The sequence below is a fragment of the Phyllostomus hastatus genome, unplaced genomic scaffold (genome assembly GCF_019186645.2).
Source record: "Phyllostomus hastatus isolate PE091 unplaced genomic scaffold, TTU_PhHast_1.1 phas_scaffold_93, whole genome shotgun sequence".
NCBI lineage: Eukaryota > Metazoa > Chordata > Mammalia > Chiroptera > Phyllostomidae > Phyllostomus > Phyllostomus hastatus.
The window spans coordinates 19,847,073-19,916,141 of record NW_025334042.1 but is presented as its reverse complement, the minus strand read 5'-3'; the positions used below and the strand labels follow the sequence as shown (position 1 = coordinate 19,916,141).

General features: G+C 49.2%; 5 protein-coding genes across 5 annotated transcripts in view; all 5 read right to left on the bottom strand.

Annotated features, from left to right (window-relative positions):
• KRT84 (keratin 84) overlaps positions 1-2,748 on the bottom strand; it is an 8,395-nt gene extending 5,647 nt beyond the window's left edge. The window contains exons 1-3 of the mRNA XM_045829124.1: positions 2,132-2,748; positions 731-939; positions 55-115 (exon numbers count right to left, since the gene is read on the bottom strand). Coding sequence (XP_045685080.1) covers positions 55-115; positions 731-939; positions 2,132-2,683 — 822 coding nt within the window. The 5' untranslated portion in view covers positions 2,684-2,748. The remainder of the gene's footprint in view (positions 1-54; positions 116-730; positions 940-2,131) is intronic.
• Positions 2,749-11,662: 8,914 nt separating this feature from the next.
• On the bottom strand, positions 11,663-22,311 carry KRT82 (keratin 82). The gene is made up of 9 exons (XM_045829125.1): positions 21,907-22,311; positions 19,908-20,116; positions 18,354-18,414; positions 17,568-17,663; positions 17,035-17,199; positions 14,384-14,509; positions 12,679-12,899; positions 12,432-12,463; positions 11,663-11,904 (listed from the first exon to the last, which is right to left on the bottom strand). The coding sequence occupies exons 1-9, from the start codon at positions 22,309-22,311 to the stop codon at positions 11,663-11,665; spliced, it is 1,557 nt and encodes a 518-aa protein (XP_045685081.1).
• A 1,940-nt stretch (positions 22,312-24,251) lies between these two features.
• LOC123812891 (keratin, type II cytoskeletal 5-like) lies at positions 24,252-39,823 on the bottom strand. The gene is made up of 9 exons (XM_045829792.1): positions 39,365-39,823; positions 37,288-37,496; positions 32,772-32,832; positions 31,848-31,943; positions 29,727-29,891; positions 28,802-28,927; positions 28,106-28,326; positions 27,478-27,512; positions 24,252-26,153 (listed from the first exon to the last, which is right to left on the bottom strand). The coding sequence occupies exons 1-9, from the start codon at positions 39,821-39,823 to the stop codon at positions 25,951-25,953; spliced, it is 1,575 nt and encodes a 524-aa protein (XP_045685748.1). The 3' UTR covers positions 24,252-25,950.
• A 1,558-nt stretch (positions 39,824-41,381) lies between these two features.
• On the bottom strand, positions 41,382-51,561 carry LOC123812434 (keratin, type II cytoskeletal 75). Its single transcript, XM_045829154.1, has 9 exons — positions 50,975-51,561; positions 50,200-50,414; positions 49,177-49,237; positions 48,748-48,843; positions 47,786-47,950; positions 45,760-45,885; positions 45,399-45,619; positions 43,976-44,010; positions 41,382-42,031 (listed from the first exon to the last, which is right to left on the bottom strand). Exons 1-9 carry the CDS (start codon positions 51,458-51,460, stop codon positions 41,793-41,795), a joined length of 1,644 nt encoding a protein of 547 aa, XP_045685110.1. The 5' UTR covers positions 51,461-51,561; the 3' UTR covers positions 41,382-41,792.
• A 10,061-nt stretch (positions 51,562-61,622) lies between these two features.
• On the bottom strand, positions 61,623-67,153 carry LOC123812678 (keratin, type II cytoskeletal 6A-like). Its single transcript, XM_045829471.1, is given in 10 exon segments — positions 61,623-62,402; positions 62,513-62,547; positions 62,772-62,992; positions 63,815-63,940; positions 64,423-64,587; positions 64,711-64,806; positions 64,958-65,018; positions 65,360-65,574; positions 66,531-66,884; positions 66,886-67,153. Coding segments are annotated over 10 exon segments (1,698 nt in total). The 5' UTR covers positions 67,075-67,153; the 3' UTR covers positions 61,623-62,166.
• Between the last annotated feature and the right edge of the window lie 1,916 nt (positions 67,154-69,069).

The window sequence follows — 69,069 nt, the reverse complement described above, 5'->3', positions numbered from 1 at the left end:
GACCATTTGCCTGCCTGAAGGAGAAGTTTGCCTGGGCTTATTGCTCTCCCTTACCTTCTTCAGAGCCACAAACTCATTCTCAGCGTTGGCCCGGAATCCCACCTCCTCTTCATACCTGGATGATAAGAATTAAGAGAGTGGGTTCTCATTCTGAACTGAAGGCCAGTGACTTCCAACTCCCCAGTGAGCATCTTAAGACCTCTCTGCCCCACCTAGGAGCATAGCTTCCTGTTGACACCTACATGTTCTCTGCCACTCTGTCCTTTCTTTAAGACCTTACATGAACCGGTGGCTCTCAGTTTCTCCAAATCCCTTTTACTTTCTCAAATAGAATGTGGGGTCTGAAAAATCCAGTCCATTACCATGCTCCTTTGCTAGAAAAGATTTAAGGTCATTGCCAATAACCATAGAGTAAATAGGACCCAACTTGTTGTTGAACCTGGACACTATTCTCAAAACCAGAGAGCTCCTTTCTCTGGGGTTAATTCATTCCTCACAGTCAGAATTAGGAAAAAACCATGCCAGATCCAAATCTCCTTTTTCCTCAGGACCCACAAAGGGCCTCCTCCTACTCCCTTACATATCACTGCCCCCCACCTCTGTGTCCAGGCTGGGTGTTGAAACCCACATTCAACCCTGGTTCTCCCAGCTGCTCTCATCGGAGCTTGGCTGCCACTTCAGGGACCAGGACCTGTCCATCCTTAGTCAGTGCAGTCCAGATGCCACTCACTTTTTCTTGAAACCCTCAAGGACATCCTGCATGTTGTTCCTCTCAGCCTCCAGACGGGCCCGGTCACTGTTGGCTACATCCAGCTGCCTCTTCAGGTTGGAGATGTAGTTCTCAAAGAGGGGCTCCAGGTTGCTCCTGGCACATTTCTGCTCTTGGAGGAAGTTCCATTTGGTCTCTAGAAGTTTATTCTGCTGTTCCAGGAATCGCACCTAAATCCGCAGGGGCACAGAAAGGGCAACTGAAGTGCTTGACAGAGTCACCTGCATGCCCACTGGCTCTTCAGGTGGCCAGACTCTCAGCACTGTGGTGACATTATTCTCTCCTTCATTGACTTTCATTCCTCCTCTAATTTGGTAGAACCTGGAAGAGCAGGTCTCTGATGCCCTCCTCGTGCTCAGCCAGGCCCAGCTACAAATAGAGGCTTTTGAAACAAAGCACCTCAGGACTATTTCTCTTTCTACCCTCTGAGAAATGTGTAAGCCAGTGTACCAGGAAGTTTGAAAGAGTGGTTCTGCCTGGGCTGGTGTTTGTCTATTTATAAAAACTGATGTCAGCCATCCCTGACAGGAAATGAGGAACAAATTCAAGTACATCCAGGGTGGGATATGGCATTAGGAGGTGGGTCATACTGACCATCCCAGATATTGTGTCTGCTGAGACTTACAGGGCCAGAGGAGAACACAGAAATCATTTGCTCCATCTCCTCATTTTAGATGAGGAAACTGAAGCTCACAGAAGTGAAGCTCAGGCACGATCAGAGCATTCTCGCTCCATGGAGACATAGTTTGTGGGATGTCAGTTCCACATCACCGTCCCTCTCATCAGCCTGAAGATCAGTGACTACCTGTGGTGGTTACCCACTATTTCTCTCAATGTAGGTACCTAGGTTGAATCTGGATACCCAACACGGAGGCATGAGTTCTTTGTTTTGTACTCCATTCTCCAATCTCCTAAGCCTGGGAAGATGTGGCCACCCAGCCTCAGGAACTATGAAAACGTCAAAGATGGCATGGGGGACTCAAAGGATAAAACCTTTTAAACTTACAACAGCTGGCACCTGGCTGAAGTCCTAGTGTTTCCAACCTGTTTAGGAGATAGTTCTAAGTGACTAAGTAGTAGGTCTTAGTTTGTCCAGATGCCCTCAGACTTGACTGGATGTTCCTTTTTCCTCCTGAAGATACAACCTCTGTGTGAGTCTATCCCACCATGCAGTATTCCTCAAGCTTGTCCTTGCTCTGCAGCAGAGTGACCTGGAAATCATACTGCAATGCCTTTGGTTGACACCTGAAGGATCTAGGGGTCAAGTTTGATGCCCTAGACCAGGGCCATTTCTTCTTAAGGGAAAGAACACCCCAATGCATGTTAGCTCTCGTGATCCCAGACCCAGATATTGAGCTGTACCTTGTCAATGAAGGAGGCAAATTTGTTGTTGAGGGTCTTGATTTGCTCCTTCTCGTCCCTCTTCACCCTCTGCGCATTGGGGTCAATCTCCAGGTTGAGAGGGGTCAGTAGGCTCTGGTTAACAGTCACTGTTGTGATAGATGGGGCTGTTGGGACTCCAAGTCCTCCAACTCTGTAGCCAAAGCCAGGGCCACTGAAGCCATAGCCAAGGCAGCTGCTGGCTCCAAACCCCAGAGCAGCACCACTGCCAGCCCCAAGCCCTAGGCCAGCACCACACCCATTACCAAAGCCAAAGGCCCGTCCACTACCAGCACCAAAGCCAGCTCCGCAGCTAATGGGACGAGGGCCACCAGTTGCTATCCGGGGTGAGCATGATCCATAGGTGGTGACACTCCGACTACCAAAGCCACCAAAGCCTCGGAAGCTGGACCCACTCCTGCAGGAGACAGAGCTGGTCTGGAAGCGGTTCAGGTTCTGAGGAGCTACTGCTGAGCAGGAGCTGAAATTGCCTGCATGGCGACTAGAGCTGGCTCGGTAGGAGCGGCAAGACATGATGGCTTCCTGGGTGAGAGCAGAGCAGCGATTGCAGAAGTATGGGGAGACCTGGAGCTAGGAGTCCCTCTGAGGCTAGGGGATCCCTCTCACCCCTTTTATGTGTGTGGGGATGTGAGGATTGGCCCCATAAAAATGGAAAAGGCCATTTGGATGCATTTATGAGCTTGGGTAGTTAGCAGAAACTCTTCATGCCTATAACCTCCTTAAATGAGCTAATCTCAGACACACCTATTCTTCTTAGGATCAGAGTTATAACATCAAACCTATAAACATTAAAAATGCATAAACACATAAACATTATAGCCCTATTTTTTCCCACAAGTCCACCACAATTGCCATTATGGGGACATTAATTTGTTTCGGTCATAAATCCAATAGACTTTTTCACTGCAAGTGTGGCTAACCACCAGAAAGTTAGGATGGTCATAGCTCTAGCAAGAGGCTCACAAGGGATGCATCTATATAGACATAAGCCGCCAAAGAGATGGGCTATGCAGAAGAGAGACAGGATCTGTAGAGCTCCTAGTAAGAAATAATATGGTGAAAATACAGTTTATTGCATCTCTGTAGATGGATTCAGGGGTGTCCAACCTTTTGGTGTCTCTGGGCCACACTGGAAGAAGAAGAGTTGTCTTGGGCTACACATTAAATACATTGCAATGTGTAATCACACACAAAAAAATCTCATAATGTTTTAAGTAAGTTTATAGTTTTGTGTTGGGCCACATTCATGGCCATCCTGGGCCACATGTGGCCAATGGGCTGCAGGTTGGACACCCCTGGACAGTCCAGAAACCTTCTGCAGTATTTTATCTATCCTCTATGATCTGATTTGTCAGTTTACATAGGAGTTTAATCTTCAGTAAAGCTCATTTGCAGTAGTATAGACACATGCCTACTTTGAGACACTCAAAGGAGATTCATTCATTCATTCATTCATTCACTCATTCATTCAACAATGATCAGGTGCCTACACTGTCCTACTGCCTCGGGGAGCTTGTGCTTAATTGCACACTGGAATGTTTCGGGGGACTCTTGGGATGATGCTTGGAAGGGAATATGTGCTTTTGATTGGAGCTCCTTTCTTCCTTCGCAATTGCTATACCCCTTTTTCCCTCTTCTTGCCTTATTGCTTTAGCTACAACTTCAGTATGATGTTGAAAAGCAGTGGTGGAAGGGGACATCTTTGTCTTATTTTTAATTTTAGTAGAAAAACTTCAAGTTTCTTATCATTAAGCATGATGTTAGCTGCAGGTTTTCTGATAGATATTCTTTATCAAGTTGAGGAAGTGTCCCTCTATTCCTAGCTTACTACTATTTTTCATAAACCCAGTTATCAGGTATATATCTAATGAAAGAACAAGCAAAAAAAATAAGAAGAGAGTACTTCTTGTGAAGATTACTAGTGATCTTCCTGTTGCTAAAATCAGTGCCCTGTTCTCAGTTCTCATTCAACTTGACCTATCAGCAGTATTTGATGTAGTTGGTCATTCCTTTTTCTTGAGATACCTTCTTCTTTTGGTTTCCAGACATTACACTTTCCTGATTTTTTTGTCATATTACTGGCCGCTTCTCTTTAGTTTTCTTAGCAGTTCTTCTTCATATCTCCAACCTCCAGACACTGCAGCACTCTTGGACTCAGCCCTTATGCCTTCTCTCATCTTTATATGCATTCCCTCACTGAGATCATACAGCTTCATAACTTTAAATACTATCTATCCACTGATGATTGCCAAGGGCCTATCTATCTTTATCCTGGACTTCCCTTCTGCACCCTACATGTATACATTTTAAAAAAAATTCTCACCCAAGGATATGCTTATTGATTTTAAAGAGAGGAAGGGAGGGAGGGAGAGAGAGAGAGAGAGAGACAGAGAGAAACATTGATCGGTTGCCTCCCATGTGCACCCTGACTGGGGATCAAACCCAAAACCTTTTGGTGTATGGGACGATGCTCTAACCAACTGAGCCACTTGGCCAGGGCTCCACATGTATACTTTGATCAATGGCTCTATTTGGATATCAAATAAGCATAAAAACCTTAATATATCCAAAACTGTTTTCCCACACATTCATACTAAATACGTTCCACTTGCCAGGCTCACTACCCCCTGCAGTAGCTAAGGCCAAAACTCTGAGAGCCATCCTTTATTCCTCTGTTTTCTCTATATCCCACCTTCAGTGCATTGACAAATCATACTTTCTTAATGTATCAGCTGCTGCTCTTCACCACCCCGACTGCCACTAGGTGGGCCCAAGCTCAGCACTTCCCACAGGGACCACTGATGTATCCTCCAGCTTGTCTCCCTGTGTCTTCCTTTGCCTCATTCAGTCTTTTCTTAACACCAAAGTCAGTCACCTATTAAAAACCTGTTAGATCGTGACATTTCTATGCTCAAACCCCTTTAGCAGCTTTGCACCCTACTCAGAGTAAATGCCACACACAGTCCTCCCTCCCCTTTCACCGACCTTGTCGCCCTCAGCCACCCTGACCTCCCAGTTGTCTGTCAAACAGGCAGGAAAACCCCTACTGCACACACTCTCCCACTTGCTCTTTTTTCTGAGGGGAGCTCTTTTTCCTCAAATAGCTACATGGCTGCATCCCTCAACTCTTCCAGGTCTTTGATCAAAGGCCACCCCTATTTAAAACTCCTCCCCCATGTACCGGCTATCTCCCCTCCATGGCCCCCTCTCTCCCTAGCAGGCCTCACCACTGAGGCCCAGTCCTGAAGGGATTTGCTGGCTCGTAGGCTGCCATCTCTTGCTGGAATGAAGCTCCAGAAGGCAAGCACTGTTGTATGTTTTGCTCTCCTCTGTGTTTCCAGTGCACAGTAGTGTGGGGCATGTGGTAGTCATGTTACATAGCTTTGTTGAAAGAATGGATACACCACAGAGATTAAAAGCGGGGTGGGCAGGGGGAGACCGTGGGGAATGGGAGACAGGAGCAGAATGAACCAGGAAGAGGAGTTTAGGTATCTGGTGGTGCAGAAGCTCAGACGCTCACAGGGGAACCAAGCCAGTTTGCCCTCCAGCTCCGGCTCCTGGGGGCTTGAGTTTGGTGCTTGTAGGAAAGGGCATTCCCCCCTTCTGAGGCCAAGCAAGGGGATCCAGGAGAGGGGGAAGGGGACCAGAAGACCTCTATGGAGGTGAAAGGGAGAGGGGAGCTGGAGGGATGGCATAGAGAACACCAGCTAGCATGCCAGGCCCCAGGACAGAAGACTTGACCTAGCCCTTGGAGTTTTAGATGGGCCTAGATTCAGTCCCCATGTTGCCACCTGCCAGCAGTGTGGCCTCGGACAGCGTGCACCGAGGGCAGGGTGGTGGCAGGGTTCTGCTCTGGGTAGCAGGCAATAAAGCGTGTTTGTCTGTAGAGAACTTAAAAAGCAATAATATAACCAACTAAACGTTGATCAGTTTTTATTGTCACTGTGTACCGCTAGTCTGCAAATACTCTCTGCCTGTCTGGTATACAAATGACCTGGGGAAAATTGTTTAACTTCTCTAAGTTTCCCCATCTGTGAAATGGAATGATCTTTACTTCCCAGCACTGTGAGGATGAAGTGTGAAGGTGATTGGGTGTACATGGTGTGGTTATTGTCATGCATTTTTCCTTGCTGCCTTTCCTTCCTCGCTCCGTCTTTTTCTCCTGCCCATTCTCCTCTGTCTTGCACAATCCTCCCTTCACTTCGCTTGTAAGTAGTCATCCCTGGTCTGGTCCAGCACCCCACCCCCTTCCCGCTCTAGCAGGTGTGCATTGCCCCATCAGCCATTCCTGGGACCGTCCCATGTCTGGGCTCAGCTTCCTTCAACCCTGACCAGGCTGGGTGGGGTGGGGGTAATTGGGACCAGGCAAGCATAACCCCTGTTCTGGGATGAGCTGACACCATCAGCAGTTTATAGTTCTGAGGCATTATTTCGTCAGATGATGCATAACACCACCCTCAGTCATTTTTAGGGGGTGACAGGTGGGGAGAGAGGGAGGAGTTGCCCTCGAAACTCCAGGCTGAAGGTTTTGCTGCCCCAACAGTTTCTTCTTCCTGCTGTCAGTCAGCCTGAATTCCATCCTGAGATCTACTGGGAGAGCCTCACGGTGCTGCTGCAGGGTGATTGCTGGCTCATTCCCACACTAGCTCATTCCCACACTATCTGTGCAGCGGGGAGGAGGGGAGGGCTGGAGGGAGGGGCTAAGCAGGGTCTGGGAACACTGGGCTCTCGGTGGCTCTGTGTGTGTGTGTGTGTGTGTGTGTGTGTGTGTGTGTGTGTATGCGTGTGCTGGGGCATGTGGTAGGGAAAGAGGGTAACAGGGAAATCCCAGATGCTAAGAAGGCTTTACTAATAGCCACCTTCTTCAGAGTGTTTCTGTTTTGCCCAGAGACAAGTTTGTGCTGGAGAGAGGCCCTCACAGGGAGGTGCTCAGGCTGAGACATGCCCAGTGAGAAAGGAAGCTCAGGACCCCCTCCGCAGAAGGAGGGGGACAGTGGGAGAGGCTGAGTCCACCCCTGCTTATGCCCTCTCAGATTGATGACCCTTAGATAGAATCTAAACACCTCCCTGGAGAGACAACACACCCCTCTTGTGTGGGCTCATCCCCACCCTCCAGGTAGGATGATTTGTTTTAGGTTTAATCCGGATTCCTCATGTGCCCACACAGCCTCATCTGTCCAGGCTAAAAATATTGCATCTCATGGGTGTGAGGTCAGTTTGCTTCAACAAACCTTTATTGTGTGCTGACATGTGCCCGGCGTTGTACATAGGTGCTGGGATGGCTGGTGCCCAGCCCTCTTCCTTCAGTCAGACTCAGTTTCCCCTCTGCTGCTCACAGTGCCATTTCTGAAGCCATTCCCCCCAATCCAAGCTCCGGTGGAGGGTGGCAGTAGTGGGTGCACCTGAGGGGGCTAGGGATCCTGGGAGGGATCCTGGAGACAGACAAGTGTTTCTGGGGACAGAGGCAGAGAGCACCTGAGGGAGGGGGCAATGGGGACAAGGTAGGGCCTTGTCAGGAGAAGAGAGGCCCTGGTGAGAAGGTAAAAAGAGGGATAAGGAAATGGGAGATATTTCTGGGGAGACAGACACAGACACAAGGAGCTCCATTCTGGATTCTCCCACCCTCCCTAGGCTCTTGAGGGTTCCCTACCAGTCCTCACAAGGGCTCTCTGGAAGGGCCTGGATTTGGAGTTCCCAGGCGAATGGAATACAGTGAGGCTGTGGCTTCACCCAGCAGGGTCTCCCATCCTTGCCCAGAGCAGGGGGTGGGGCCTGATCCTCTCTGTATCCCAGCTTCCTGTGAGGCTGGCCTGGGGAGAAAGACACTCAGGAGGTATTTGCCCAGGTGGGCAGAGTGTGAATCACTGGGCCACCACTAGGAGGCACTTTCCCCCCACCTGCCTTGATTCACCTTCTGGGAAGAGAAGGGGTGGGGTGCCGGGTGTCACTGCCACACATCACTAAGGGTGTTCCCCAGGTGGAAATTCTGGAGGAGGTGTGCCCAGGCCTCTGAGCTCACAGCCAGGCCTGATCTGGGGCATCTCCGTTACTGAGTTTAGTCTTGCCTCCCCTCCTCAGGGGCCTGGGGCCTGGGCACTCTGAAATGGGAAGTTCCAAAGGGATGGTCCATGGGCCCAAGCCCACCACTCAGTGTTGGTGGGGGAATCTGTCCTCCCTCTCCTCCTTTATTCTGGCAGGGAGCTTCCTGGGCCTCAGGTAGTCATCTGTGGGGTAGAGGTGGGCGGTCTGTTGGAATCTCCTAGACCAGGGCATCCCTGTAAGTTTTCAGAGCTTCGATGTATTAATCAGCAAGGAGCTTGGCTGGCTCTAGGGCCTGTGGCTAAAGTGGAACCGTCAGATACGTCCCCTTCACGACAGGTCTCACGTCTGTGGTTTCCTGTTCCAGGTCTGCATTCCCTGCTATTTGGTATTGAGATGTATCTCCCACACCATAATGTTCATGCATTTAAAATGGACGATTCAGTGACTTCAGTATATTCCTAGATGTGAGCAGTTATCATCACTGTCAATTTTAGAACATTTTCACCACCACTAAAAAAACCCTTTAGTTATCACCCCCATGCTTCTCCCACCCTGCCCATCTCCCCATCTTCTCCTTCCTCCAGCCCTGGGCAACCACCAATTGGCTGGCTGTCTCTATGGATTTGTATATTCTGAACTATCTTAATATACTGTATGGCCTTTGTGTCTGGCTTTTTTGTACCTTCCATAATGTTTTCAATGTTCATCCATGTTGTAGCACATATCAGCACTTCATTCCTTTTTATGACTGAATAATATTCCATTGTAAGCATGTACCACATTTTCATTATTCATTTGTCTGTTGATGGACATTTGGGTGCTTTCCACCTTTTGGCTATCGTGAATAGTGTGGCTATGAACATCCATGTGCAAGTTTTTGTGCGGAGGTGGGTTTTCATTTCTCCTGTGTACATACCTAGGAGTGGACTTGCTGGGTCTCATGACAACTTGGTGTTTAACATGTGAGGAATCACCAGACTGTTTTCCAAAGTGGCTGCACCAGCATGCAGCCCCCACAATGGGCTCTAGGTGCTGTGTCTGCTGTGCCTGCTGGGAGAGTTGGCCCTGAGTGGGCCTGTCTTGTTCACCACTGTGTCACCAGCCCCTGGGTGGCTGGACTCATAGCAGGTGTTTGGTAAACATATATTGAGTGAAAGAAGTAAGGGGATGGGCTCTTTGGAATTTTCCACCCACGAGTATGACACCTAGACCTCCCTTTGGACTCTGTCCTTACAGTCCTCTCTGAGTCTCTCTGACCCCCGCTGGGCATCATTGGGAGCTGCTTTTTCTCTTCACTGCCCTCCAGCCTGGCTCTCATGAATGATCCCCCTGTGAGGCGGTGTCTCTCCACTGTCCAGAGGGTGTCTTGGTCACCTCAGTACCACCAGCGGCTCGTGCAGGACCGGGCCCAGAACAGACACTCTGTGTGGGGCTGTGGGGGAAAGGGAGCTGTGCCTAGGGCCCAGGAAGGGGAGCCCCAGGGGGAGTTTGTGGTGGGGGGTTGTTTCAGGGAACCAACCTCCCAACCACAGGGAGGCTATCAGCCCCACAGAGGGTGAAACTGTTGCTACCAAGTCTCATTTCCAAATTATCAAAGTCTCAGAACTTGGGGCTCCCTAAGCAGGGAGAGGAGACTCGAGGGATCTTCTTCCTGGCTGGGCTGCCACCCATCCTCACTGCTTCCCCTGGGCCAGCACTGTCCTGCACTGAGACAGGTCCAGGATGGGGAGGCAGAACCCAGGCCTTGGAGCCTGAGAAATGTAGACAAGATAGGGGACCCAGGTGCCGGGGACCACATTGCAAAAAGGCCTATGTGCAATAGGCATGTGGTTTTTAATGTGGCAAGTGCCTTGTACACTACTGGGGTGTGATGTGCATTTTTTTTTAAATGAAGTTTCTTTTTTTTTTTAAGATTTTATTTATTTACTTTTTAGAGAGGGAAGGGAGGGAGAAAGAGAGAGAGAGAGAAACATCAATGTGCGGTTGCTGGGGGCCGTGGCCTGCAATCCAGGCATGTGCCCTGACTGAGAATCAAACCTGCGATGCTTTGGTTCACAGCCCACACTCAATCCACTGAGCTCCACCAGCCAGGGTTTGATGTGCGGTTTTTAAGTGCAGTTTGTATGAGTCCACATTGATTCCAAGGGCTGTTTGCAAATTGTTCACAGGTAGTTTTCCCATTTCTATAATAACCTTCATTTCCATCCCAAGTCCCCCAGCTTCCAGCCCCCAAAGGCTGCTTATTTGTTCCCCCTCAGAGGAGCTTCCTTACTTCACACCCCACAGAGCAGATCGAATAATCCTGATCCCTGTAACCTGTGAAGTTCATTTATTGGGAACAGTCAAGACCAGAGGCTCTTGGCAGAGTGGATCCTTGGGTGGGTGAGGCTTCTGCGGATGTGGTGCTGGGCGGGGGTTGGGGGAGAGCTCTGGGGGGATGGGGTCAGCCTAGCACCTCCTCCTCCTCCTCCCTCACAGCCCCAGAGCTAGAGCCTCCAAGAGGGTCTGGAGTCTCTCCATTGCTATAGCCAAGGAAACACATTTGTATCAGACCCAAAGCAAGAGGAAGTAAAGGGAGAGAGAATAGGAACCAGGTGGCTATGTACAGAAGGGGTGGGGTGGGGTGGGGCTTGGTTCCTCTAAGCAAATAATGCCAGCTCTGATTGTCTCTCTGTCAAGTGAATATTCTTTGTCCCCTTGCCTTTGTTCTAGCATGTCTCCACCATCAGCAGCCAATGTGAGCTCAGGAAAAGGTGAGTTTTCATGGCGTGAGTCCAACACATCTGAGCAGGTAAATCTCCTGCCCAAAGGCCGCCTGTTGATTCTGTGTTCCCTGAGAGGACTGTGGGCAGGTCCTGAGTGATCTCCAAATCCTGGCCCTTGCCTTTCGGTGAATTCAGAATGGAATTTTGGAGTGTCTCCTTTTGACATTTGCAAAAGTGCATGTTTTAGGTGGGTGTTAAAAGAAGTCCGTTTTTCTTGGTACATGAGAATCAGGGGTAGGGGAAGTGGGGAACCTCTAGGGGCTGGGAGAGGCTGGCTTTGTGGGGACACTTTTGTGATTTAATCCACAGAGCAGAACTGTGATGTGCCAGTTGGCTTCCTCATCCGGAAGAGAAGTGGTTAGGCACCGCTGCCGTTCTCTTGGCCACTCTAGGGCCTGACTGTCAGCAGCAGTCTGGACTGCATGGACGATGCCTTCCCTTTCTTTGCATCCTACCCCCACCCCAGAGTCTAGCTCAAGGTCTGCACACAGCTAAGTGAAAAATGACTCTAGAAGATACAGTGGACTTGAGGAATGGCTCCCAATGAACATCCAAGGGAAACCTGAGGTCAATACAGGAAGGCGGGGTTTTGGAATCTCCTGGCCTTCTGCCCTGGTAAGCATGGGCAACATCGAGGCTGGGGACTGGTGCCCTGCATCCTGGACTTGCAGCCTCTGAAGCGGTGCTAATACTTGTGGGAGGAGGAGCCGTCCCCAGACCCTAGCTTATTGCTGGAGCTCTGCCTGCTCGAGCAGCCCAGGAGCCCCTGGGGCTCACAGGGGATGTAGAGTTCACCTGTGCCCACCATGCTGCAGCCCCCACTGTTCTTGAGGACAGTGGTGCCCCCTGGGCAGTATTCAGTTCTCAGCAAGGGCGTGCTGACCACACACGGCTCATACAAGACGGCACCTTTTGAGCTGCTCACGGCTGCAGGAATAGGAAAGGATGCTCAGGGCCCTGAACTACCTGGCTCCGAGGACGTTGCCTTGAACTGCTCAGTCAGGCCATGCCCCCCACCTGCTGCCACTCACCTCTAAGGAACCTCCCATCTCAGTTACCAGTTCCCATCCCAGCCACAAAGAACCTACGAGTTCCCCACGTGCCTCTCCTCCATCGCCAGAGCCTTGACTTATGCTTCACCCTCTCTGTGTCTACTTGTCTGAGCCTGCTTCAAATCCTTTCTCCAGAAAAGCATCCCCTGGTCAGTAGGTTCCTCGCAGCTTCTGGGCCTGGAGCCCTGAAACCACGCTGCAGACCTGCTCCTCATCCCAACTCCCAAAGCCTTATGCAGCCTCTCAGGGGAGCTTCTCCCTCTGACTGGGAGCTCCCGGCAGCCAGAGTCCTCCTTTGGGGTGAGGAGGCATGCCGAGGTCTGGGCAGGGGTGCTGTCGTCTACGTTGGCTTGCTCAGCCCCCAAGACCCCCAGAGCCCCTGGGGAGTGCGCATCTACTCACAGATATTCACGGGCCCAATGCCTTCACACAGCCTGGGGTGAGAGGAAAAAGACACAGAGTAACTACATCGAAGAAGACAAGGCTGACACGGCGCCCCCCTTCTCCTGCCCACACCACAGGCCAGGTTCACAAGGAGGGCCTGCAGACTGTGTGCCACTCTGGGTGTTCCGTGAGGGTGGGATGGGCCATAGCAGCAGCAGCCCGAGGGCAGGACAGTGTCCACACCTGGGGCCCATCCTTGACTCACCGGCTCTCCTCGCCCTCCAGCAGGCGCCTGTAGGTGGCGATCTCGATGTCCAGGCCCAGCTTGGAGTTCATCACCTCTTGGTACTCCTTGAGCAGGCAGGCCATGTCCTGCTTGGCCTTCTGCAGGGCCTCCTCCAGCCCAGCCAGCTTGCAACGGGCATCGTTGAGGGCCACCTCGCCCTGCTGCTCCGCCTGGGTCACTGCAGCTTCCAGTTTGCAGCGCTGGGGGAGAGGGCACAGAGGCATTGCTGGGGGCCTTTGGAGCCCTAGGCCGACTCTCAGAGGAACAGAGAGGACGTGGTCATCGTGAGATAATAGAATGGGTACATGTTCTGTTATCTGTCGCTGGCACTGAGCTCCTAAAACTCTTGTAACTTCATACGTGATAAGAACACTGGGGTCATCTTTGTTTCTACTATTTGGTCTTTGTCCCAGGTTCCTTACAGAGATCTCCTAAGTACCTTGGAATTTCCCGAATGACAGCAGTGTCTCCTGTTCTAACGAGTGACTCTGGGTGGGCTCCTGGATGGCTCCCGGGTGAGGGTGGGTCCCAGAAAGACCAGGCTCGGAATTTTCAGTCCCACCCTCCACCCTCCAGACTGAAGAGAGGGGCCGGGAAGGACAGGCCATGCCTGCATGAGGAAGCTTCCATTCAAACTCCGAGGTGGGGCTCAGGGGCTTCCAGGCTGGTGGACACATGGAGGTGTTGGGACAGCGGTGCGCCCAGAGACAGCACGGAAGCCCGTGTCCTCTCTCACATACCTTGCCCTGCACATGCCTTCCGCATGCATGTTTGCTTGTATCCTGTGTCATATCCTTTTATGACAAACTCAGCAAGTAAACTGTTTTCCTGAGTTCTGTGAGCTGCTCTAGCAAACTAATCAAGCCCGAGAAGGGGGTTCCAAGGCACAGCAGACTGGTCAGAAGCTCAGGTGACAACCTGGACTTGTGATTGGCATCTGAAGTGGGGCAGTCTTGTGGGACTGGTGGGGCAGCCCTTCACCTGTGGGATCTGATACTGTTTCCATGTAGATACAGTCAGAATGGAGTTAAATTGTAGGATACCCCGCTGGGATCGCAGAATTGCTTGGTGTGGGAAAAAACCCACATATCTGGTGACAGAAGTGTTGTGAGTTTTCCCACAGTCTTGGTTACATGGCAGATTTAAGTCTGCTGTGGGTTTCATCCTGGGATTGTTCCTCTGGGGGAGTCATACCAGTTCCCCCATCCATAACACCTCAAGGAGATCCAAGAATTTCTCTGAGACACACTGAGCAATTTCTCGATAGCTAGTAGATTTTAAGTGTCTGGCTGGTCTTCACCAGCCTAGGAGAACAGGGTGGGTCTGATTTTATGAACTCTGCAGATTCACCTTGAATTTCAGGATACTTAAATTATAGTCTTGGGGTTGGAAGGGACTATGGGGACCATCTTTTCTATGCTCCCCTCTACTGAAGCCCTCTTGCTATTTTATCTTTGACAATAGGTCGCCTGGCCTCTGTTGGGGACCTTGCTGTTTCCAAGGCTGCTCCTCCCGCGGTTGGTCAGCTCTTTTGTAGTAAGGGCTGTGCCTCCTGTGCGAGGCAGCTTGAGTTTGTTCCCTCCTCCACAGCACTCTCAGGGAGGGTGCAGCCGCCCCACGTGACCAGGCTAGATGGCAGGTCAGCCTAGGATGAGCCCTCAGAACAAGGTCTCTCTGGCCTCACCTGAGCTTTGACGTTCTCATTTTCTTGCTGCAGCCGCTGGATCAGCTTGTTCATTTCCAGGATCTTGTTTCTGTGGTTGCGGAGGTTGTCGCAGTGGTTCCCGGAGGTCCGCTGCAGCTCCTCGTACTGCCGGGACCGAGAGGTCAGAACCCCGGTGCCCTGCTGTGGCACCTCCTGGCCCCCTTTGGCACTGTCCCGAGTCTCTCCTCTGATAACTTCCTGACTCAGGTGCCCCCCTGGATACTCACACTACCTCTTCTCCCCATTCCCTGCCCATTTCCGGTCAATTTCCCGGTTCTCTCCTGGGCTGCTCCTTAGTCCCTGCTTACCTCCCAGCCCTGAACACTCAGGTTTATTAAATTTTCCTCCAACTTCTGTGCTTCCTTCCTCTCTGTTTAGCTGTTCTGTCTTGTCCTTTTCTCTCTGCCCCAGAGCTCAAAGTTGTCCTGAGGGATCCTCCCTTTCAGATGTCCCTCTGGATCTCAGAAGGGTTTTCTGTGCTTAGCATGGGGTGGCGACAGACCGAGGATGGACCGTGTCTGCCCCCATGGTGAATACAGTGGTATATTCTTGTCCAAAGCAGTCGAAAACAAAATGCGATGTTATTTCTACCTCAGCTGAACTTTTTTTAAACTTTGCAACTCCGAAGCCAATTTCTGACTAGTGTGTTCTAGATGACAGATTTTTGAAAATTAGCCAACTAGATGTTCTGCACACAGTGGAGAGGAGCATTTTGCATGGACACTGCAAGACAGAGATAAGTACAAATCTCTCTTTGGCCCTTTGGGTATTTGGTTATTGTGCGAAAGCCTACAGTTGCTTAATCAATATCTACTCTCTTCTTCTTAAACAGAGCTCTTCTTTTGAGCCCAGACAGGAAAATATTGCTCAGCCTTCTTATCAATGAGATCTATGGCCCTTGCTGGGTAGGGTTTCCAGAAAATTTCTTTGAAGTGGAGGATGACTCAGTTGGCACTTTTTTCCCCTCTGTGCTTCTTTCTGCCTGGAGTGAGTATGTGAGGTTGGTGGTGTGGCGGCTGTTTTGAGACAGGAGGCAACCATGAGGCTTAATAAAGCGATGTTAAGGGTGGCAGAATAGAAAGCTAGACGGAGCCCGTGTCCTTGATGGTGACATAGACACCTTGGGTGAAATAACTTGAAGTCTACTTCTGTACTTCAAGTTATTTGAGAAAAAAGTGAAAACCTAAGTTGTTTTAACTAATGTTTTGAAAAACTTTCTGGTCCTCACAGCTGAATACAATCCTTGAACAATAGAGTTGTCTTTCTGGTTCTGGCTTAGAAGGATGGGAAACTGAGATTGTTTGTTCTGAGCCCGCTTGACTGATGGGCAGCCCAGGAGAGTGGCTGGAGGAGAAGGGACTAGCCAGGGTGAACCCTGGTGTGGATGGGCCACAGAACCACTGGGAACTCACTTCAGGCCAGGGGCTCGACACCTTTGGTCACCATGGATCTCCAGAAAATGGGCAGAATATCACTTGGGGCACTCTCTGAGCAGTGGTACTCATTGGCTTCAGAAAACAAGTCCAAAGTAACTACAGCTCTGCAGATTTGCTGTGCTCTGGTCCCATGCTCCCCTTCCAGCCCTATCTCCTCATGGTCCTTCACACTGGGAACCTCATTTTCATGCTCGGCATCCTGGCTGCAGCTGCCCCACAGCCAGATGCACCCTCCCCTCATGCTCTGCTGATTGAAATCCTGCTTGGCCTTCAAGATCCAGATCAAACGCCGATGGCTCTGCCATTCCAGGCGCTGCACGTGACCAGGTTTTTCTGTTTGGTTGGTTACACGTTCCTCTCCCCATGGACTGTAGTGTCCTCAAGCTCAGGGGTGGCCTGTCGCTTAGTGTCCTTGCGGTGCCACACACCTCGGCAAGACCATCCTTCCCTGGCTACCTTCTTCAAACCACATTCCCACCACACTCCCTACGGTTCACCCCGAGTCATCTCCTCCACAGCATGCATCACCATCTAACTCACGTGCACTCGCTTGTCTTGTTTGCTGTCGGTCCCCCCCCACCGCCCCGCCTCTAGAGTGGCAGTGACATGAAGGCAGGGATGCTGTCTGTTTTGTTCCCTGCCAGCACCCAGCATTTAGACAGTGCTCAGCACATGATGGATGCTCAAGAATCAGCTGTTGAATAAATACCTGGATGAGTGAGTGAGTGAATGGATATATGGTGCCCTTCACAGATGGGGCAGGTGAGACTGACATATCTGTTCAATCAAATTGCCATTGGGGACACCAACTGCCCTTACAGCAAGCTCCTCATGACCTAAGTCTGGGGCCACCTTAATCACCCTTTCTGCTTCACCATTAGTACCACTGCATGCCTTAGCCTCCTCTGACACTGTGAAGCCCAGAGTCCTCTTTGCCATCATTGTCAATTAATAATCCTTGAATTCACGTCAAGGGAGCCTGTGGGTAAATAAAGCTGGAGCACCCTGGCACTGTGATAATAGACCTGGGCTGTCTATGGGGTTCACTCTCCAATGTTCCATAGGCACCTAGCCAGGGGCCTGGCAGAAACACCAGGGACTGGGGTTTATGGGGTTCTCTTGACTCTGTCATTATCTTCTCACCCACTTTCTGGGGAAGTGGGTCCAGGGACCCCTCCCCAACCTGGGCCTCACCCGGCACTGGTACCAGGCCTCCGCTTCAGCTTTGCTGCGGCTGGCAATGTCGTCATATTGGGCCTTGATCTCAGCAATGATGCCGTCCACGTCCAGTGCCCGGCTGTTGTCCATCTTCACAACGACTGAGGTCTCTGAGATCTGAGACTGGAGCAGGCAGATCTCCTGGGGGGTTGGGTGAGGACGGGTGAGGTGTTCGAGGATAAAGGGAGAGAACCCACTCTGACCTTCCCAGAGCAGTTTCACACAGGACTTTGCTGTGGCTGTCCTGGGCCATCAATCACCCACTTGCTCCCTGTCCCCCATGCTAGTTGCACAGACACCCGGGAGCCAAGGTCTGGGCCATCAGACCTTGAGCTGAGCTGGGCCATCAGCTGGCTGAGAACCAGCTGTCCCGTGCTGACTTCTCCACATGCTCATTTTGCAGTCTGCTTGTCCTGAAACGTACCCACTGGGCAGGAGCTTTCCCAGCCCAGGGTCCTCACAGAACTGGCCCCTGATCTACCACCTGCAGGTGGTGTGGCTGCAGGTACCTCCTCATACAGGCCTTTCAGGAAGTCGATCTCCTGGACCAGAGCCTCCACGTTGGTCTCCAGGTCAGACTTCATCAGGAAGGCCGTATCCACATCCTGCATTCAGAGCATTAACATCTATAACCTGGGGTTGGGGGAACGTGGAAGGGCCCCCCAGTCCACCACCAGCTGGGCCATTCCCAGCAAGCTAGTGGTGGGTGGCAGGTGCAGGACCCACCTTTCCTCACTTAAGCCCATGTGAAAGTAAAGGGACCACAAAGCCAAAGATGGAGGGAGGGGTCTCTAGCCCCAGGACCGTATGCCTGGGCCTGGCACCTTATTGGGGGAGGATTTAAAGGGAATGGGGTTTAAAGGAGCCTTGAATGCAGCTCCTCAGAGCTCACTGTGCAGGGCCCGGGCCAGGAGCTACCTAGCTATCTGCCCGGGAAATCACGGCAATGGTTTTCATTGTTTGGAGTTTGAGTCAGAGTTTTTGTTTTGACTTTGATTTGGCATTGGTTACCTCCGCAGCTTCTTGGGCAGGTGTGGACACACCTTAACCAGCTTTGGCCCCTATAAATTGGGAGGTGGAGACCCAATCAATCACTGCCCTTTAGCAAGGGGTGGGGATGCTGGCCCTCCTCTTCCTCATGGTCACTTGGGCTGGCATTGGGCCCTGGGGGTGACAGATCCTTTTGCGTGTGGGTAGGCTGCAGACTCGTGTGGACACGGTGCCGGCGCTGAGTGTCCCGAGGCCAGCCCGGCCCGCTCAGGAGGCTCTCTCCCTGCCTGTGCCGACTCCCTCACCTTCTTTAAGGCAACAAACTCATTTTCTGAACAGGACCGCAGGGACAGCTCCTCTTCGTATCTGGTGGTGTGGGCAGGAAAAACAGTTTTAGTCAACCTGTGGCGTTTGGAAGGGACCTTGGTATCACACCTAAGAGAAGGGGCCTTTGTGGGGCAAAGCTGCCTCTCACTGACTCAGAGCTCTAAGGAGTCATCAGGTCCCTCTCCTGTCTCTGGACACCTCTAGCTGCTCCAGCCACTCAAGACAGTTGATTATTACCATAGCCTTTCATTAACTACTTTGCCAGTTTACCCCACTCCCATTAGCCTGTTCCTGTGATGAATCATCCTCTGGGAAGTCCCTCCTAAAGCTAACTTCATTCTGTCCTGCTGCTAAGGAAGCCCATTTTAGCTGATCATTTCCTATGGGAAGGTGGTGAAAAGCTGGCTGCCTGTGGCTGACATGACTGTCTATGAATTGTGTTGTTCTAAGAGTTGGCTGTAGTCCCTGAAATCCTAGCTGACCCCATGCCCTCCTCACCAGAGAGTCCTGAGCCTGGCCCCTACTTGCAGGTCAGTTTCAGAGGTAGTAATTACCCTCTTTACCAGACCTGCAGACATAGCCCAGCTATTTCCTCTAGGACTTCACTCACTCACTGCCCTCCAAGGCAATGGAGTCAAGGTCAAGAGGTTCAGTCTGGCCAGAATGACTCAGGTCAAAGAGCAACATTGATCCAGTAAAAGCTTCGCTGGGCTTCCTGACGCCCATCCTTCCTTTTCCCAGTGGAACTCTTCTGCATCGCCGGCACTGGGCATGGGAGCTCACCCTGGCTTTGAATCCTGCCACAGTCAAGTGCTAGTTGCGTGACTGTGACTTGCCTTCTCTGTGCCTCAGTTTCATCATCTGTAGAATGAGGATAACACTGGTCCTGCCTCACAGGGCTGTTGTGACTGAGTTAATGTGTCACATGTGTTAATATCTGCAAAACACTGAGCCTGGCATGGGATGTGTACTGTTGGCTATTCTTATTAAAATATCTTCTGCTCTCATCCTCTCCTACTGTAGCACATTTAAAATCCAGAGTCCTCATCATCTTGAGCTGCAAGATGTGGTTCAAAGAATTGCTGTGAGGGGGTCCTATCAGAAGAAAAAACAAGGGGAGCAAAACCTTGGAGTGAAGAAGGTTTGGGGACCTGTTTGGGGGATAAGATGTAGTTCAGGAAATGCCAAAGGGCCGGTAGAAGATAGGTCAGAACAAGCAGTTTGGAGTGGAGCCCTGGGATGCCAGAAATGGCAGGAGAAAGATGATGTTTTACACTGAGAGAGAGGATAAGGGCCTTCTTTAGGCAGGGTGGTGGGAAGGGAGATGAAGACCAATTTCAGAGTTTTTACCATGTGACAATGGGCAGTATCCTAGATGCTGTGCCTACATTATCCTACCTAATTGTTCTGCCAACAAATGAACTTAGTTTTAGGTTTCCCTAAAATATTTTATAGATGGGGAGACCAAGGCCTAGATGGTTTACGTAGCTTGCCCTGGGTTCCCTGGCAGGGTGAAGTCGGAGCAGACTCACTTTTTTTTGTAGCCTTCCAGTGCATTCTGGAGGCTGCAGAGCTCCGTCTGCAGCCTGACACGGTCCCCAGCCACACAGTCCAGCTGCCTCTGGAGGCTGCAGATGTAGGCCTCGAAGATGGGCTCCACGTTGCTCTGGCAGCACCTCTGCTGCTGCATGAACTTCCACTTGGTCTCTAGCAGCTTGTTCTTCTGCTCCAGAAACCGGACCTGCAGCCAAGAACAGTATGTCATTGGACAGCAGGCTCCCTGGGGACCATGGCTTGGGGAGAGTAACTGGTGGTGTGGGCAGTGAATCAGTTTCTGCTCTCTCTCCTAACACACTGCTGCCAACATGCTGCAGTTTACAGATTGGGTCTCCGGGTAGACTGGCACCTGAAGTTATGTCTCTGTGTCTCTCCTGCCTGGGGAAGCATATAGGACCCACCTCCCACCCAATGCTTGCACGTGTGGGAGAAAGTACACTGCCCCACAAGGCCGGGGCAGGTCCTCCTTCTAGTCCAGCCTGCCTGCCTGCCTGCCTCCCACCAGCCTGTACCCTTGTCCAGGCCATCCCACCCCTTTAAGCCTTGTTTTCTTTCCTAAAGCTCCTACTTTGGGTTGTGCATGGGAAGCACTTCATAGATCCTCCTACTAATGTAAGCAGGTGACATTATACCCAGGAGGGGTTGGGCTCTCTTCAGTTACAACCCAGGGACATGCGGGGGAGAAGGTGGTATCAAAGGCTCTGTCCCAGGACTTAAAGCTCTTTTCACTCACTCTTCCCCATCTTGCACGGCTGCATCCAAAAAAAAGTCCTTGGTACAGTAATGTGGAGAGCTGCTGGCCCACCTCCCCCACTTTTGTGGCTTGGAAACCTAGATTAGGAGAAGCTGAGCGAGTTGACCATGGTCACCCAGCTGGCCATCGGCAGAGACAACATGGTGTCCAGTCCTCGCTCTGGGATTCTCCCTATTGTGCGTTGTCTCCCAGAAGAACTGTAGAGGAAGTAATGTTGCCCTACTTCTGGTCAACTGGCACATCCTCAGGAGGCTTCCAGCCTCACAGAGGGTGTTGTGATACTGCTGACAGCCAGGGCCCTTGCTGATAGAATGAGCTTACAATCAGAACTTAGAAGCTTTCAAAATTAAACTGTGTGACAGGTCCCATTTACTAAGACAAGTTCCTTTTTGGAAGGCTTTTGCAAATATTACCTCCTCTAATTTTCCCACCACCATCCCCCCACCTCTTTTAACCTTCTCTGAGGCTGGGAGGTGAATGGTTTGCATAGGGCCTCAGGGTAGCAGTCAAGACTAGAGCCAATGGGTCTCCTGATTTCTGGCCCAAGACTCTTTGCCCTAAACCCTGCAGTCACAACAAGTGCCTGCTCAGACCTTGGCATGGGTTCTGATCCCCAAGAGCCTTTCTGGGGTGTGGGGAGAAGTCCAGAGGTGGCACAGGGTGACGGGACAGTTCAGTGCCTTCCAAAGGCAGCAGGCCACCCTTTCCCAAAGGCTTTTGGAGTTGTGGCCCTGGGTTGACACATATAAGACTTTGGTCACAAGCCTCTTCATCCCTGGCTCTCATTGCTGCACCTTTTCCTTGTCACAGGCCTAAGCTGATGGCAAATTTTGAGGTCACAGTGCCCATTCCCACCTCCACACCCAAAGGTTTGGCCCCAGCTCAGGCACTTAGAAAGCAGCTCTGCTGCTAAAGCCTCATCAAGAAGGTCTCTTAGGTTGTTCCTCTCACTATCTATCATTGCTTTGGAGGTTCCTCTTGTAGTCTGACCTCAAGCAACCTTGGTGATATCCAGAGAGAGATGACATGTTAAAAATAAAGGATAAGCAAACAGAAATGTTTTGTGCTGACCTTGATCTCACCCACTTTCAATGATTGGTGGTTGTGGAGTACAGAAGAGGTCAATAGATGAACCATGGCTTCTTATAGTCAGTCTTTTCCTGTCCCCCCTGGACCAGATACAAGATGTTCTCTGCATCTGACAGTCCTGGACTTCTTACCTTGTTGATGAAGGATGCAAAGCGGCTGTTGAGGCACTTGATCTGCTCCTTCTCGTCTCTCTTCACACTCTGCACAGTTGGGTCAATTTCCAGCTGGAGTGGGACCAGTAGGCTCTCATTGATGGTGACGGGGGTGATGCAGGCAGAAGGCCCACATGTGGCCCCAATTCGGTATCCAAAGACAGGAAGGCCACACCTGGAGGCGACCCGGGGCCTCCCAAAGCCCACATTGCACAGGCTCCGTGAGCCAAGGCAGCCCACGACTCGGAGGCCCCCGCCACACCCAGGCTGGCATGGCCCCTTGCTCACTGCATAGTGGGTGACCACCTGGGGGAGGACAGCTGAGCATGAGCTGAAGCTCCGACTGCCACATCTGGAGCCCTGCTGGAAGGATCGGCACGACATGGCAGGAGGGAGAGGCAGAGAGGTGGGCCCTGGTAGGGAGAAGGGGAGAGCTTCAGGTCAGCTCAGCTCCCACCCTTTTAACTGGTAGGGGGATGGAGGGCTGAGCTGGGTCAAACCCCCAATCACCATTAAATCAAGTTTATGAGCTTGTGAGATTGGCAGCTCTAAGTACCCCAGTGGATAATTAGAGTAGCAAAGAGCAGAGAAAAGGTGCCAATGGTCAGTGCTGGTGGCCCTATAAAAGTCCCATGTGTCCTGCTTCCTTGTTTACAGAGGTGATGAAAGGGCCAACCAGACAGATGTGTTTGGCACATTCAGAGTCTCAGTCTCAAGGGAAGGGAGAGTTCAGACTTTATGCCATTTTGCAGGAGAGAGGGCATGAATTAGAGGCCAGGTGAGATATGTTTGAGGATGCTTTACTTCCTCAAGGCTGTTTTTATGTGTTCCTGCAGATGCTCCAGGCCCAGGTCCCCTCATGGACAGGTGATCCTAGGAGCTCCCAGGACAGAAGGTTTTTGGGTGGGAGAAGCCTCAATAAGCAACCTGGGCCCTGTCCCTTCTCAGGCCAGGCAGGATCCTGGCTCTGGCTCCCTTGTCCTTTGTTTTTCTACAGCTCCTGAGATAGAAGCCTCCAGACACAGAGTCTTGTCTTTAGGGCTTGTTTAGTCCAGAAAGGCCACAAGGGACTCAAGAGGAGATGCCTTGTACTTGATGAGAGGAGAGGAAGGGATGCTTTTCCAAAACATGTAGCCATGTTGGCTGTTAGGTTGGGGTTCCATGTCACCGTTTCTTTGCCTTTCTTCCTACCCATCCTGAGCCTCCCTGAGCCCCAGGATATCTCTGGGGACAGTTGTTTCCCTCAGGAATTGTTCAGGTGGATACAGGATATAAGCCTTCTCCCCAGCATCCAGGTCACAGCTCTTCAAAGATGCTCGAACTATTACCCCTATTCTGTTCCCTCCCCCTTTCCATCAGTCCCATCAGTGAAACCACTGCTGTGGCCAATGTGTCTTTCTCTTCTACATCGTGACTTCTCCCAGGTCAGAATCAACTCAATAATAGTGAGAACATGTATTGGGTACTTCCTCTGTGCTGGACCACCCTGAGCTCTACATTCATTATCTCATTTAATTCTTATGATAGCACCATAATGGAGCTTCTATTTTACAGATAAGGAAAGTGAGGAGCAGAGTTGTTCACCTCCGCCAAGGCTGGGTTTAATTCCATCCTTTCTGACATCTCTGTGTTCTGCTGCTCTCGTGGAGGGAAGCCTGGGTTAGGAACTGGGGGTCTGCTGCCAATATGCATTATATTTTCCTGTTCCTTGGCTTTCCCACCTGTAGATTAGGAGACTGGGACTCAAAACTTTCTTGTGCTCAGAAATTCTCAGTCAACTGTGACATTCCACAATGTCTCCCTTTTGCATAGTCTTGACTTAGGGTCCCAGCATGCCGAGGAGGGAAGATTGGGCTGGGGCAGGTGAGGGCTGTAATAAGAGACTGTGGGCGATGATGGCATGGGGTGTTGCATGGTGCATGGGAAGGGAATTCTCATGGGACCCTGGAGGACGTGTCACAGCACTGGGCTTAAGAGATGGTGTTGGTGGTGATGGTGACCCTGAGCAGTCAGACCAGAGAGCACACTCCCTCCAGGCTCCCACCCGAGGGAATGAATGATGTAGAGGGCAGACTCGTGAGGGCAGGGCTCACTGGGGCCAATGTGGACATGGGGGAGCATTCCCTGGAAACACTGGGCCAGTGACTGTGGTCTCAGTGACTGTGTTGGACTCCCTGGAGCCCAGGGCCAGAGCTCTGGGGCAGGGAGTAGGGTAGTTCATTGGAAGGTACCTGCTCTCAGAGAACACCAGCTCCAAGGTTATCCTTTGAATGTCAGATAGGATACAGACTCAGTCAAGACCTAGAGAGCTTGGTGACATTTTATTGAAGCTATTTCAGGCAACAGGCAGGAATAGGGAGTGGGCAGTTGAGAAGGGTTTTAAACAATCAGAAGAGGGGTGACTTTTTCTGAAGCAGTGAACTCTCCAGTGTTCATGTCAGCTGTCTGACAGCCCATCTCTACTTGCCTTGGGAGTGCATTTTGGTCTTGAATACATACCAGGTGTTTTGAGGGTTTATGACTCATCTAACTTGATAGGGAAATTGCCCTGTGAAGGCCAGCCTCAGAAAGGTCTCTGTGCCACCGTCATTTCCCTATTCCACCGCCACCCTACCTCTGCCCTTCAAGAGGCTGGGCAATGTGTCCCCCCAGGAACACTGAAGGAAGAACTGCCTGTCTTCTGAGTCTGTTCTCTCGGGCCTCCCCTGTGGGGCAGGGCATTTGGTGGTCTGCCTGCGAGAGTTTCAGTTGTGGCTAATGCTGGGGGTGGGTAAATCCACACAATAGACACATCAGAGACAGGAAGATGGAAAAAGAAAGGTCAGGAGGGAGAAAGGAAAGATATTGCCAAATGGAAAAGTGGGGGAAGGAGAGGAAGAAAGGAGAGAAACAGGGAGAGAGGAGGAGCGGAAGGATGGAGAGAGGGAGCACGCAGGATGGAAGAGGATGAGTAGAAAAGGAGTGAGGGTGAAAGAGAAGGTGGAAAGATGGGGTAGAAAAGGAAAGAAAACTTCCCAGAAGAGATGTGGCCAGCACAGAGAAGAGAAAAGTCCTGAGCCTGGCCGGTTATTTTGTAGGAGGATTCCCCCAGGGCAGTTCTAGTAGAGGCTGATTGGGCTCCTTCTTCCAACATGTCTGTTGTAGGCTCCTGGTGCTGGGCTGCCTTTCCCACATGCTCACAGAGCCTGCCTCCTCCCCTCCTCATCAGGACATTTCTGTTTGGGCCCGTAATTCTAACGTGGTTTAAATGAGGCAGATTTGGAAGGAATTTGGCTATAAAATATCACCTAATGCAGCCCCTGGCCATAAAAATCTTTTGGATTCTTGATAAGATTATTCCATTCTCCTATAATAATCAAGAGTTGGTAATATTTGGATGGGTGTTGATTTCTCATTCAAATATTCTGCTGGTAGGAATTGTCAAGGGAAGTGGCTGGTGGCCTGGGTGAGGATAATAAGGAAGAAGGTGAGAAGGCCATATGTGGGCAGGGTTTGCAACATTTTCCTGGTTTCCGTGGTCTGCAGGAAAAGTGTTCTGCCTGTGCTGAGAAAGCTCACATGGAAACTCTGGGCCTAGACTGCATTCAACTTCCTTGGAGCACCAAGGTCAGTTCTACGCCCCACCCTGTGAAGGACTGTGGTTGCAGTGGATGTGGGTCAGACAGGAGTAGGAAGACCAACTGCATCCCTGTTCTGGAAGCTACTGAAGGGCAGAGTCCTAGCCCAGGTCTTGGCTCACAGCAGTTGAATCAGCATTAGTTAGAATGGATGCCTATGGCCCCTGAAGGGCTCCGGGGATGGGGAACAAGTGGGTGCCTCTGTGGGGACCTGTCTGAGGCAGAGGGATGGGTAAGGTGATCTCAGAACTCACAGGCCACTTCCCTGCTCCCTGTGCTTCCTGCTGCCAGGATTGATTGTGTGCAGAGGGTGTCAGCAAAGCGCGCGAGGGCCTTGGGGCTGGGAAATGGGGGCTTGGTGGGGCAGGGTGAGGGACGGAGAGGCAGCAGAGGCAGAAGGGGCCCTTTAGCTCCTATAACTCTTTTTAGTAGACGTCTTGGAGATGATGCGCATGCTGGAGGTGCTGCCACCCAAGTTGCGGCCACTGGTGGAACTGAAGCTGCCACCACCGCCTGAGCCATAGGAGAGGCCACTGCTGTAGCCGCTCCCGCCCACACAGAGGCCACTGCCTCCGCTGTAGCCTGTTCCGCCCGAGGAGGAGACCACAGCTGTGGAGAGAAGACACAGAGCACACTGGCAGCCTCCTCCAGTTTCCCAAGACCCACCCTGCCCAGACTTGGTGCCCATGGGGCTCCCTCCCATGGCACTTCCTCAGGGAACAGGAATCTCCTCTGCCTCCCAGGAGCCAGGGTCAGAGGGTGGGCATGGACTCCTGTCCCCATTGCACACTGCCTCAGTGTGAGCATCGGCACAGGACATCACACTTTTCAAAACGCTTTCACAGCTGTGACCTCACTGATCTCAACAGGCCTGAGAGGAGGCTATGACTATGAGCTCCCCATTTCACAGAGGAAAGACTGGAGGCACAAAGAGATCAAGACTGGACAAGCCAATGTCAGCCCTGCCAGAAACCAAGGCGTTAGGCTCCCACATGGTGTTCCTTCCTCATCTATACCAGGGGCTCTCACTGGATGGAACTTGAGGCCCTGTACACTGGGATCCTGGACTCCCATGCTAGAAGATGCCGGTAGGCCATCCAGATGTACCTCTCTGGATGCCAGTCCCTTCTGCTGCGTCCACAGGGACAATTGCTTAGTTTCTGATCAAATACTTTCAGTGACAAGGAGCTCACTGTCTCTAGATGCAGCTGTCCACAGACTGTCAAACATCTGAAGATGTGTCTCTGACCTCCCCTCCAGTATATATTTCTCCAGGGGAACTATTCCCATTTCCTTTATTAATCAGTTTCCAGCTCTCCCCCCTCCTGTTCTCCAGCCTCCCTAATGTGGTATGACCCACACAGGGCCCAAGGGGACTCTACTTCCCATGACCAGGACTCAGGGCTCCATGAATGCCACCTGCTGGGTCACTATGGGAGATGGTTCCTCCTCACCTCCCTCCTGTGGGCTGAGGCCAAGCCAGGCCAGTCACTGCTCGGCTTGTTCAATTAATTTGCTTCAATTCTAAATAAAGGTCTTTACATTTAATCTGTCAGGTGGTCTTTTGTTAGTTGTGTGAGTCTGAATGCCTGCCAGAGCTAGCTGAGAAAGCAGGGGTTCAGATGGGGGACTCATTGCTCTGCCAGTAGTTCTGTCCTGTCACTGGGGTCCCCTGAGGCATGGGTAGAGTCATTCCTGTGGACATATGACCCCACCAGGAGGGGCCCTGGGGGTGAGGAGCCATCAAAGCCTCTCTTGACTCCACTGAGAGGAAGGGCCAAAGAAGACAGGGGTCTCTGCGAAGCCCCTCAGAGGGTCTCAGTGATGTCCCTAACCCAGCTTGTTCATTTTCTAGTCATCAAATCCTTGTTAGTGATGCTATTCGCTTCCACTTTGTCTCCCACTTTTCTATCATCCCAAGACATTTACTCACAGATGTTCACGGATCCGACACCTTCTCCAATGAGTCTGTTGCAGGTGGGAGAGAAAGAGACATTTGCTGAGATGTTAAAGAGCCCTGGCTTCTTTGGGCTTAAAGTTATCAGTACAGAGCACTTACTGTGTGCCAGGCACTGTGCTTAGCACACTTATCTTTCATCTCATTAGCTTAAGGAAGTTTCTGTGAATCTGTGAGGGGACATCTGGAAGATAAATCCAGTTTCAACATGTAGAGAAATGGGGAGAGGGACCTGTGCTCACAAGACAGAGAGGGGCAATCAGACAGGGGACTCAGCAACACAGAGCCCCTGATGCTTGTCCCAAGTGTGGCCTCATTTGTCATAGGGTCTAGGCAGAAATGACCCTTATTATGGCTTTCCAGGTAGTCATGGGCCACTTTTCCCTGAGACCTTTCACCTTGCCCCTGCCCTAGGTCCAACTGGAGCCGTGGGAGGTGCTGTGACTATAGGAGGCTTCCAGGATGCTTCCTGCATTTGAACCCTGTTTCTTCCCTTGGAATTTCCATCTGGGGCTGACCTGGTGGGGCTCTTGGCCTCTGTGGCATTGTTATAGTGCTCTGCTGGAGTCTGTTTGAGACATGGTAGAAGGAAAAGATAACCCACCGGTTCTCCTCGCCCTCCAGCAGCTTCTTATAGGTGGCAATCTCGATATCCAAGGCCAGCTTGACATTCATTAGCTCCTGGTATTCACGCAGCTGCCTGGTCATGTCCTGCTTGGCCTTCTGCAGGGCGTCCTCCAGCTCGGCCAGCTTGTGCTTGGCGTCCTTGAGGGCCAGCTCCCCACGCTGCTCAGCATCTGCGATGGCGGCCTGGAGTGCGGCACACTACCAGGAGGACACAGGGGTTTGTGAAATTGTCCACAGAGAATGCAGAAAGATGTGGGCTTTAGGTTAAAAATACAGAGGAATATTTTTGAAGTGGATTTCATGCAAAGAGGCTGGAGCTTCATCATGTTTATGAATAAGATTAATCTCTGCCCCCTGTGGATAATTTGAGACTTAGCCAAGATAGAGAAAATGATTCTGGGGGTGGAGTCCTTTCCAGTGCTAAATGTCTCTGGATAGTGGGTAAGTAAGGCAGGTCAAGGTTTTGTCATGGATGCCTCCAGGGATAGAACCTTTCCTGGAAGCAGTGATGTTGGACAGGATTCAGGAAGAAGGTCCTGGCACCCCTGGAGAAGCAGGAGACTGGATGGTCACCCATCTGGGGAGGCTTCACTCTGCATGGTCTGAGTTAGGACTGGACCCAGGTCTGCCCAGCATGGCTAGGATGACCTTTGGGAGCTCAGTCCTATACTACCTGCTTCTTCAGGTTATCAATCTCAGAGCGCAGCCTCTGCATCATCCGGTTCAGCTCAGAGATCTCCATCCTGGTGGTGCGAAGGTCGTCCCCGTGCTGGCCAGCCGAGCGCTGCAGCTCCTCGTACTGGGGGGAAGGAGAAGCAGGAGGCAGCAGATTCAGGCCAGAGAAGAGAAGGCAGTGGTTTCCCAGAGCCCAACAGGCTTTCAATAGGCTGCCTGGAGGCCCCTCCTTTGGCCTTCATAACTCCCCGTCAGATCCTTCCCCAGTGCCCCTGGGCTCTGCCTCTCACTCTTGGTGTCCAGGGCTCCACCCCACAGTTGGACATTTCTTCTTGGATCCAGTCTTTTGTTCCTCTCCCTTGAAACCAGGTATTTCATTCTCAGCCTGTCATGCTCTAATTTTAAAGCTCTTTCATATTTGTTTTCCTTGGTACCATATCTCATATCCCAGATACTCCCTGGCTCAGAGTGTTTGCTCTAATCTGGAAAATCCCATTGTGTGACTGATATCCAGCCTTTGTCCTCTTCCCTCCCCAAACCCTCAGTCCCAGACTATTCTAGCTTCCTCCTCTGGATCCAGGAGGCTCGGCCTACCTCTTGTTCCCACCCACCCTCCCTCTCTCGCTCCTCCTTGCACTGGTGGATGGTATGTCCCACTGTCCCTTGCCTCTCCTATACAGGACATTGGAGGTGTGTCCATCCTTCCAGTGGCAGAAGAACTGACCACCTCCTACCTTCATCTTGCTATTCCCTCAGCTCCTGGCTGTGCAGCCCAAGGAGTGCTCAGCACAGAGGGTAAGCCAGGCTGCACTCAGAGAGATCCCTTCACCTCCACCAGACTGGGGCACCTGAGAGGACAAGGGTTTATCTTTGAAACCCCAGTTCTGTACAACTGTTTCATGGATATGATGTGGATACCTCACCTTGGTCTGATACCAGGACTCGGCCTCAGCCCTGCTGCGGTTGGCGATGTCCTCATACTGGGCTTTGACCTCGGCGATGATGCTGTCCAAGTCCAGCTTGCGGTTGTTGTCCATGGACAGCACCACAGAGGTCTCAGAGATCTGGGCCTGCAGCTGAGCCAGCTCCTGTGAAGGGGTCCAAATGGGTGAGCTGAAGCAGGATGTCATGTGTGTGCATGTGTGTTGGGACACTGTGACCAGGTCCTCAGAGCAGATCTTGACATTGAGGGTCTCACTTGCACTGTTGGGGTGTAGCACGCTGCTTAGGTCTAACAGGGCTGGGGCGTTAGAGAGGTCACTGGGTTCACTCCCATTCTTTATCACCAACTCATCTGCACGGAGGGAGTGGCAGCTCAGAAACTCCAGCTGCTTTGTCACTCCCGTTGTGAAGGGAATGCACCTTGTTGCAACCTGTCTGTGCCATGATGTCTCATATTCCGAGTAAAACGCAACCTTTCACACCAAATAAAGAAATCATCTTGTGAAAGAAAACTGAGTCAGATGGGGCCAGAAAGCTTTGCTGCATCTCAGTCTTGTTTCCCAATTTTGCTCCTCCCAGCTCCTCAGGGGCAGGAAATGGAAATTTGCTGGAAAGAGCAGAAAGGGCACCACATCGAAAAATTCAGGTCTTGGATCTGCTGAGCAGGTTAGATAGCATCTCTGAGTCTCAGACAGGAGCATTAAATAAATTCATGTCCATGTAAGATGATTTTTGAGACAACAAACCCACAATAATTTGTTAACGACCACTGCTCAGATTCATCTAGGGCAGTGGTTCCAAGTAACAACATGAATGACCAGCAACATGAACATCACCTGGGAACTTGGTTGAAAGGCAGCACTTTGGGCCCCACCACAGACTCACTGACTCAGATTTGGTGTGTTACTAGGACCTCTAGAAGATTCTGATGCCCTGTAAAACTTGAGAGTAACTGGTCCAAATCACAAGTCTAAGTAAAAATATTCCTTTGTTTCTTAACTAACAATTGGTTCATGTGTTTCCTGCTTCAGAAAATTGTTAGTTTGTTGTTGTGCCCTGCGATTTGTTTTTCATAGTTTTTTTTCTGGGTAGCTGATGTAGCTTAAGAGTCTCAACCCATGGGCTTACTGGGCTATGGGCGAGTTCAGAATTAGGAGCCAACAGCACACTGGTTGTCAGCATTAAAGTGAATAAGTAGAGAAAATGATGCCTTTTTGCCCCATGTGGGCTGTTGGTCACTGAACCCATCCAGAAACACAGAGCTGATGTTCCTGCTTCTGGAACAACATGACCAACTTCAGTTGGGCACCAAACATGTAACCCCCTGGGCATATCACCCCCTGGGCATTGTGTCCCTACCAGGCCTACCTGGAGGCACACAATGCCCCCTACATTCTCTCCTCAACATCGCTGATCCCATCCCTACCACTTTCCCCTCACTCACTCTGCTCCAGCCAGGTTGTCTCTTCCTAGCATTCCTGCTTGCCACTGCTGCTCACTGTCATTTTTTTCATTGTCCGTATCATGCCTGGCCTAGTATTGAGTATGTGCTGCCTGTCTTCCCCACTGTAATGAAAGCTCCAAGAACTCAGGGGCTCGATTGTGTTTGCTCAACACTCTGCCCACAGCTCCCAAGAACAAAGTCTGACTCCTAACAAAATGTGTCTTCAGAAGAACCAGGCAATCGTATTGCGTGCTTCTAAAAGCACCTGAAGGCTCACTGTCACTTGATTTGCATAATACCGTCATCCTACAGCCAAGAACAACAGGTAAATTTAAGCTGAAATGGGTGAACCGGGTTGCTCAGATAGTTCTATGGAAACCATGTGTAATTCAATGACAGGCAGTTCTTTTGTCTGATCAGCAGAACATGTGTGATCCAGGTAGTTGAGGTTAAATTTCTCACCTCACCTGACCCATCAGCTACCACAGAACTTCATTTTTCTCCTTAAGTAGGGAAAGCAGCATCTGCTCCATGAGTTCCAACCCCGGGATGGGGTGGGGAGCAGAGAAGAGATCAGAGCAGGAGCTTTTAGCCTTGGTGCCCAGCTGAGGGTATCCCGACTCCCTTGGCTCTGAGAGGAGTGGTGGACACTGCTTACCGCATCATAGAAAGCTCTCAGGAAGTTGATCTCATCCATTAAGGCATCCACCTTGGCCTCCAGCTCCACCTTGTTCATGTAGGAGGCATCTACATCCTGGGCACAGAACATACTGTCACTCTGAGTCCTACCCAGTCTGGGGTAACCTTCCCCTCTGTCAGGCAGGAGAACTTCATCTTCCAGGGATGAGAACAGTTCTTTATTTTAGGCTATGGAGTTGCAGGGGAGGGGAAGGGTGGCGGGGTGGGAGGGGTCCAAACTGTGTGAGGGCATTCCCAGGGCTCAGGGAATGCCCACAGCTCATCAGCTGGTGCCACATGGAAAGATTTCCTGTGTCACTTCCACATCATGAGGACAACCCCATCCTGGGCCCTTGGGCTCTCCCAGCTTCTCCCCGAGGTTCTCAGTGGCTTCCCTTCCTCCTCAAACTTTCTGCCCCTTCCTCTTCTTCATACACAACTGTTCCTTTCTCCCTCCTGCAGCTTAGCTCAGGCCTGGTTCTCCCCTCTCTCTGTCTGTCCCCTGCTGAGCAGAAAGGCCCACAACTCTGTGGGGCTGATGCTTGTCCCACACCCATCCTCCGAGCCTACCTTGGTGTCATGGAGACTTAGCCCAGCATAAGGCCTATTTTGCTTCACCTCTCCCTGCACTGGACTCCACATGGGGAGGGGGCCCATGTCATGATTTATGGTTTGGACTTTGGAGCCCTGGATCCTGACTCACTTCTATTACCTGGCTAACCTGGGGCAACTTGCTTAACCTCCATGAGTCTGAGTTTTCTCATTTCTTAAGCAAAACCTGCTTCCAAGATTGTTTGCACAAATTATTTAAAGCCTTGTATGCAATGCCAAGGGCTTAAGAGGCAGCTGTCACTCCTGAAAGGGGCTGCCTGGGCATCAAAAGGGAGCATCCCTGTCTCCTCACCTTCTTGAGCATCACAAACTCATTCTCTGCCACTGTGCGCTTGTTGATTTCTTCTTCATACCTGTGAGAAGCATCAGATGTGGATTTGTGTTAGGATGTGGGGCTGTAGGTGGGCAGGCCACCGTGGGTCTACAGAGCATACCTAGAAAATGCATTGTTGTAGCAGAGCTCTCCTGTGACATGCATGACTCCAAATTCCATAGCAACCATCACCCACCTACCCCTATTCAATCAAAGCCCAAACCCCAAACAATGAAAAAACAGAACCAGCCCTCATTCTTTCTGAGCTTGCTTTTCACACATCTCTGTCTCTTAAAGTGCTTAGGTCCCATAAAGGGGTATGCATGTTTCTTTTTATACCTATGGTCTTGCTCCATAGGGGAGGAACAGAGAAAAGTAGGAGATGGGCAGTCCTAGGCTTCAGCAGCTTCTCATGCCAAAGGTACCTTCATGCCTCTCTGTTCTGTCCTTGGCCATATTAACCCTGGCCTAGGAAGCAGAGTATTCAGGCTAATAGGAGTGACCCACCCTGTCTTCAGCTTCCTCATTCTTTAATCTTTCCTTAGGTAGCACCCTTCATCCCCACCTGCCCCCTGCCACTTTGCTCACTGATCTCTGGTAGGAAGTTGCACTTCTATTCTAGTGACCCATTTCCTACCCAACCTTTCTAAGTATCAGGCAATACCACCCTCTCAATCCCAGCTCTGGACAGCTGTGGTTGGAGTTTTGTTTCCTCCACCATCCAGCTGAGTAACCCCAGGCATATCACTTAACCTTTCATAGGTGCCCTTCCCCTCGATGAAATGGGATGTTGTTATTCTTTTGAATCCACAAGGCCCTGTCCCACATGATGTGTGTAGGACATACATCATGTACAGATCTCTCCTGCTTTCATATTGCTTCTGTTGTCCAGCAGGATCTGAGACAAGTTTTTTACTACCAGTTAATTTGTTTTTCCTTATTGAGTCCTTGCATTGCCTTTTCACTAAATATGAATGTCTGTTCTTCAACTAATTCCATGCAGCTCTCCATGTCTTCTGTGATTCCCAGCTCACAGGCCCTCTGCCAGAGGGTGAGCACCAAGTGGTCCTACACAGGCCTCTTAGACACCTGCCACAGGAACGTTGCAGTCTATTAGCTAGGGGCATATTCTTCAACATCTCCCCCCCTGTCCCATATCCTTCCTCTGTGCCTCCTTCCTTCTCAACATCAAGCTTTCATCTCTTCCTTCTTGGATGGAAACACTGTTACTACATGTTTCCATCCATCTGCACTTGATTTTCTTGTCGCTACACACACATACCTAAATAGCAATACAATAAAATACCTAACCTGTATTAACAACTTAATATGTGCCAGGCCCTGAGCGCCCTACCAAGTAGTTTATATGCAAGTTTTGATTTAATATTCTCAACTCCCATATAAGGTGGGTAGTATTAATATCCCCTTTAACAGACAATGGAACTGGGGCTTACAGAAGTGAGTTTTTTATTTTGAACCTCCTGCTCCCCATCATTTCACCACCCTGCCTCACTCATGACTTGGCAGGGTTCCGTTCACCTGCCCGGTTCTCTGGGGTGACTATACCAAAACTTGCATTTAAGAAAATAGGCACCAGGTTGCCAGTCAAGATGGAGGCATAGGGAGACATGCTTTGCCTCCTCACACAACCACAGGGAGAATTGCAACTAAACCTCAAAACAAATAACACCCAGAACTCACAGAAAATCGAACTGTATGGAAGTCCGACAACCAAGGATTTAAAGAAGTCACATTCATCCAGATGGGTAGGAGGGGTGGAGATGTGAAGACAGAGAGGTGAGAAGACACAGTGAGGTGGCAGTGGGAACAGGCAGTCCCACATTCATGTGTGATGGATAAAAATCAGGAGGGATGCCTTGGGAACAAGCAATCCCAGCCCCAGGCCAGACTGCACACCCCAGGGTTCCAGCACTGGGAAGATATATTCTCATAACCTCTGGCTGTCAAAAACCATTGGGAGTTGGGGCAGCAGAAGAAATTTCCAGATTTTCAGGAGACTCCACTTAAAAGGGCCTGCATAGTCTTAAAGTCTGTGTAAATCCACCCACTTTGGAATTCACCACCAGGGCAACAGCTGGAAGGGCATCTGTTGCATAAAGGAAGTGGGTGAAGTGACTGGAAATGGGGGTGAGTGCCGGACAAACCTCCAGAAGCCAAGCAGCATCACTGTCCCCTCTCTGAGCCCTCCCCCCACACAGAGCCACAAAGTAGTGTAGCAGATTGCCCTGGGCTGGTGATTACCTAAAGTTCCACCCCACACAATTTGCAGGTGCCTTTTCTATAATAAGCCATGCTACTAAGACAGGGAGTCAAAGCAGCTCTATCTAATACACAGAAACAAAAACAGGGAGGCTACCAAATTAAGGAGACAAAGAAATATGGCCCAAATGGAAGAACAGAACAAAACCCCAGAAAAAGAACTAAACGAAATGGAGATAACCAACCTATTAGATGCAGAGTTCAAAACATTGGTTATCAAGATGCTCAAAGAACTCATTGAATGTGGCAACAACATAAAGGAATAAATAAAGGCTACACTACATAAAATAAAGAAAAATCTACAGGAAATCAACAGTGAATGAAAGGAAGCTGGGGTTCAAATCAATGATTTGGAACATAAGGAAGAAATAAGCATTCAACCAGAGCAGAAAAAAGAAACAAGAATTCAAACAAACACACACCAAGGAGAGTATAAGAAGCCTCTGGGAATCTCCAAATGTACCAACATCTGAATCATAGGGGTGGTAGAAGGAGGAGAGAAAGAGCAAGAAATTGAAAACTTATTTGAAAAACAATGAAAGAAAACTTCTCTAATTTGGCAAAGGAAATAGGCATACAAGTCCAGGAAGCACAGAGAGTCCCAAAGAAGTTGGACTCAAAGAGGACCACATCAAGATACATAATAATTAAAATGCCAAAGGTTAAAGATAAAGAGAGAATCTTAGAAGCAGCAAGAGAAAAGAAAAGAGTTACCCACAAGGGCTTCCCATAAGACTATCAGCTGATTTCTAAAAAGAAACTATGCAGGCGAGAAGGAACTGGCAAGAAGTATTCAAAGTGATGAAAAGCAAGGACCTACAACTTAGATTGCTCTATCCAACAAAACTACCATTTAGAATGGAAGGGCAGATAAAATGCTTTCCAGACAAGGTAAATCTAAAGAAGTTCATCATCACCAAGACATTATTACATGAAATGTTAAAGGGACTTATTTAAGAAAATGAAGAAGATCAAAACTATGAACATTAAAATGGCAACAAATTCACAACTATCAATTAAATCTAAAAAACCCCTCAACAAACTAAGCAAACAACCAGAACAAGAACAGAATCATAAATATGGAGATCATCTGGAAGGTTATCAGTGGGGAGGGGGAAGGAGGAGAAAGGAGGGAGGGAATAAGAAGTATAATTGGTAGGTAGAAAATAAACAGGGGAGGTTAAGAATAGTATAGGAAATGGAGAAGCCAAAGAACTTATATACATGACCCATGGACATGAACTAAGAGGGGAGATTGATGGACCGAAGGGGGCTACCAGGGGGAGGGGGACAAAGGGGGAAAATTGGGACAACTGTAATAGCATAATCAATAAAATATATTTAAAAAAAGAAGTGAGTTTTCTTTAGGTCTTTCAGCTAGTAAGTCATTCAGCCGAGATTCTAAAGCCACTGACTAGACTCTGTACTGCTGCCCAGTAGGATTTTCTGTGGTCATGGAAATGCTAAAATGTGCTATATCTGCATCCACTGCTGTGGTGTCCATTAGCCACGTGTGGACTGAGCACCATCAATGTGGCTAGTGGGACTGAGGAGCTGAATTTTACATTTTATTCAGTTTTAGTTAATTTAAATGTAAACAGGCATGTGTGGCTAGTGGCTACCGTGTTGACACAACTCTAAAGCCTTCACGCTTACCATATTACACAAGCAGTAACTAAAACTCCTTATCGAGTGGCTCATTTTGTTTGGATCAGGATAATTAGAAATAAATTAGAACAACAAAAATAAGAAGTTACTGGTGTCTATGGGCACATCTTTAGTGATGTGTGCATGGGTGTGTGTTTCCAGGGAGAGGGCAACATATATGGGTTCTTTCCTCTGTTCCCCACCCCTTGGGGTAAATGCATTGTCAAGTGTAAATTAGCCATGGGACTGAGTTCAACAAATGTGAGCATGAGATTCTATGAGTTTAATTCTTAACTCACGAGTTGCCACTTATATAAACTTGGATAAGTCAGTTACTTTCTCTCAGAGCCTTACTTTCTGCAGAATTTATCAGGTCGTTGTGTGTACCATGCTCTCTGTGCCCATGTTAGTTTCATCCTATGTAACCCCAGCCCCTCCCCAAAGCCCCAACATTCTTGACTGCAAGGTTCCAGTTCATTTTCTGAGACTGCCTTGGTACTCTAAGTGTGTGTCCCACGTCCCCGCTGAACTGGGCACTTCCGGAGGAGTTGGCTGAGTGTCCACTCACTTGTTCTTGAAGTCCTCCACCACATCCTGCATGTTCTTCAGCTCCGTCTCCAGCCTCGCCCTCTCTCCACCCAAGCTGTCCAGCTGCCGTCTCAGATTGCTGATGTAGGCTTCAAACATGGGCTCGATGTTGGCCCTGGTGGTTTTATGCTCCTGCAGGAGGCTCCATTTGGTCTCTAGGACCTTGTTCTGCTGCTCCAGGAACCGCACCTGCACCAGCCAGAGGTAAGAGACTGTGAGAGCTTCCTTACCACAGCGTCTCAGGACCCTCCCAACAGTGCAGGGAAGTGCCCTGTAAGGCCTCCGAGTCCAGGTGGCAGGCTCCTTCTTGTCATCCTCAGCCTGGAAGGAGCCTGGAATGTAGAGAGTCAAGCAAGTGTAGGTACAGTGGGCCTGGGACACAGGTGGTGGCTTGGTTTGGAGGCGGGAGAATCAAGGAGGACCAGAAGGGCTGGAAACTCTCTGACCACACCAAACCATGCTGATGTGTGGTAAGAAAAGAACACTCCACCATCACATTACTGGGTAAAATTTTGATTCCCATTAAGTGGGTAGGAGGTTCTTGGCAGAAAATTCAACCTGTGTATTTTCTTTCCAATGTAATTCCTTGAGATCTGGAAGCCAGACTCAGTTGCTCACACACTCCAGGCATGCTGGAATGGATCACCCTGCAGTGGTGTGGAGGGGATCTGGGCACAGTCCCAGCCATGTCCCTCTAGCTACATGGCCTTGGAAAGCCCCTTCCTCTCTCTATTCTCTCAGCTCCTCTGCGGTCTTGTGCTACAAATTTGGCTTTCTTGAATTGTACTTATTGGCCCTTCAGCCTGGAACAATATGCAACACTTTCTCCCTAAACAATGTCCTTCCCTTGGGAGCAGATGGAATGACACATGACCTCAGAGAATGAAGAAATAGCCTCCAAGACTTTGTAGATGGCAATGTGCCTGCAGAGGGTCTCTGACAAACATACCTACCCCACCAGCTTTCTCTTCTTTTACCAGAGGAAGGAGGGTGGTCCTGGCTCCAAGTCCCTCCCTAGTTACAACCCTTTATTCCACACCTAGGTCCCTTCAGATGAACCTAGGCAAAGCAGGGCCCACATTCTCTCCCTCAGAGCTAGGCTCCTGGAAATCTCACAGCTGTTGATACGAACACCAGACCAAGTGGGGTGGCATGGGTGATACAGGTGAAGAACTACTGCCTCAGTGGTTCACTTTCACACATTTAAAGATCTGGGTCCATATGATGAGGCATTTCATAGACTGTTAGACCTGCAAAGGTGCCTTAGAGTCCATCTGTCCAACCCAACCAAGGCCTGAGAAGTTAGGGATTCTCTTAGCCAGAGAGCCAAAAATGGACCTGGGCTGGTTGCCTCTAGGTTGCCTCTTGAATTGTACTTATCAGCCCCTCAATCCTTCTTCCAGATCCCAGGTGTGGAGTCTGAATGACCCAGATATTTGAGCTGGTTCTTCCCAGGTAAAAACAACCAGCTCAGATGTGAACCAGTGGTATGACTCAAAACAAAATTATTTCTTTCCCCAAACTGGGAAATCCCTAGGATTCCAGGCCACACAGCAAAGGGGACCCAGGGACGAAGTCACAGCTCTCCTCTTTCCGGAAGAAAAGAGTGAAACACTTTGAGCAGCCCCTGGCCAACCTGCAGCCCCCCAGACCTGCCCCGATCACTAGAGAGGTTGCCACGGGAAGACCTCCTATTTAACTTGGGCAGGAAAGAGTGACCTCAGCCCACTTCTGAGAACTGAACTTGTATCCTTTCTTCCCTTTATCCCCTTCCCTCCAAACCAGTCCCCTTTCAGTGTCTAATTTTAAGTGCACAACACAATCACTAGCCATCAAAAGACAATGAATGCCCTTGCAGTGGGTCAGAAAGCTCTGGAGCCTGGAGGTGGGCATTTTTCCACTCCCACCTCAACAAAGCGGAAAACTACCCCCTCCTCCCCAGTAGTTTTCTCACTCCCCAGGATCACAGGTCTTGAGCAAGTCTCAGTTGACCTCAGAAAGGCACAGAGAGCAGAGATCCCCCAGTGTTTCTGGCGGGCACCCCATCTGCCTCTCACCTTGTCGATGAAGGAGGCAAACTTGTTGTTGAGGGTCTTGATCTGCTCCTTCTCCTCCTTCCGCACTCGCTGGAGGGAGGGGTCGATCTCCAGGTGGAGGGGGGTCAGGAGGCTCTGGTTGACAGTGACCTCCTGGATGCCTCCAGCTCCAGGCATCATCCCACCTCCAAATCCCCCTACCCTGTACCCTATGCCGCCAAGACCCATCCCATAGCCAGCACCACCGTAGCCCCGGTTGGAGCGGTAGCCCCCGCTGACGGAGATTCTCTTGCTGCCTCCAAGGCCGTGGAGGCTCCTGGTCCCGAAGCCACCCCCGAAGCCACCCCCAAAGCCCTTCCCACCCTGGGTCACAGAGACAGAGCTGAAGCTGGTCCGGCTGCCTGGGAGGAGGTTCGCTGAGGAAGCACTGAAGTTCCGAGTGCCCCCTGACTTGATGGTGACAGAGGATCGTTGGGTCATGATGGGAGCTGGAGCCAGAGGGTCAGAGGAGTGAAAATGTCAAAAGGATGAGGAGGCTTCAGAGTCTAACTCTCCCCAAATCTCCTTGACTTTTATCCCTTTCAAGAACTGGGCTTGGCCAAAGAAGATCAAAGACCACTGTGTTGAGTTCATCTCGATGGCATGTCTGGCCACGGCCCATCTTCCTGCCCCACTAATCATCATGGGAACACCCTACCTAGGGCAGGACCGGGCCTGGGCATTCGAGCCCGGGGCAGGCCTGGGTCTTGAACCCCCTGCCTGCCCAGGTTCTCTGCCACATGCTGGAGACACTCCCACTCTAGTTCATCTGCTCCTCTCATCTTGCTTTCCAGGTCTTGGACTCTGAACCAAATGCTTGATTACGCCCTTCCCATGGCCATGGTCACTTATAAAGAAACACCATTTATTGAAGATTCAACCTGTGTGAGATCATGTGGCAGGTCAGTAGCAAGGACTGTGTCATTTGATTCTCATGATAACTTCGGGAGAGTGATGGCAATACGAATTGCTAACATTTACTGAGCAGCTACTATGGGTAGCTAGTTTACACTTGTCTACTCGTTCAATATATACACAGCACCCTGTGGTGGTTATTTCTGTTCTTGTTTTGCACACGAAGCAACTGAGGCACGGAGCAGTTAAGAAACTTGGCAGACTTTGCATAGCTGGTTGCCATGGCATCGAGGGAGGGCCCAGTCATCCAACTGCACCTCATAGCGATGGACAGAGGTGGCTTGTCAAAGACAAGCAGACTCAGAATTTCACTCCAAATTCCTGTCCCCTCTACTCCTCTTGTCCTGGGTCTTTACTTGCTCCTCCCCTCTTCCACCAGGGATATTTAACAGTTGTTCTCAGTATCATTTCTCTCCTGCTTGCCATCTTCCCCCCTTCAACCCTTCCAAAGTTTCCTTTATGAGAGGGAGTCCGGGAGGCTGTAAACTCAGGAATGTGGGAGCTTCCCCGGATGTCTTATTGCTGCAATTATGGGTCTGAATGTCTCCTCTGCTGGGTGAAAGCACTGCCCCAGGGCAGACTTTTAACTCCAGTCCTGCCCTGTTATTTCTCTGCTCAGGTCTGCAAGTTTGAAGCTGTCAGGGAACAATGGCCCCTTTGCTGGCAGAGGGCTGGGCAGCCCACCCTACGTCAGTGTCCTGGAGGAATGGTCTGGCTTTGGGAGGGGATGGCTTCACTCTACACGACACAGGTAGGGAGGAGGTTGGATAGAGCCTCTTCCCAGAGGTTTGGGCTTCTCAAAGAAGGCATCCCAATGAGAGGTAGGAGGAAATGGGCAGAAGCTCGGGTGTAGAGTCTGCCCTCTTGTTCCTCCCATCTCTCCCCGCTGTCCAGCCTTCTTAGTTCTGGGCGGGAGTGTGGAAGATGGTTTGATGTGCTCTGAGCACTCCTTGTATGGGTCCTTGTGCTGGGAGGAAACCTGAGAAGGAGGAGCCGGAGGAGGAGGAGGAGGAGAATTGCTGTGTACTCAGGTCACCATTCCAAACAGAGGGCTGGACTCCAAACACATTACACATACCTTTAATTGACACATTCCAGGGAGGGGAGAGAGGGAGCCCTCACTCCCAGCAGACAGCTTATAAGCACCGTGAGACAACGGGGTTGACAACCTGGCATTAAGATGGCCTGGGAGACACTGACTCCCCATTTCTGTATCCGGAGGGAGAGTGGAAGGCAGGGCTGAAGGGGGAGTCTCTGCAAGACAAGCTGAATGTGAATCTTGAAAGTCTCTGTGCTTTGGCACAGAGAGGGCACCAGCAGCGGTCTGGGGACTGTCAGGAGGGCAGAGGCTGGCTCAGGTTAGAAGATGGGGTTTAGCCACGATGCCAGACTTCCTAGAGCACAGGTGGGTCTTGTGAAGGGGAGCAGGAGAATGACCCAGGTCAGTGGGCAGATCTGACTTCAGGACAGGAGTAGGGGAGTGGGGCGACTGTACTTAGTGCTTATAGCTTTTTCGGCTGGAGGATGTGGTGGAGACAAACTTGACGCTGGAGCCATTGCCCCCAGGGCTCCGGCTGCTACCAGCACTGAAGCTGGAGCTCCCCAGGCCCACACCCAAGCTGTGTCCACCACTGGTGGTGAAGGAGTAGCCACTGCCCCCACCAAGACTCAGGTTTCCACCTCTGATGCCACTGCCACCGCCATAGCCACTGGAAATTGTGGAGGTGACCACAGCTGCCGGAAGAGAGGAGACATGGTCAGAATCAAGGGCAGGAGAGAACACACCTGGGGACCTGGAGTGTCAGGGCCTGTGCCCTGAAGTTCCTGGGGAGGGGAGGGTGTGATCTTGTCAGGCAGCTGTTAGCCTTCTTGTAATTGCCACCCCCAGCATCTCCTCCAGTCCCCGGTGTGGTGAAGTCACTGTTCTATGCCCCGGCCTGGCTCTCCCTGCACTGCAGCTCTGGGTGTTCTCCCAGTCTGAAATGGCTTTCTGCCTCCCCTCTGCTACTCGGTGTCTCTCTTTTCCTTCCAGAACTGAATGGAGACTTCTCTCTTCTTGGAAGCTATTCCAGTCCACCCTGTGATCCCACCACACTCTCCCCTGCTGCTCTGTCCCTGTCTCCCTTTGTGGGCCTGACTCTTGTGTCGCCCTTCATTTTGGAAGCTCATAGCAGGCCACCTATATGCTTCCCTTGGTGTTCCCAGCCTCTGTGCTCTGAATCCCAGAGCGGGGCTGGAATATTCTTGGTAGACCAAGTGACAGATGACTCACCAGCCAGCCAGCTTGGCCCCTATTCTCTCCCCAATCTACTCTTTTCCTAACTTTTATAACCATCATCACCTTAAATATCTAGTATCCCACTTGGGCTCTGGAGAAGGAAAATTGAACCAAAAAATAGACTCTGTGTTATGGGATGAATTATATCTGCAAAAAAACATATATTGAATCCTAGTACCTGTGAATGTGACCTTATTTGGAATAGGATCTTGCAGATGTAATCAAGTTAAAAGAGAAATCATTAGGGTGGGCTCTAATCCAATATGACTAATGTCCTTTTAAGAAGAGGGACAATGTCCTTATGTGAAGACAGATCACAAAGAAAGGGCCATATGATCAAAGAGGCAGAGAGTGGAGTGATGAGCCAAGGAATGATAGCAGCCACCAAAAGCTAGAAGAGGCAAGGAGGAATTTCCCCCCTCCTGGTTTCACAGGGAGCATGGTCCTGCTGGCACCTCAGTTTGGGATTTCCAGCCTGCCAACTGTGAGAACAATAAATTCTGTTGTTTTAAGCCACAGAGTTTGTGTACTTTGTTGTGGCAGCCCTGGGAAACCAGTATAGACTTTTAGGTGCTTTCAAGAGAAAGGAAACTTCAGAGGCTGTGCCGTCCATTCCTGGGGCCATCCATTCCCAAGGACGCCTGAGTGGTTCAGACGGCTCTGCCTTTTAGAACCATTGGCCAACATCATCAATTGCATTTGTGAATCCCACATCAAGAATACCAACCCCCTTGTGGAGTGTAAGTTGCAGAAGTCATTTCTGTTGGTCTCAAGATGCCAGCACTGAGCTCTGTGAGTGATTCCTTCTGCTCTTACTGGCACAGGGCTGGGCCAGCTCGCTAACCTCTTCTGTTTCTTAGTAGCTGCACCCACTTACCATGTCTTATGGGCTCTCATTGCCTTGAAAATCCTTGGTAACTCTGCACTTACAATCTGCACAGTTAGCAAAGCAGTGGGGCTTCTTCCAAAACTGTTTGAATGGCAATGCCCTTGTGCTCCACATGAAGGCTCCCTTCACAGACAGAGGGCAGACCAGGAGTTTTCATAAATTCTATCTACATCGAACACTCATCTCTGAGCTAGACTTGCAGACCCAGCAAAAATGATGTGAAATCCTGGGAGGTAGGTGTGTGGCCTGTGGATCTTCTAAAACCCAAGCAGAAGGAATGCAGAAAACCTCCCATCGCCCCCTCTGTGGCATCTTTCACTTGCAAAGAGGTAAGTATTGTGACATGGAAGGCTCTCTCCTAACATGACTCTCTTTTTAACAGATTCAAGACCTCAAACTTTCTCAAAATGAGCCCTTTTGGTGGGACCCCTCCAATGCTTCATGCATGCCCACCACCTCCCCACCCCCCAACCACACACCCTCCAAATGGCACAGAGGATGTCATACTCACAGATGTTAACCGGAGAAACACCCTCTCCACTCAGCCTGATTGAAAGGAGTGGGGAGAAGGAGGTTACTATTGTGTCCAGGGGCTTGTGGGCATTTGAAATGACATTTTTGTAATTGTTTTAAATGCATTAAAAAACCCTTTATTACTTTTATTGCAGAAAAATGGGGGTTGAAATTATTTAAATACTAGTATTATTAAAAATAATAATTTAATGAATGAAATAATGTGGAGTTTGAGGTTTATAGGAGTAAAGTCTGTCATCCCAGAGACACATTTTTGGTTTAAACTAGGCAGACACCTCATGGAGATCAAAGCTAATCACATGCTGCTGTCAGTTGAGAAGGTGTTCTACTTGTCATAGAACCAGGAGAGTTCTCTCTCAACAATGGACCATTGTCGTGCCCTGGGCAGTGCTGAGGTTGTCATAGGTGTGGAGAGGAGTCTGAGACATAAACATAACATTGGCAATAAATAGTCTATCATCATGGTAGCCACTAGAGTAATTTTGTTTTCAAATCTTGAGGACAGAACTGGCATTCATTTACAAATACATACTTAGAACATTAAGAGAGCTAACAATTACTGGGTACCTGCTACCTATATAATGCCACTTATTCTCTCAACAACCCCATTAAGTAGGCATTGTTATTTCAGTTTTATAGATGGAGAAATTGAAGCTCAGAGAGGTAATTAAGTCACCCATGGTCACAAAGCTGGATTTGAAGCCAGAGTCATTTGGCACCAGAGCCCATGTCTTTGGCCACTAAATTGAATGATAACTGTCATGTAATGAGCACTTTTTTGTATACCATGCACTGTGTGAAGAGCTTCATGTATAGTCCCTGTCTGACCCTCTTAAAAACATATGAGCTAGAAACTATGGTTATCTTCATTTACAGGTGAGAACGCCAAGGAATGGAAGGATTAAGTAATTTGCTCTGGGTCACACAGCTGGTAACTGGCAGAGCACAAAGCTCCCACTGAGCTAGATCATGTGACCTGGCCTCTATTCTGTCACTGAAGAAGTGAGGACCAGAGAAGGGATACTGACTTTCCTAAGGTAACACAGCGTGTTAGTGGCAGGCATGTAAGCCTAAATCCTAGGACAATTTATTCTCAGTCCAGAGTCTTTCATGCCACATATCCAGCCCTGCCATGTAACCAAATTTCTCCTTGGACAGAACTTGATTACTGGGACCTGATCAGGCCCTAGATTTCTATGGGGTGTTAAAAGTAGTTACCTCTTAAATGCAGGAGTCTGATAATGATTTATAAACCTGGAGAAAATGGCACCTGTATTCTTTGTCATAACCCAGTTCTGCCTGCATTTTGTTTTCTTTTCCAGGAAAGGAGAGGGCTGCAGCAACCTGAGCCCCTAGGAATGGCTAGGCAGCTGGGATGGAGTTACCACTTCTACCCTCACCTGTTCTCCTCGCCCTCCAGCAGCTTCCTGTAGGTGGCGATCTCCACGTCCAGGGCCAGCTTGACGTTCATCAGCTCCTGATACTCCCGCAGCAGCCGGGCCATGTCCTGCTTGGCCTTCTGCAGAGCCTCCTCCAGGTCCACCAGCTTGGCTCGTGCATCCTTGAGGGCCAGCTCTCCACGCTGTTCTGCATCAGCAATGGCTGTTTGCAGGCTGGAACACTGTGAGGAAGGGATAAGACACGAGCCTTACTGGAAGCCCCAGGCCGTGTGGTGCTTCTTCGTGGGAGTCCTGCACACACGGCGGAGTGACTCAGGAGAATGGAGTGTGCAGGGAGCTCTTGGCCCTGCCGAAACTTTACCTGCTTCTTCACGTTGTCAATCTCGCTTCTCAGCCTCTGGATCATCCGATTCACCTCAGCGATCTCTTGTTTGGTGTTTCGGAGATCATCGCCATGTCTGCCTGCTGTGACTTGTAGCTCCTCATACTGCAGGAGTCAGAGAAGAGCCAGTCATCTCGTCGAACACCTGGGCTGGACACTGCCTGTGTGCCCAGCCTGGCCCTCAGGGACACCACAGGCCCATCTGTTCACTAATCACTCACACAAACCCTTGCCCATTTAGTCAGGTGATATTTCTTGAGCACATCTAGTTGACAGGCATGTACTAGGCCCTGGGAATATCACAAAGAACACAGACCACCCTGCTTACAATTTATTGGGGGAGATGGGCATTAATCAAATCAGCATACTATTGAATATATAGTCCCAAACTGAGATAAGTGCCCCTTAGAAATTAACAGAGTCCTACAGGAGTGTAATAAAGGAATCTGACTGAGATATGGAAGTGGGGGTGGTGATCAGGGAAGCCCTTCCAGAGATGGAGATCCTGGGGCTGTGCTCTGAAGGATGGGAGTGAGCTAAGTGACTGGCTGGGCAGAGGCCACCCCAGACAGGAGAAGCAGACGATGTGAGGACCCTGGGGCAGGAAGAAGCATGAGGAGCCCTAGTATTGAGAGGGTACTTGAGAAGTTCCTGGTCACAGGACCTACATCCAGACCAATTGTGATCATGAACTTTGGTCACCCTGCAGACTCCAGTGCTGGGGAAACAGGAATAAGATGTAAGGAGATGGTGTTGCTTGGAGCTGAGGCCACAAAGGATCCAGTTCTGAAGACTTTGTAAGAGAATAGCTCTCCACCTCATTTAGGTGCACATCCAGGACACACTCATTTTGGAGAATGAATGCACCCTGCCCCCTTTAGCAGACTGGAGTGAAAGCCACACCTTTCCCAATGAAAGAGGGCCCCTGCCTGAACAAGTGTTTGGTGGGTTTTGAAAGTACTGACTAGCTCAGCTCCTCTGTTTCTAGATACACACTGTTAAAGGGAACAATAGCATTGCCAACAAAAGAAATTATCTGCTATAAATTTCAACCACTCCACTTGGAGTGGTTAAGTGTATCCCACCTCCACTCACCATCAAGGGGCTGCCTCTGCACTGTGCACCCCTGTCAGCTGACACCCTCTGCCTTCCCACCAACTTGCAGTGGTAGGGACTAAGGCATGAATGCACAGAGCAGGGCAAGGGACAGGATCCAGCTTGCAGGTGAGCAGCTGCCCCTGAACAGCATCTGGATTTGGCAGGAGGCTCATCTCATGGGTTGGACTATCCTGCCTACCACACCCCTTCAAAGCCAGACCTTCTTCTGGCCGTCTGCACTTTTGGACGGTAGATCTCTCTGGTTGTCCCTACCTTCCTCTTCCAGATACAAACTCTCTTGCTCAGCAAAGTGCTAATTTCCACCTTGTAGCCCCACAGAACAGCTTTCTCAGCCTTGAACACCTCCCCTTCCTTGGCATTCTTGTTCCTCCCTGCTTCCCAAGTGGGCTGAAAACCCACTGCTTCTTGGAAGCTTTTTGTTCATGTTGTCTTTTTCCCTTCCAAGAGCATCCATTCACTTTACAGCTTCCCAGACCTGGGGTTCTGCTTGCAGTTTATTTATTTACAACTCTGTAAACTGCTCGGCATATAATAGGAGCTCTGTGAGCATGCACTGACTAAATAAGCCCTTTGGAAACAGCTTCATGACTGTTTCTTAGATGTTTCAGAGTCTCACCCAGCCCCTGCCCAGATCATAATTAAGTGATGTGGGGGTGGTAGCTGTCCTGAGTGCCTAACATCAGCTGACCACATAACAGTGTGTATGGTTGGATCTCCATACATTTTTTGAGCTAAGTTTTTACAGGATCAAAGATGCTTCTGCCAAGTTGAAAGAGATGGACATGCTCTCATGTCTAGCTGAAAGCTATGGCTAATAGTTAAATGATGATTTGGGGTTTCAGAGAACACTAGCCCTGGACTCTATCATGGAGCTGCCCACACTCACCTTGGTCTGGTACCAAGACTCAGCCTCAGCCCGGCTGCGGTTGGCAATGTCTTCATACTGGGCCTTGACCTCGGCAATGATGCTGTCCAGGTCCAGGCTGCGGTTGTTGTCCATGGAGAGGACCACGGATGTGTCACTAACCTGTGTCTGCATTTGGGACAGCTCCTGCAGAGCCAGTAAACTCAGTGTCATCAAGGCATAAGGAGAAGGGATCTTGAAATCATACAGTTAAGCACCCATCTAGGTCAGAAAGCACTTCTTTGGCATTCCTGGCAGGGAGTCTTTCAGCTCCTCCCTGGCTACTCCCAAGAGGTGTCTGGGTCATAGGCCAATGTGATGGGATTGTGTCCCTAGTATCATTTCTCCAGAATCTCACTTGGGTGATTTCCCTGGAAACAAAGGGTGGGTAAGTGTTCTCTGATCCAAGTTACATGCAGTTGACTATGACATATATTGACTTATATGCTGGCATAAAAGATTTCTTTAGGATCAGATGATTTTTAGGACCCTCTGCCCCCTGGACAGCATGTCTTTATTGCTCCCTGCTTCTCTCTCCCTCCCCACAGGCCAAGGTCTCTGCTTTCAGAGTGGCAGTGCCCAGAATGAAGCATCTTCAGAGGGCAAGAAGCTGGCCAGTGAGCTGAGGTACAGCTTACCTTCAGAATTTTGCTGGGAGGGGGAATGGAGAAATGGATGTCGCTCCCTACAGACCTGGGATTCAAGAATCAGCACTCCTTCCATGATATGCTATGGGATGGGGGAATAAGCCTCACAGCTGGGGTAGGGTTTAGTGTGGCAAGATTTCAAGTAGTTCTCCTGGGTCCCCTGACCTTCCACACTCTAGCTTGGAGCAGCTGGGGCACCATGCCTCATGGGAGTACTATGGGGATGACATTCTCTGCCACGTTTTTTCTTTCCAGGGACCAGAACTAGGGGGGATAAAAACATCTGCAGGCTCTTACTGCCTCATACAGCATCCGTAAGAAGTTGATCTCATCAGTCAGACTGCTGACCTTGGCCTCCAGCTCCACCTTGTTCATGTAGGCGATGTCCACGTCCTGGAAAACAGCGCAGGATACCCTTCTAAGACCCTGGCCACAAGCAGCAAGTCCTAGAGAAGCTGAGCAGACTCCTCTCTGGCCCTTCTAGGTTGGACTTCAGCAAGTCTGCACCTGGGATTGGGAGGTGGGGGTGGGTGGTTGCTGAGAACTGGAGGCTTGAGTTTCCTGGGCTAACGGCACCCTAAGCAGGGGCAGCGGGGCCATAAAGAGGGAGCATTTTGGCAGGTTTGAGGTCTCCAGTTATTCTCCAGGGGTGGCCCAAGGGCTGGGTCATCCCACACTCCAGGATTCAGTTTTGAATCTTCTCCTTTGCGAGACATTTCCACCCACCTTCTTCAGGCCCACAAACTCATTTTCAGAAGCCGTGCGCTTGTTAATTTCATCCTCGTACCTGTGAGCGGGGGAGAGGGGGTGTGCTGTTGAGCAAGGCTTTGGTGGAGCTCTTCCCAGGCTGTGGAGGAGTGTGCTGGGGCAGCAAGAATGAAGAGACTTTGAACCCCCTCCTGCTCTTCTGCTGACCTTTGGGTGATTCACTTAACCTCTATATCTCCCTCTATGAAAGGAGAATAATTTCTTCTGCCAGAAGTTTTTTTCTTTCTTATTCTCTCTTTAGTAAGACTAGAAAGGGAGCATGAAAATTATGGAACTAGAAACAGGTGTTTAGCCAATTCCATCTTCTTAGAGATGTACAATTACAATCTTTAAAAGACTTTGCTGTCTCAAGTGCCTGCTGTAAGCTTTGTGCAGGGCATCATTCCTGGTAGAATTTGGTATATTTCACTGAACTTCAGGGCAGCCGTTTGAGCAGTGTGCTTTTAGTAAGTAGGTGTAGTTCTGCCTCAGAAATCAAGGGTAAAGCAGCTAATAGTTTAGGGGGGACCACTGTCTTCCACTACCTCACCTGCACTGAATACCTGCATTGATTACTGCAGCCTGGATGATCACCATCAAATTTTGCCTCCTCAAGGAGGACCAGATTGCCTCGCTTATACTCTAATGTGCATCCTGAAAATGGAAGCTGTCTCAGTAACACAGCCCATGCCCAGTGGAGTTAAATCATATGCTAACCTTGAAATAACATTAGGCTTTCCAGAGTAACAATATTCTGTTAGGTGATATAGATATCCCTTTATGGTCGTGTAGGCAGATAAGAACAGGCTTCTCGTTAATAGTGATACATCAGCTGAGGGTCCCTCTGTTGCCCGGCACCATGCTGTCTTCATCTGATGGGATAATGACTGCAAGTGGTAAATCTCCCAGCTGATACTGGCATTTGCAACTTTGTGCCTCTAGGGTTCTCATGAAAAGGGACCCTGAGATGACTGTGTGACCAGCAGCCCATCTTCCACTTACCTGACTTTGAAATCTTCTACAATATCTTGCATATTCCTGAGCTCAGCATCCAGCCTGCCCCTCTCAGTGGTGACGCTGTCCAGCTGCCGGCGGAGGTCATTGAGGCAGGCATCAAAGAAGGGCTCCAGGTTCTGCCTCACGGTCTTGGTGCCCTGCTCCTGCAGGAGGCTCCACTTGGTCTCTAGGACCTTGTTCTGCTGCTCCAGGAACCGTACCTGGAGTGGGGAAGAAGAGAATGCAATCTTGAGAAACAGGGGAGACTTGAGAAATTAATTGGAGCCAGACATTCCAATTAATACGGGAAAGAAGAAAAGGACACTTTTTACCTGACACCCAAATTTCAACTCTTTAATTGGCAGCTCCAAGTCAAGATGAGAAAGCCCTTGAAGCAACCTCAAAGTTCTCAAGGGCTTCCACAGAACTAATGTAGTGGGGCTCAGAGGCCCCTATGGGGAGCCTCGATTCTTGGGTGGGCGGTCTCGATAATGCCTGCTGTGGGTTAGATCAGTTTGCCTAGTGGAAACCCCTCCTGTAGAGAACAGCTTGACTTGCCCTGGTTTTGACTGAACCAGACCACATGGCTCCCAAGAAGGACAAGGAGAAATTTCCACAAAGTTCCCATTTGTAAATAAATACCTCACCCCCTGGGAGGTACCTGTTAATCAGATGTGCTTTTCTAGGGAGGCCGTTGCATTTCTGCTTCCCCTCTGGGCTGGGCCTCTCCAAGGGGTCCTACCAGCCTAACCCCATGGGGCAGATGCAGCTCCCGGCTCACCTTGTCGATGAAGGAGGCAAACTTGTTGTTGAGGGTCTTGATCTGCTCCTGCTCTTCTTTCCGCACTCGCTGGATGGTGGGGTCGATTTGCAGGTTGAGGGGAGTCAGGAGACTCTGGTTGACTGTGACCTCTTGGATACCTCCAGGGGGACAGACGGGGAAGCCAGGGCCACCAAAGCTCCCTCCCACTCCACCACCATAGCCAAATCCACTGCTGACCCCAAACCCACTGCTCGCCCTGCCACCAAAGCCACTTCGGAAGTTGCCACCACTCCCACTGACAGAGACCCGCTTGGTCCCCCCTAGGTTGTAGAGGCTGCGGCTTCCAAAGCTGGCCCCAGGATCACTAATTCTTCTCAGGCCTGCACTGCCCCAAGTGCAGCGGGCCACGGAGGCTGAGCTGAAGCGGGGGCGACTGGAGGCTGAGGCAGTGCTGAAGCCCCTGCGGCTGCCCGTCTGAAAAGTGATGGTGGACTGCCTGGACATGGCGGCTGAGAAAGTGGGGCAAGAACAGCTTCAGAAGTAGGTGTGTATGAAGGGGGATAGAGGAGGCAGGGTATCTGGGGAGCCCCAGGCCCCTGGGTTTTTATGTGCCTCTGGGAGGGGTGGGGCAATGCTAATGGATGCTTCTGATGGCATCTCCTAGGCATTTGCCAACCCTGAGCTCACACTCAGCTCCCCTCTGGAAACGGTGCACGAGCCACTGGTTGGCTCTGGCAGCCTCACCTCCCCCTCATGGAAACTCCTTTCCAGTCACAACTTGATCAGCAAATGAATGAGAAACACGTAATTGCTTTCAGTCATGTTCTAATCATGCATCTTATAATGGACTCAGAAAACACTGCCTCATTTCTAAACCGTTTTCTTAGGCCTGGGACCGACTCCCTCTTGTCCAAACATCTTGTGTCAGTGTAAGTGACTGTGATTTACTGTTCCCTGTTCTTTTCTATCCCTTAGCTGTGCTTCCCATGCCTGAGCAGTTCCTCAGCTATTATACCCCAGTCCTCCTCCTCCCACGAAGCTGCCCCTCCAGATCTTGAAAATCCTGCTCTACACTCATCTTTCTCAGGAATCTACCCAGTCTTGACTGCTCCTTAATTTTGCTCTTAAGCTTCCATCTCTGTTGTGCAGGTCACAGGATAATCTGGAGCATGAACGTGTGCATGCACATATGTCCTGTCTCCTCTAACACAACATGACTCTGAAGACTGGGCCCTCTGTCTGCCAGGGAGAGAAGCTATGAGAGTGGAGAGATAGGGTTGAATCTCGGGCCTGCTATATACTCGTTGTGAGACCTTGAGGCAGTCACAGACTTCTCTGAGCCTCAGTTTGAGTGTCTATAAAAGTGGGATTGTGATGAGCATTCATGCATGAAAACAACTTTTGCAATGTCTCAGTCATGTTTAAGTGCTGAGTAAATGTTTGTTGAGTCTTCTTTCCTTCTGATACTATCAAGCAAGTATGAATGAAGTGCCAGAGGTATGTCCATCCTGTGGCAAGTTTGAAAGGAGCACAATACACATTCTTTTTCTTTTATAATGGACTTGTGTTTCAATTGGGAAGACAACATCGACACCCATTAGGTAACTTATGAAAAGGTGGTAGACATGAAAGCACTACTTCTCAGCTCTGTTTGAGGCTGCCTTATTCCAGAAGTCTCCCAGACAGGCCACCCCTCCTACTGAGTGCCTGGGATTCCCCACCCTTTAATCCTTCATCAAAGCTACAGTGGTTGCACGAAGTAGAGGATTTTTTCTTTTCCCTGCTAGCCTTGTTGTCTGTTTCCTCCCTCTCCCATTTGTCTCTATCTAAAACTGGAAAGTTTACAAGGCTCTTTGTTCCCCTTTTATCTGCCTCTCAACTCTCTGTCTCTACTTGGGGGCTGGGGAGGGGGGTGGTCAGACAGAGGCATTGCCAGATCTTCTTTTATCTTGCTGAGTTCTTGCTTCTTACAGTGATTTTGAAGGATAGCAGAATGAGAGAGGAACTGAAATGCATTCAGTTTGCCTTTTGTGGATGAGGACACTGAGTCCCCAAATGGTAAATTAAGCAGGTAGATATTGCCTAGCTAGTGAGAAGCAGTGCCAAATCCCATGGCCTTGCCACACAGGTGCCCTTCCAGAGGCACACAGTAACTGAAGGGCTGGCAGTCACTCCCCTGCCTGGACTGGCAGCTTGGCACTTGGAATGGCGGTTCTCTGTTGTCTGAGCTATTTCCTCCTCAGAGCCAAGGCCAGGGGGTGGGCCTCTCCTCCATCCAGAGATTGTTTGAGAGTCTCAGTTTCCACAGGGAATCTATGAATCATTGCTTTTGTTGATACAGGCCAGGAGGAGCACAGGCGTTCTCTCACCTGGTGGCCAATGCTCCCAAGTCCTCTCTGGGGTGGTGCATGCATTTGGGGTGGAAAGAATAATCATCTTTGTTTTCTGTACTCCTTGCATGATAATCTTTCTCCCAGAAAAAAAGAACACTTGTTTCCTGAGCCATGCTGACTAAACCCTTCAGAACGTCCCATGAAATACAGGGTCAGGGCCCGGAGAGTGTCTTAGCTGCCATGCCTGTGGGAACGGGAACTGCCACAGCTTTCTCCCATCAAGCTTCCCATGTGGAAGCTGGCTTCATCTGTCTTTCCTCCTGGGTCCTTCCTTTCTTTCCCATATACTCTCCCAGGAGTCCTTTTCCTTGGTATTGCCATCTCATACTTTCCCATTCTTGTTTCTCTCAGTCACCACCTCTCGTCTGGAGTGACCCCCTTCCTTCCTCCTCTGCCTCCTTCCTCTAATTTTTCCACCTGGATTGGTGTTTACAAAGCTAGACTGTCTTACTCACTGACTTCTGTGAGATAGATGAAAATAGTAAGTCTTTTACTTCTCTTACTCCCTCAGTCCCTCCTCTGTGAACTTTGAACTTCATTGTGACCTTTACCCTGGTGGATGATGTCTTCATGAACGCCTAGACCTGACAGCCTGTGTTGCTACTCCATTTAAAACCTGGAAACTTAGAGAATAAAAACACTTTGTTTCATTCATGCCAAGGAAGGTTTTTTGTTTTGATTTGAACCTCCACTATAATTCTGCTTAGACTTCACCCCCAAGAAGCCTTCTCAGATAAACTGCCCAGGCACTAACCCCTTTCCACCTGTTCCCTGAGAACACCTGTTCGGGGCTTGTACATCATTCACCTGCACTGGTTTTCTGGTGGTCTGAGTGTTAGTTTGCCTTGGAGGGCTAGGGGTGTTTTACAGGTGGAATTGTGGCAGAAGTTCACTTGACACAGGTTGTTTAATATGAAAAAGGAACTAAATATTCCTTCCTGTTCTCCAAATCTCCAACTTTGTATTGTTGAGCCTTTCTGGGAGAAGTTTTCTTGAGGTTTTGGGGAGTGGTGGATTTAAGAGTGATGGTATGTGCTCTGGCGCCCAAGGCTGGGAGTGCCAAACTCTTTGATTTCCTTGTTCTCCACCCATCCTGCTCAGGGTGGTCTCTCCCACTCTCAGAGGGACCCTGGGGCCTTTGGCTATGGTGGATTTTAAGGAGACTGGGCCAGGTGGAAAGAGGGGCTGTGGAGGTCAGTGGAGGAGGGGAGAGAAAGGGTGCTCAGAAGAGCTTTGGCTTCCGACCAGCTCAGGGCCAGAGGAGGGCAGGCTGAATGGGGATAGAGAGCATTAGGCAAATCCCTAGAGCAGGCCGTCTGCTTCACGGAGCGAAGGTTCCTAGGTACAGTGTCTAAGAACCCAGATCCCAGCCACCCACCCCCGATCCCTCCCAGAGGGCCTACTATCTCGGAGAGTCCTGCCTACAGTTAGTAAAATGTTTATTAGGAACTAGTATGTGCCAATGTTCACTGTTCTAGGCACGGGCAATAGAGCAGTGAATGAGGCAGATAAAGCCCCTTCCCTTCTGGAGCTCACACTGAAAAGGAAAGGGCAGAGGAGGCCGTTTAGAGGAGCAGTTACAGCCTGGCTCTCCCAGTTCACAAGTCCCAGCAGCTGAGTGTAGAGAAGATAGTTCCATGGTGATACCTGAGCCTCTCAACCAGAAACACTTTTCAACCCTGACTATTTGTGTTAGGGCAGAAGACTTCCTCAATATTTGGTATCTGTAAGGCGCCACCCAGCCTGCCTCTGTGGGGGCCAGACCCTCCACCTCATGGACCCCTTTGTTCCTACATTCAGTGGCAACATTGCTCCCCAGAGGGACTAACTGTGCCAGCTGATCTCAAGAAACTATCAAGGTTCAGGACTCAGGACATGTACTTCCACATGGCCAGACCTCACCTGGTCTGCTCTCTCTACTACAGACATAACTAGGCATTTCACATGAACCCAGATTTGATGAACAAGTGCAGAACCTCAAGCATGTGGGCAGGCAACCCTCAAATTTGTGTTTAAGAGAAGCAACATGGAGCCGCCCCTTCCTTCCATGGTCAAGCCCTTCAGACACATCCAACAGGTGTGCACATGCAAAGCATGGATGCGCATGTCTTAGGAACATTCACAAAACAACAGTCCACACATGAATGTGTTGCCAACTAGAGGCATGGGACAGAGAACTAAAGCAAAGGAGGGTGGGCGGTGGGGTGGGTGGGGCAGGGGAAGTGGTGGTGGGAAAATGGAGACAACTGTACTTGAACAACAATAACAAATGAAATAAAATAAATAAAGCAAAGGACCAGAGTCAGTCTTTCAGAACCTGAAGGAGCCCTTAGAAATGAGGACACCAAGGGCAAGAACATACAGCCATTTGGTGGCCGAGACAGAGCTCCTGATTCCTTCTGATGCCCACATTTGCCCCAGCCCTCCTCACATCATAGAGATCAGGGAGAAAATCTCCCCACTGCCTGGGAAGCACAGTTGGGGCCCCTCTTGTAGGGAGAGAGTGGGTACAATGCCAGCATCCCAAGGACCTCACATTGCTCCCCCACAGAGAGCGACAGAAGGGATTTAGACAAGGGAAGATTCCAGATGCCTCTTGGTCATTTACCTCTGACTGCTTAAGTGGTCTCACTGTTCCCTGGATTGGAGCATTTCACCAAGTCTGTCTGGTTGATGTGCAGGAGCTGCCATACAGGGACACTGCTGGGAGAGGAAAGTCGGGGTGAAGTGGGGTGCCTCTGCAGCTCTTCCTGGCAGTGAGTGGCATAACTGGTCATAAGATGGAAGTTGAGGGCTTCAGATGAGTCTTGATCTCCTTACTGGCTCTGAGGCTTATACTTGGGGCACACAAGAGGTCGTAGAACCCTGAGCATGGGCGGAGAGGCTGGGGAGCTGGCTTGGTTTGACATTGCTCATGGATAAATCACAGAGTGAAGCCATCCAAGAATGCTTAAGGTGGGATTGTGTTTATCTACTTAGCACACACTTGCCTTGTCTATAAAGCTGTGTTTCTATCTGAGACATCTCGGTGATGCATCATTTACCAGTTTCCACAGGCAGAAGCTTAGGCATGTGGGGTTGTGTTTTCCACCATCCTCCAGAGGTCCAACCATCCTGGGCCTAGGAGTCCCTGCCTCATTCTGGGCAGCCTGATGCCCAGCTGACCTGGAAGCACTGAATGAGCACACAATAATGATGAGGATGGTGAATGATGATGGGAAACCAATAGTCATTAAGCTGGGAGTGACTGACTCCAGGTAACTGGAGAATGGGTACCTCTCGGTTGTTGACTGAATTAAGAGGGGTAAACATTCTAAATAACATTCATACAGATGTATGAAAAAATTAGTCTGGGCCTCATTATTACAAAAGAATTTCTCTCTTTGAAGAAGGACTCAGCAGAGGACTCTTTCAATTTTGAATACTCTGTTTCAAAATTCAATTTTGAAAGTACATCGAAGTGCAATTGATGTGCAGCTTTGCAGCAGGCTTCTAGGGTGCAAAATCAGATGTATTTCTGGAAGATGATAGGACGAAATAGTTTCCACTGAAAAGACTGGCACCATGTCTGTGATGCAGGTTACATCTAAGTGGCCAGGACACTGCTCTCCCCCACCTCTGCCCCTTTCTGGAAAGGAACTAAACTGATGGATGATCCCACAGGCAGGGATGCCCCTGGATCCTCTGCATGATTCCCTCCTGGTGAATATTCTGGATATGCTCCTATCAGGCCAATGAGATACATGAATTCCTTTTATAAGAGTGCTTCAAAGCACTTTTCATTTGCCCCGAGCACTAGTATATTAAGCAAGAGTTGGCCAACCTTAAGTGAGCCTGGAGACTAATGAAAATGACAAATGAATTGGGAAATAGGAGCTGTGAGTAAAGGGGAAAGGCGTTATGGTAGGAGACCAACCTGTTTCTTTGTTGTTGTTGCTGTTGTTATAGTGACCAGGGAATACTCTTAAACCTTAAGGAAACTTCAGTTTCACATCAAAGGGCTTCTATGGTCTGACTGTAAGCAGGGACATTCTCTGTCCAGAGAAGTTGTGAGATTTTTGTAGATTTTTTTTTCTGGAATGATTTAGAGGATATGACTCTGCAGTAAATGGAATTTGTTTTTATTTGTCTTATTTTCCTGGAACATTTAATGTCTTTATGAGATAAGCACCTACCTATAATCTCTATTTCAATAAGGCTGTTTAAGCATCATGTACTTTATGGATTTAGTTTAAAATATGATTTTCTGACTTCTTTAAAAATATCCCCTCAAAAGAACTGACATCTGCTTAGCCTCTCTGAAGTTAGACCTGCAATTGATTGCAAAGTATGTACTTGGCACACATTGCCCTTGCCTTTTGGTTTATATGGTCTGTGTGCATGTGCACGTGCACATGTGTGTGTGTTTATGGGTGTAATTCTAGCTCTGGCAGGTGAGAGGGATTTTTTTTCAAGGGTAGGCACGTGATTCAATAAACCCACAATGTACTTAGTATGTACAATGCCTACCTTCCTTTACATTCTCTGCTGTGTCCAGAACCCCACTATGCCACAAGTAAACTTACACTGTATTGCTGAGCAACTTTGCTGGGTTGCTGAGTGACACCAGGCATAGATGAGCAAACAGTGAGGTTTGGAAGACAGTTTTTGAGACAACGGTAACACGGGCTAAAGACAGTCACACTCCACTCATCACTCCCTCATTACTGAGGAGTAAATGAGAAGTCAGAGTTGGGAAATAAGACTTCAGAGACTAGTTAGGGCTCCCAGGAAGAGGAAAAACAAAACAAAGCTTGGGATCTAGTCCAGAGCTGGGGGAGGAGAGAACAAGTAAGCCGTGCCAGCTTGGGCAAAAGCATCATTCCTTTTCTGCCCAGTGTGGGCTGGGATTCTCAAACTCAAGGACAACATGGCTTGGTGTTTGCCCTCAGTGTGAATATGGCACCAGCTGATGTCATCATCCAGCAGATGCCCCATTTAAGTAAGGATCTCACTCCTGTCTGCTCTTTTCATCCCAGGGGAGTGGCATCTCCACCAGAGGGCAAGCAAAGCAAGAAAAGGGCTAGAATAGTAGGGGAGGGCCAGGTTGATCCCTCCTTGTTCACACCTGCACCTGTCTCTGTGGCCAGAGGGGAACTGATGGAGCCAGAATCTGGGCGAGACCACACCTCTCTACCGCTGGGGAAGAGCACAGATTCTGAAAGGAGGCAGGTGGGTCTTTGGATCTTGAGTCAGCCTCTTACTAGTCATTTATCATTACAACTGGGATGAAGTTCAGCAAGGTGGGTGGATACAGAAATCAGTAATTCTCATTCACTGCTTTCCAGTAATTAGAAAATCTGACAGGAAAGAAAGAGTTGTAATTCACAATGCAAAAAAGATACCTGTCCTTAAGATACCTAAGGACACCTAATAACAATAATAACAACAAAACAAAATGCACAAGACTAATCAGAAAACATTGAAAAAAAACAAACAATGAATAGGAATTGCTATATCAGAAACTAAGATGGAATAGAAAGCTTTAGTAGTTATAGTGGTGTGATCACACAAAGAGCTCAATGGCACAGAAGAGAAAATGTATGAATTCATCCTGTAATGAAAGTCGTATTTCTTTTTTTTTTAACATTTTTATGATGCCTGTTTTTTTTAAGATTTTTTATTTATAGAGAGGGAAGGGAGGGAGATAGAGAGAGAGAGAAACATCAATGTGCAGTTGCTGGGGGTCATGGCCTACAACCCAGGCATGTACCCTGACTGGGAATTGAACCTACGACACTGGTTCACAGCCCATGCTCAATCCACTGAGCTATGCCAGCCAGGTAAAAGTCATATTTCAATGGGGGAAAAAAGATGTTTATCTTCATGTAGAGAAAAGTACAAAAGAGAAAACAACAGTTACCCAAATTCCCACTCATCAGAATCAATCATTATTAATATTTCAACTTACTTGCTTTCACCCTTGTTTCCATGTTAACAACTTTTTAAGTAAATCACATACATAATAAATAAACACAATGTCTTTTAAAAAAATCTATGGCTCAGGTTCCAGCTAAGATGGCTAATCCACTGGTCCTGCTATCTCTCCCCCAGGATCAACCCTGAGAGATTATAGAAACCCATAGAAGACGTGGATAGTAGGAATTGTCAATGGCCATGGAAAGAACTGTGAGAAACCCCAGCAGTGCTTAGGACTGCTTGAGCTGATTTGTGTGGGGGGCAGGTGGACAGCTGTAGCATGGAGCTGAGGCATGGGGTAGAAGAGAAGGGCTGATTAAAGGAAAGGGTCTAAAGTTTGGCCTTGCCTGTCTTCTGCCCTTTTACAACAGAGACTGAGAGCAGCAGCCCACCACCAGTGTGCCCTTGTCTGTAGTTCACTATGAGGGTAGATCTACTTCACTGGCAGAGTTGCCAGATTTAGCAAATAAAAATGCAAGATGTTCAACTCAAATTTCAGATAAACAGCAAACGATTTCTTAGTGTAAGTGCGTTCCACATAATATTTGGGACATATTTATACAAATTTATTTTAATTGTTCATGTGAAATTCAAATTTAAGTAGGCATTCCCTATTTTGTCTGGGTGGGCCCATTCACAGGTGACTGAGATAGTAATGTCTGCTCTGAGCATCAAGCCCGCTGGCAGGTAGTTGGCCTCTATAGAACTGGGCACTTGCTGGCCTTCTCTCAAGGGTGTTGAGGGAAGCCTGTAGGTAACTGCTGTCATGCAGCATCTCCTGTGGAGAGGAATAACCAGAGTCTGAGCCAGGCTCATTGGGAATTTTCCCTGTTAGCTTCTGGGATTTGATATAGCATGGCAGTTTCTAAGCTCTGCTTCCACCATGCCCCTGGTCTCAAACCCTGAAACTGTATAATAGAAGGGTAGGGAGGTCACTAATCCTCAAAAGTCTCACCCAGCCCCAAACTTCTGCCTAGTGACCAGCTGAGCAGCAAAGCCCTTGCCAACCTGCGGACAACTGTGGAATATGACTAGACCACAGCCAGACTCAGTCTGAGACTCAACCCATACTCAACCAGAACCAGGTACAGGGTCTCTGCCATGGCTTCAAACGATCAAACCATTATTATAACTGAGTTGGTTATTATTGTTCTTAAGGAATTTTTCTTGCTTTTTATCTTTTTGCATACAGATAAGACCAGCTATAAAATACCTGATTATCCAAATTCTAGATTAAGCTTATGTAAACATGGCCTGAAAGATAGAGTCCATTTCTGTCTAAAAGTTAAAATATAACCCTGACACTGATACCTGGGAATATTAGAATGAACCTTCAACATCTATTTTTGCTGGTCAAGATTTGCATATATCTGTACACTGAAAATGGTTTTTGGATATCCTATCACAAAAGGAGATTTTCTCCAGCCAGTACCACCCCATGCTCTTGTGTCATCTGTCCAAATGGCCATCTTCCCATCTCATCTTTTTGCCAACAGCACTACAGAACAAAGCTTCTAGCTAACACTTTTTGAAAGTTTTCTTAATTTATTTTATAGAACTTTTCAACAACTTTATTTTATTTCACAGTTTTGGATATAATTAATGGACAGTCAAATTCATTGTTTTAGGTATATGATTCTACAAATTTTAACTAGCAATTGTCAAGAGAAGCTCTTCAGTGGAATCCAACCATCTTTGGGTGCAAAGGAAATCCATTCCAACTCATTTAGCACTACATGGTTTTTTAGATCCATCCACCATGATCCGGGGATGTTTCTTTTCTGTACCAGCTGGATTGATACATCTTAGATGGTATGTCAGAGCAACAACTTTGAGGGAAAAGTCTTTGTTATCATAGAAAGGACTCAAGCATTTTGCCTTCCTACCAACTAGCCTCTGTTCCACTGGATCACAGCCGTGTTTCCCTGGTTGTGGGTGGGGGAGTGAGAGGTATATCTGAAGAGGCTCAGAGATCAGGCTGGGGATCAAGCCACTAAATGCTGGGGCTGGAGAACTAAAACCCCTAAGTAATGAGATTATGCTGATTTAGGTTCCAGGAAACCTGGCTTCGTTTTCTTTAAAAGACTTTCTTTTGAGAAAGAGCCTTGAATGGCAAAGGGCTGAAGAGGTGTTAGTAGTCATCCACCCGCAGGACAACTGAGTCTCACATAATGCTGACCCACAGAGTTGGGCATGAAGCAGTGTAAGTTGTCAGTGGGGCTGAGAGATGGGTTCTCCAAAGGTGAGGATTATTGCCTGGGATGAGAAAGTTTCAGAACCAATACGTGATCAGCAATATAATCTGACACAGAAACTTTGTATTAAAAATTTGCTTTATTGAATACAACCGAAGAAAGCAAAGGAAACAGCGAAAAACATCACAGGACTACAACTCTGTAGATGACAATGTTGTGCCAATACCATGTAGGGACAAGATTGAATGGTCACTTAATTGTTCTATGAGCAGCTCGTGGGTAGAGTTATAATGAGCAGGACAGTCAGACATCAAAGGAAAGATTCCCATTCTGTAGAGTGTAGACGATGTAGAATGAGCTTCACAGGGACATAGGTCACTTTTTTCCCAGAGTAATGGCAGATTGATGTAACTGCTAATAAGATGGGAACATCACAAAGATATCTGCATGTCTTCAGGGCACTAATTGTATATCTTCTCAGGGTGAAAAATGAAAGCTCAGACCCAGCAGATATAGAGAGATGAAATGAAGACTAGACAACTTCAGTTTAACCCAGAGGTCAAAAGAAGTCTGAGGCACGAGACAAAAGGCAACCAGAAGAGAGGGCCATGAAGCTGGACAGGGGCCCTGAGACAAGGTGGACTGGCCAGCCAAGAGGAGGACTTCAGTGCTTGTAGCTCTTCCTGCTGGAGGATGAGGTGGTGGTGTATCTGACGGTGGAACTGCTGCCACCAACAGAGCTGAGGCCACCCCCCAAGCCTCTGCCACTGCCGGAACTGAAGCCACCTGAGAGGCCGTGACCGCTGCCATAGGAGTAGCTGCTGCCTCCACCCAGGGCCAAGCCACTGCCAACACCACTGCCGCTGCCATAACCACTGGACACGGTGGACTGCACCACGGCTGTGGAGGGGAGGGCACAAGGACACACAGGCATGGTGAGCTCACTCTGTCAGCCTGAGTGCAGTCAGAAGAACTCAAGGGCAGGGGGCTAGGCAAGCAAAGATACTTACAGATGTTGACTGGTCCAACACCTTCCCCACTCAGCCTAGGAGGGAGGAAACACAGGGACCATGAGACCTCAGACAGCCACTGCTGGACCAGTGTGGGAAGCCTCCAGGTGAGGACAACCCATGGGGAGACTGCCCTTTCATTGGTTCTCAGAGAGAAGCAATTATAGCCATCACCACAGTGCTTGAAACTTGGGCTCTCGGGCTGGGCATCATGGAGAAGCAGCCCGATGGCTGACTGGGGAGGTTGTGAACTACCCACCTGCACTCCTCGCCCTCCAGCAGCTTCCTGTAGGTGGCGATCTCCACGTCCAGGGCCAGCTTGACATTCATGAGCTCCTGGTACTCCTTGAGCAGCCTGGCCATGTCCTGCTTGGCCTTCTGCAGTGCGTCCTCCAGCTCGGCCAGCTTGTTCTTGGCGTCCTTGAGGGCCAGCTCCCCACGCTGCTCAGCATCAGCGATGGCGGCCTGCAGGTTGGCACACTGGAGGGGGAGATGGACAGAATGAACTTGTAATCTAGTCCTCCAGAAGGGACTAACCCCGATTCCTCTTTCTCAGTGAGGCAGAGATCCAGAGCCCAGGCTGCATGGAAGAGGAGCTGGCATCATTTTCCTCCAGACTTTGTCCCTTCTGCAAACCTTCTCTAGTTTAAGAGTCACTTGAGAAAGCCTGTGCCCCTTTGTGTTAGCCACCCTGCATGAGGATGTGGGGGCTGAGTGGTGGAAGACAGGACAACAGGCACAGGCCAGGGGGCCATGGGAGAAATGGACCCACTAGCTTGTTTTGAATCTTGACAGCTTTGGATAATGTCACCTGGTAGCTACACTAACTTGTACAAAATACAAACATTCTCATTTACGTGATGAGTTTCTTTCATCTCACACTTGTAGGTGACACAGGTCCTTGTCCTGTGCCTTTGCCTGACTGGGTTTTCTTTTTTTCACCTAGAATCTGGAGTGGTTTGCACCCATCTTCCTGCTCCCTTGCTGGCCTGCCTTTTCTTTCCCGGTTCCCTGAATTACCAAATCAACTGTTCTTCTTATGTAATCTGTCTTCAGTGCCCCTGACTACGTTTTCACAGCTCTGACAGAGGAAACTGGTTTTGTTCAGCTGTATGTCTCATGCCCTTGGGTTGGAATCCATCTCTCCTCCCTGTGGGAACTCCTTAAGGGGTGGAAACTGCATGGTCTCCCCTCCCTGCTCTTCCCTCAGTCCCCAGGTAGTTCAGAAAACCTGGGGGCTTGACCAGGTATTGTGATGACCACGTGGTGTTCTGGCATGGTTTTCCTTTGCCCCCAGCATACCTGCTTCTTGACGTGGTCGATCTCAGACCGCAGCCTCTGGATCATGCGGTTGATCTCAGCAATCTCCTGCTTGGTGTTGCGCAGGTCGTCCCCGTGTCTGCCAGCTGTGACCTGCAGCTCCTCATACTGCAGTCAACAGAGAGACAAGGTGATGTGCAGGCTTTCCCATGTCACCAGTGAAATCAGGCTTTTTGTAAATTAAACCTAACGGCTTCTCCCGAAGAGATGTTAGGCAATGCTGGTGTTTCTAGGTCACTGGACACTGTATACCAATCTCAGACCAACCTTGTTAAGAGACCACGGACTTTCTAGTTCTCCTCAGAACCTGCAACGTCCTGCACTAGGTTTCTGAGACCAGCATTAGGGTGAAGCTGAAGCAAAGAGCACTGGGTCCTTATCTACATTAGCTTTGCTCCTGCTTGGTTTCTTTGGCTTACTAGAATTGCACATGAATCCTGTAAACATCTACTCTCTCAGGACAGGGCACACATTCTGTGAGAGGACAGCAGCTTCCTAGAAGTGCCTCTTCCCAGTGAAGTCTGGTAGCCTTGCTGGTGTTCAGGGAGCAAGCACAGGGATTCCTCAGCAGGTGCCCACTCGCTGCTCACCTTGGTCTGGTACCAGGATTCGGCCTCAGCTCGGCTCCTCTGAGCAATCTCCTCATACTGGGCTTTCACTTCAGCAATGATGCTGTTCAAGTCCAGGTCACGGTTGTTGTCCATGGACAGGACCACAGAGGTGTCTGAGATGTGGGTTTGCATCTGAGCCAACTCCTGCAGAACATGAGATGGTCAGATCATTTTCTCCTGTGACCTTCACAGAGTCCCCAACCCCAAGACCTTCCACCCTTTAGCAGAGCCCCATTAGAAGGGATAAAGGAGGGTGGAGGTGCTTACTGCCTCGTAGAAGGCTCTTGTGAAGTTGATCTCATCCATGAGAGCATCTACCCTGGCTTGCAGTTCAACCTTGTTCATGTAGGCAGCATCCACATCCTAGGGAATGAGCCCACAAGCCAGAGTCAGCTGAGCCCTCTTCCCCCATCTGCCCTTCCTTGAGCCTCCCCACCTCTTCTGCTCTCAGATGTGGGCAGGGCTCCAGAGTCCTCCTGCAAAGAAACCTCAACCCTGGTTTTAATCAGCTCACCTTCTTCAGAGTCACAAATTCGTTCTCTGCTGCAGTGCGCTTGTTGATTTCATCTTCATATCTAGAATGAGAAAGGGATAACAGGTAACCGAGTCAGTGGTGAAGATGATACAGAAAAAGGCAGCCTGGAGTTAGAACCTTCTATCATCGATATATCCAAATTGAGCTCCCTGCCAGGAAGCCTAAGAGATGACTTTTGTGTCTGTTAGTTGTTTCCTTCTTTACTCTCCTTATCCACCTCTATGGCCTTTTCGTTTTGAGGAGTTTGTTTCTAGGCAACGTGTGAATTTAACTTTCATGGACTTGTTTTGCCTTGCACTCATGCTCACATCTGGACCTGGCCACCCCTTGGTCCTGAATTGTGTGCTTCAGAGCACTGAGCCCGTTTCTCTCCTAACTCACTTGTTCTTGAAGTCCTCCACCAGGTCCTGCATGTTCCTCAGCTCTGAGTCCAGGCGGCCTCTCTCCCCGACAATGCTGTCCAGCTGTCTCCTCAGGTTGCTGATGTACTGCTCGAACAGGGGCTCCAGGTTCTGCCTCACGGTCTTGGTGCCCTGCTCCTGGAGCAGGGTCCACTTGGTGTCCAGGACCTTGTTCTGCTGTTCCAGGAAGCGCACCTGAAGAAACACAAGTGGTCATTTGCCAGACAAAGGAAGGAAGATTCTGGACATGAGAGTTGTCATGTCCCCAAGCAGGTCTGTGTGGCCTCCACAATGCTGGGCTGCTGCAGAGCAGATACAACAATTTATGCTGAGATCCCTACTCCCCCCAAACTGTCTCTCTTCACAGCCCACGGGTCTCCCCAGTGGAGTTCCCCTGTGGTCCTTGAGGTCCTCTCACCCTCTAAGTTATGGAGCCTATCAGTAACTCTCAGCATTTCTTCTCCTTCTCTTGACGTGTGTGACCCAACATCCACATAATATAGTATTTTCCTGATATATAGCACAAAGTTTATTTTTTAAGGTAGTGGTACCTCTGTTAAAGGGACATTAAATGTTTGGAATCTGATGATTAAATTTCAATCTCAAGTATGATTGGATTCTAATGTATCTTTCTATTTGAGTGCACAAGTCTTTTCCAAGACAAACTCCCTCAGTGGTCATTCCCTGGATGTATAACTTTATTATTTCAATGGATATATAAGTGTTTCTGAGTCATTTTTTGTAATTCAGGCAGAACATCTTTTCCCCCATTTTTCTGTCATTATTTTCCTCTTGCCCATTGTCCCTAGAAAAGTTTTCCACTGAAATTTTATCTCTAATGTTTTAGATTCTTCAGAAGGTACAGTCCATCCCCTTTAATTTTCTCATTGCTTTTTCTTTTGTTCCATAGTTACTCAAAGTTGAGAACTTTACCTGGACATGAATGAAAGATATTTAAGAGATTTGGTAGTTGTAAATTATATCCACCTTATCCTGTCTATGGTCAGTGTGGAGCTAATCTGGCATCCCAGGGTGAAGCCACTCTGAGTTCCTTTCTCCCTCACCCCCACTCTCTTCCCGGTAGGACATGCATCAGTCCTCCAGTCTGGGGACTCTGAATCCCCACTGGAGGTCAGGACTTCTTGGCTCACCTTGTCGATGAAGGAGGCAAACTTGTTGTTGAGGGTCTTGATCTGCTCCCGCTCCTCAGTCCTCACCCGCTGGATGGTGGGGTCGATTTGCAGGTTCAGAGGAGTGAGGAGACTCTGGTTGACTGTGACCTCTTGGATGCCTCCAGGGGGGCACACAGGGAAGCCAGCGCCCCCATAGCCACCAGCAAAGCCAGCTCCACCACCGAGCCCAAAGCCACTACCAGCTGCACCGCCAAAACCAAATCCACTCCCGGCTCCACCTCCAAAGCCAAAGCCTCCTCCAACTCTGCCACCATATCCGCCACCGACGGCACAGCTGCCACCTCCGATGGAGATCCTCTTGGAGCCCCCCCCCCAGGCTGTAGAGGCTGCGGCTGCCAAAACCAGCTCCTCCACACACTCCACCAAAGCCACCGCTGCCCCTGGAGCGGCACACAGAGGCACTGCTGAAGCCAGAGCGGCTGGCCCCAGGGACCCTGGCTGAGCTGGCACTGAAGCCACGCTGGCTGCTGCTTTGGATCCTCACGGTGGACTTGCTAGACATGGTTCCTGAAGGTGAGAAGGCTGAAGAAGGCGCGAGAGGCTGGAGGGTAGGGCTGAGAGGAGCAGATGTGTGAGATGAGTTTCCTAGCAGTTTATATACGGTGAAAATGGGCTGGGCTCAATCCTGGAAGGTAGGTGAGCTTGCAGATTGGGAAGGGTTGGGCTTTACAAGCAGTGAGATCACATCTGGATTATTAGAAAAGTTATGAAATGTAAAGATTGCATTTTGGCTTCCTATAGTCAGGGAAAATTTTCCTGCCTTCCAGCTTTGACTTGGTCTAAGTACAATAAGGCTATTCTCCATTCACTGAGCTAGGAGTTAGTCACTGTCTCAAACAAATGTTCTGCCCTTAATGCCCGCGTATCAGAATGCACTGAGTGTGCTCCTCTCCAAACTGCTTCTTCACTCAGCAGAGGCATTGCAGGTCAAAATAGTCTGTTGAATATGCCTAAGAGAATGATTCCTGTTCCTTTTTGTTGATTATAATGTTAAAAATGACTTTCCTTTTATGTAAAACTTCAGACAGGTAGATAAGCAGAATCACAACATGATAGGCCCCTGCGTGCATATCGCCAGCTTTAGAAAAGGTATGACATCATGGCAGGACTCCTTTCTTCCGGACCCCCACGCAGTGCCCTACCAGCCCTGAGTTATTTGAGTGCAGATCCCAGAGATCGCATCACTTCTTTATCATGTAATTCTATATTTATGTCTAAATGACAAACTTCAGAAAATATAACCAAAATACCACTTTTGTGTCTTAAATATTTATGTATTCATTAGCATCAACACATATCTATTTAATTTTCACATAAACCCCTTTTCTGTTATTTATTTATTTATTTATTTTTAAATATTTTATTTATTTTTAGAGAGGGAAGTGAGATAGGGAGAGAGAGAAACATCAATGTGCGGTTGCTGGGGGTTATGGCCTGCAACCCAGGAATGTACCCTGGCTGGGATGTTATTTATTTTTTATCATTTGCTTGTTCAACTCAGGATCTTAATAAGCTCTACACCTGCTTTTTGGAGATATGTTTTATAAATCATTTACATTGTTAAATCTCACTTTATTTTTTTTCTTTGCTGTTCATTTGTTAAAGAACCACGTTCTATGTTTTGTGCTGTTTTCTACTCTTTGGATTTTTGTAATTGTATGTTCAAGCAACTCATTTAATCTGCTACTGTGTTCTTTGTATGTTCTGGAAACTGATAGTTAAAAGTAAAAGCTTAATAAGCTGTGTATTTAAACTTTCCAGATGTAGATACTGTATATTATTACTCACACACTTATTTACATATTTTAAAATTAAATAAATAATGCATGTTCAAGTAACAAAATACATGCTCAAGGTCATCGTCCAGCTAATTCACTCCTGTACACGGAAGCAAAGAGTATTCCCAGCTCCCCGTGAACCCTTGTGGACTCTTCACTTGGACAAGTCTCTGTGCTTTTCCTGGGGCATGTGTAAGCTGCATGCGTGTTTGTATAAACATGTGTACATATATTGTATATGTATAAATACATGCAACACATACATTCTCTTTTCCAATTGTGTTGTATCTACTTTATCTCTCACATCTATGTTTTCTCTTGATTCCCTTTTAATACTTTATGATTGCTTTTCCGTAACTGCTTGCTTTTCTCCACCCTTAGCTGTTTATCCCTGATTGCGCACTCAGCAATCTCTTTTCCTCTTTGTGCTACTTTCAGTTTGGTCTTCATTTCTGTTGCGACAGTTTTTCCCCTCTGCTTCTTTTCTGGGCTCTACTAGCTAATGTTTTCATCTTTTTTTTTGTCTCACTATATTGTGCCTTTGTTCTCTGATGTTATCATGGTATTTATTTTATTGAAACTTAAAGTCAATAAAATAATATTATATTGTGACTTTTTCTTTTGAGTGTTTTTAATATGCTTTTTGTTTTCTCCACATCTTTAAAGAAATGTGAAGTATCTTCTGTGGGTCCTGGAATAGTTTCTTTCTGACTGGCGCT

Bases quoted from the DNA above. Each gene is read 5' to 3' on its own strand.
- KRT82 (XM_045829125.1), bottom strand. From the start codon at position 22,311: ATGTCGTGCCGATCCTTCCAGCAGGGCTCCAGATGTGGCAGTCGGAGC. The intron at 20,117-21,906 runs GTAAGAAGTCCA...TCTTGGCTGCAG, and splicing joins TTGCATCCTTCATCAACAAG to GTCCGGTTTCTGGAGCAGAA. The intron at 12,464-12,678 runs GTGAGTCAAGGA...CTCTCACCCCAG, and splicing joins CTGGAGGGCGAGGAGAGCCG to GCTGTGTGAAGGCATTGGGC.
- LOC123812891 (XM_045829792.1), bottom strand. From the start codon at position 39,823: ATGACCCAACGATCCTCTGTCACCATCAAGTCAGGGGGCACTCGGAAC. The intron at 31,944-32,771 runs GTGAGGAGACAG...TTCTGTGCCCAG, and splicing joins AGTTTGTGATGCTCAAGAAG to GATGTAGATGCCTCCTACAT. The intron at 29,892-31,847 runs GTAAGCAGTGTC...ACCCCTTCACAG, and splicing joins TGAGAGCTTTCTATGATGCG to GAGCTGGCTCAGCTGCAGGC.
- LOC123812434 (XM_045829154.1), bottom strand. From the start codon at position 51,460: ATGTCCAGGCAGTCCACCATCACTTTTCAGACGGGCAGCCGCAGGGGC. The intron at 49,238-50,199 runs GTAAGTGGAAGA...CCCCGCTCACAG, and splicing joins GTAGAAGATTTCAAAGTCAG to GTACGAGGATGAAATTAACA. The intron at 48,844-49,176 runs GTGGGTGGAAAT...GCTGTTTTCCAG, and splicing joins AGTTTGTGGGCCTGAAGAAG to GACGTGGACATCGCCTACAT.